Source organism: Phaseolus vulgaris, chromosome 8 (assembly GCF_000499845.2).
Source record: "Phaseolus vulgaris cultivar G19833 chromosome 8, P. vulgaris v2.0, whole genome shotgun sequence".
Taxonomy (NCBI): domain Eukaryota; kingdom Viridiplantae; phylum Streptophyta; class Magnoliopsida; order Fabales; family Fabaceae; genus Phaseolus; species Phaseolus vulgaris.
Genome location: NC_023752.2, coordinates 42,396,171 through 42,468,259, shown reverse-complemented (window position 1 = coordinate 42,468,259; position 72,089 = coordinate 42,396,171). Strand labels below are relative to the sequence as shown.

General features: G+C 35.5%; 1 protein-coding gene across 14 annotated transcripts; it reads left to right on the top strand.

Annotated features, from left to right (window-relative positions):
- The first annotated feature begins 21,303 nt into the window (after positions 1 to 21,303).
- Positions 21,304 to 60,472, top strand: LOC137827005 (GPI inositol-deacylase). Of its 14 annotated transcripts, none has more exons than XM_068633182.1 (19): positions 21,304 to 21,591; positions 21,804 to 22,375; positions 23,039 to 23,287; positions 33,052 to 33,242; positions 33,319 to 33,490; positions 33,920 to 34,057; positions 34,137 to 34,326; positions 34,750 to 34,901; positions 35,332 to 35,508; positions 35,660 to 35,770; positions 36,222 to 36,341; positions 36,742 to 36,898; positions 48,647 to 48,810; positions 48,985 to 49,071; positions 49,320 to 49,648; positions 49,883 to 49,964; positions 50,232 to 50,371; positions 58,944 to 59,217; positions 59,812 to 60,472. In XM_068633182.1, exons 2-19 carry the CDS (start codon positions 22,085 to 22,087, stop codon positions 60,142 to 60,144), a joined length of 3,357 nt encoding a protein of 1,118 aa, XP_068489283.1. In that variant the 5' UTR covers positions 21,304 to 21,591; positions 21,804 to 22,084; the 3' UTR covers positions 60,145 to 60,472. The 14 variants fall into 14 exon arrangements, with proteins under 14 accessions (XP_068489283.1, XP_068489281.1, XP_068489285.1 ...); XM_068633180.1 differs by having other exon boundaries at positions 21,327 to 21,591; positions 58,941 to 59,217; XM_068633184.1 differs by having other exon boundaries at positions 21,353 to 21,591; positions 34,756 to 34,901.
- Positions 60,473 to 72,089: the final 11,617 nt, after the last annotated feature.

Genomic DNA, 72,089 nt, shown 5'->3' with positions numbered 1-72,089 from the left:
ATATCAATTACGAAAGGATTTGGGTCAATAAAGCTGTGTTGAAAGCCTGATTATGTTCTGAAGGAGTTACAACATGTCATAAAGGAATATATTCCAAAATCTTAAAAATTTAAGAGCTTTTATGACTAGTCAAAGATCACATGTGATGACCATGTGATTTTCTGCTTTTTCTGACGTTTTCTGTGCAGGTCTTGGTCAAGTCTTTTCTCTCTGAAAAACTGAAACCCACTCACATCATTGAATGCAGTTTGGTTCTGTGTTTCTTTAAATTCTGTTGCAGATGTTCACTCTCAAAAGAACTACCAATTGAGCCATCTCTTGCAACAACTCTTGCTCTCCTTGTGTGAGTCTTCTTTGCATCTTTTTCTGTTGTCATGGAATCCACTCCTCCCACTTGAAAGAGGATCAAAACCAGAGCAGTAAGGTCTGGAGGGAGATTAGAGGGCTGGTTTTTTGGAGACAATGAGCTCATTGAAAGGTATAGGTGTGAAACTAGCACAAAGGTGATAAACAACCCCAAAGTTGTTTCCTTTGATTGGCTGAAAAGCCAAAAGCTAGACAATGTGAGGAAGCTGCTCAAGGACCAATCACTAAAAAGGTTCTTGGAGATGAAGGGAAACATCTACCCTGATTTGATTCGGGTGTTCTACACCAATCTCAAGTTTGAGGGAAACAACCTTGTTTCTCATGTGAAGGGAGTTGACATGGAGATCTCTTATGATGTGTGAACTGTTGTTGCTAGTCTGAAATATGCTGGCCTAAGAATTAACAAGGGAAATCTTGGAGTAGTGGAGGATTTCAACAAAGTCCAATACTACAAGAGTTGCTTGAAGAATCAAAATGCCCAAGTGAGAACTTGTTCGGTTGGAGGCTTAAAGTTAGATGAAAGGGTGTTTGCTCTTATAGTAACTTGGATTCTTACTCCAAGGGGGAGCAATCATTCTGTCCTAACAGAAGAAGACCTAGTATACATCTACTGCATCATGAAGAAGATCAAAATCAACTGGATCCACATCATCAAAGAACACATGCAAAAAGCCATGAGATTAAGTGATTATCACTATCCCTATGTTGTTTTAATCTCTAAATTCTTGCTTTATTTTGATGTGAATCTTGAAGATGAGACATCTAAGTTGGTTAAGTCAACTCAAGAGATGAACAATGGCGCTTTTAGCAAGATGGGATTCACCAAAATAAATGGCAAATGGGTGAGCAAAGATGGTGATCATGGTGCCTCATCAAGTGCTGCAGCTGCTGATTTTGATGAAGAAGATCACGCAGCTGACATGGACTTTCACCATGAAGAACAACCTGAAACCAATCTAGGTGCTGGAACCAGTGCAGGAAATCAAGGAGATGAAATGCCATCCATGTCTTCTTTTGAAAGATACATGGTAAATAGGCTTGATGGATTTGCCGAGAATCAAAGAAATCTTCATGATTTGTATGTAAGCAACTTCCAGAGTATATACAACAGATTCAACAGCATGAATACACGCCTCATGACCTTGGATGAACAGATAGAAGTTGTTCAGAATCAAATTTTTGAACTTCAGTATGTCAAAGATGATTAAAGGAAAAACAACCGGTTGAATTCATGAAACAACCGATTGTTTGGTCTTGTATCAGTTTAATTACTTTTGTTTTAAATTTCTGTATGATCTGGAACAATTATCTTTTTATCTCTTCTTTTTTGTCTATTTGTGAAGACAAATAGGGGGAGATTTATGTTGTGTTGTCTTTCATTATCTTTTATTTCTGCAAACTCTATATGGTTTATGAATGTTTAAGTAAACCTTATTTCTGCTGGTTTTTATACTGCTAATATACAGTTTCTGTGTTTGCTCTAACCTTCTATCAGAGATATTGTGCTTTGCTTAAAATTTGTCTTGCAGGAACTGCTTCAGATTCAATCAAATCCAACACAAGCAACCAGGGATTTGTCTTCATCAAATAGGGGGAGATTGTTGAATTAAGTGTGTTCAAGCTTTGAAGAATCCAAACCCTTTGAAGGCTGATGGAAGGTTGGATGTGTTTGCTGTTGCTGAGTTGTCTTTAGATAGGATATGGGGTAGATTATCTGTGTTAAATCAACTCTTGATTGAATCCAAAGCTTAAGCATTCTCAAACCTTTTAATTGAAAAGTGTTTTTCAAACTACTGAAAAACAACCTGTTGTTTTGTCGAAACAGCCGATTGTTTTATACTTAGGTGTTTTTAGAAAGGTTGAAAACTGTTTTTGATGGTTGACTTGCTGTCAAACCAAAACAATCGATTGATTCGAGCATTCAACCAATTGTTTGTTTTGGGACCATAACAGAAAACTGTTTTGGGCTTTAACTGAGCTTTAAATGATTTTATAACTGAATATGCTCCAGTTTTAAATGCTTTGACTAGTCTTTGAATGCAATAAATAGTTTGTTCAGATTATGTAACAAACAACAACTGAGATTTAATCAAAGAAAAACAGATTTGAGTTTTTCACTGATTTTGCTTTTGAAGAGTTGGAGATTGCTTTGAGATTGCTTTGATCAAAGAGAGTGTGATATAGGATTTTCATCTTATATTGATTTCAAATATTTTCTGTAACAAGTGTAATCCTTTTGTACTTTGAAGAAACTCTGTGTGTGAAACTAAGAAATGTTGTGTGTTCTTGAGGTTGTCAAGATCAACATTCTTAGTGGTGTTTGTCCTGAGCCAAAGGAAGTTTGTGTCTTAAGAGGATCAAGGTCACTTCTTTGGTGGTGTTGTAAGTAATCTAGGGTTGATTGCTTAGTGGATTCCCCAATGGTTTCTGGGAAGACTTAGCTCTTGGTTAAGAGTGAACCAGTATAAACCTCTGTGTGCATTCTCTCTATCCTTTGAACTCTTTAAATTCTGTTTATATTTGTGAACTGGTATAAACAACCGATTGTTTCTGCGAAACAACCGATTGTTTTTCTGGTGCTGTGCTAAATTGCTTAGTGTTTTTGGCAAAATGAATTTCTTAATCAAGTTTTCTTGAAGTAATTTCATTCTAGACTTAAAAGTTTGCGAAAACCCTCTTTAAACCATTCTACCCCTGATGGATTTGTGTCTTCTTCTTGTGGTTTTTGAGGTGAATTTGCAGAAGCTCCATGGATTGATGGTGGAACAAGGCTCTCCTAGGAGTGATGATAGCCTTGGAGGTGCATGAGAAGTATGAAGAGTAGGAGTGGTTCGGCCAATTCCCTTTGTAGGTGAAGGTTGAAGATTAAAAGCCTATTCCTAAGAGAGTTTAGGGAAAGAGTGATAATAACACAAAATTAGTAGCATTTCACTAATGAATTACTTTTGCATTTACATGACCCAAGCTCCTCTATATATAGCAAGAGTGGGCTGAAAATGAAAAGAGAAAAGTGAGGGAAATTCAAAAGGTTGGCACATGTGTAAGTGGCGCCTAAATTTCAGCTCATGTGAAGGTAGGTTCTAGAATCCTTCCATGTGTGAAATCGCCTAGAACTTACGCTCCATGATGTCTAGGTGTGGGATGGACCTTAGTTTAATCAGAAAATCCTAATTAAACTTAGGTTTAGCCTTCTAGGTGCCTCTTTGCATGTTTCAACACAATTACGAAAGGAAATTAAACTATGCTACTTTTAAAATCTATTCTACACTAGAGTTTAAGACATGTAAAATGTGTCCTCTTAACCCCTCTTTGACCATAACTCTAGTGGTTGCCTCAATGTGACATTTTGGTGGCCTCTCAATGGATTGGTGTTGGGGCCTCTTCCATCATCCCCTCCCTCTTGAAAAGGATTTGTCCTCAAATCCAAGGCTTCTTCCTTGTCAAAAGTAGGTGGATGTGTATGGTTGGATGGTGTCCATCATCTCCTCTTTTTTTGAGAAAATCTATCCTCATATCCACAGGGTCGATCTCGGATAGCAGCCTCTTGCTTTGACAACTAGGCTTGTCCTCCCGAATCAAACGACCATCTAGGGGAATTATCAAACAAAAAAAATGAGTTAGTTGAAGCAGTTGTATAAAAATCAACTTTATGAAGTTTCCATTCTCTTTGTTTTTCTATTGTTTTTGGAAACTTTTTACAATATTTCTCTTTTGGTTGTTGTATTTGTTCTTTAATCCTCTTATGTATTTTAACATATTCAGTTTTTGTTACTTTTTCCTTAGGCACAAATCCTTGTGGATTAGGAAATGGTAACAAATCAAAAAGGGAAAAAGGATTAAGCCCACATACAACCTCAAATGTAGAAATATAAGTAGTTTTGTGAACTACTCTATTGTATGCATACTCATCTCTAGAGTTGTGTTTGCCTTTCATGATTACTCTAGGCATATAGGAAGAGCTATGTTTGCAATTTCATTTTGACCATTCATTTCAGGATGATAAGAAAACAACTTAGTTCCAAGTTTTTCCAAAAGAATCCTCAAAACATGGTTTTCAAATTGTTGAGCTCTATCCAATACTATGCTTGGAGATAAACCATGAAGTCTTATTACTTCTCTAAAGAAGAGCTTATCCATAAAAATTGAATCAAAACCTTTTGTTGTCCAAGGAAGCTCTAATATACAATCTAGGCTTATATCTTCCCATGGAACATTTGCAAAGGTGAAGGAGTATATAGTTCATGAGACATTGACTTAGTTTTAGTTTTAAAACAAGAAATGCATCTAGGGTAATGTCTTTGAACATCGTTTCTCATGGGTGACCAAAAGAATCTTCCTTTTAAAATCTCTAGAGTTTTATCAACTCTAATTTGGTCCATGAGTTCTCCTTCATGAAGAATTTCTCTTTTATGTGTGAAGGTAGTCTCGTTAATACAACCATTGTTCATGAAAATTTTAATACTTTGAAATGGTTGTCTCAATAAGACATGACAAGTTTCTTTAGGCACTACCTCACATAAAAATTTATCTTTGTAGATGCCTATAGATAACTTGACCTTCACTTGTTGGTGATATCTTAGTACATATTCAAAATAATTTACTACCTTTTTATCTAGGCAATCCTCCTCTAAGGATTCCTTTTTCACTAGACTTGCAAGTGTTCCTTTACAAAAGATAAGGCTAGGTTGTTCAACAAGAAGCATATTTTCAAAGGTATTTTTAGATGGATTGCCTTGTTGAATGACCTTGTGGGAAGGAACACTCTTCTCCCACGCCTTTTGTTCCTTAAGGGTTCTCTCTTTTTCTATTTTGATTTTTCTTTTCTCTTCATCCCTCTTTTGTTTCATTTGTATTTGACCTCTTACCACTTGGGAATGTGGTAAAGGATTAAGTAAAAACTTCTTTTTCTTGTGGGTGAAGGAAATCTCGTTGGTTAGACCATTGTGCAAGGTTTTCTTATCAAATTGCCATGGTCTACCCAATAAGATGTAGCAAGCTTCCATAGGTACTACATCACATAAAACATTGTCTTTGTAGTTACCTATAGAAAACTCAACTTTCACTTGTTTATCTATAATTAGTTCCCCATCTTCATTTATCCATTGAAGCTTGTAAGGTTTAGGATGAGGGACTACTTGTAGATTTAATTTTTCAACCAATCTAGTGCTACAACAATTGCAACATGAACAACTATCCACAATGAGAGAACATATGTTTTCTAAAAAATTGCATCTTGTGTGAAAGATGTTCTCTCTTTGTGTTTCCATGGTTACACTAGTTTGGTTGTTGAGGGTTCTTCAAATCATCAATAATTCCCCCTCTGAAGGATACACTCTTTCTTCATCTTCCCCTTTTTCTTTCTCACTAGGTTCCTCGTCACAACTAGTATATTCATCTATTCCTTTTAAAAACAAGGTTCTTTGGTTTGGACATTGTGCTTGCACATGTCCTCTTCCAAAGCATTTAAAACATTTAACATCCCTAGTGCGAATGGGTGGAGTGAGCATATCTTTACTTATATTTTTTGGAGTCTCTTTTGGTGTTTCCTTAGATGTACTCTCCTCCCTTTTAATTTCTCTTTTTGGATAAGAGTTGGAGTATGAACCTTCCTTATGACTTGAAGTTTTCCTTAAATTTTGTTGTTCAACTTTGATACAAAGTTGAACCAAGTCATTCAAGTCTTGATAAGGTAGAAGTTCAACCCTATCTCTTATCTCAAGATTTAGCCCACTTAAGAATCTAGCTATGGTGGTGGACTCATTCTCCCTAATGGAGGCTCTCATCATATAAAGCTCCATCTTTTGCCTATATTCCTCTATACTCATTGTTCTTTGTTGGAGTCTATGGAGCTTGTCCATCAACTGCCTATTATATTAGGAGGGAATATGGCGGTGCCTTAGGGCTCCCCTAAGGTCATTCCAATACTCTATGGGAGGCTCCCTATGAAGACGCCTATCTCTTTCTAAAGATGTCCACCAATACATAGCGTTCCCTTGGAAACTAAGAGTGGCTAGGGGTACTTTTCTCTCTTCACTCACTCTATGGCAAGCAAATAATTGTTCTACCTTCATTTCCCAATCTAAATAGACTTCTACATTTTCTTTTCCATGGAAATAGGTTAGGTCTACCCTAACCTCTCTTGGGCTCTCTTGTTCTCTTCTATCTCTTCTAGTTCTCCTAGGGGGTGGTTGATAATACTTATTTATCCTAAGGCTTTCCTCCCCAAAAGAATCATGATCTTTAGAACTAGATGCATGAGAACGTATTTGTATTTTATTTTTGAGAAATCTCATCCTTTTCTTTAGTCATTCTCAACTCCTTGATTTGGGCCTTATGCTCCAATTGTCTATATGAAAGTGATTGAAAGTCCTTGGCTAATTGTTTTATAAGAGATTTGATGGACTTTATATCACTTTCATTAGATTTAGAAGAGTGAGTTGACATGACTAAAGATTTGTGTTTAAAAGTATTTTACTTCAAGAAAGAAGAGGAAAGTAGTGAAGGTAGCTTTCCAGGAAAGAGAGGTGAGTCACTAGGACTTCTTAAGTACCAAGTCATTCTTTGCCAAAACCTATCCCTCAAAAACCTCACACAATTCTTTTTCTAAGTAAATTACTTAGACCACAATGAGGAATGAAAAGTCAAATTTTATGCAAATGAAAACAATGCAAAGCAATTAACAAACAAAGCAATTAATCAAAGCTACACAAGTAATTAACGTAAACAATTAAGCAAAGCTTATACAAGGAATTAACTTAAGCAAACTAGCTAAACACAATTAAAGATTGCTAATCTACAAAACTTTAAACTAGGCATTTCCTAGGTGAGGCTTCTAGACACTTTGAGCCTTTGAAGACACACTCACCGTCTACACGTGATTAGTCCACTAATTAAACAAAGGTTGAATGTAATTACAACTCAAAGAAATACAAAGAAATTGAATTCACAAATTAAATTTCAAATTTCTATACTATGCACTCCTTGGCTTGTAATTGCTCTTCTTTGTTGTGTCCTTCATAATGTATGTGTTTGGTATTTGTATTTGTGTTTGCTGCTGCTCCTTGCCTTAACCTCTTATGAATAGACAATTAAATTCTCCAAAACAGTACCTACTAAGTAGAGATAGACTCACCACAAAGTCAATTCCACTTATCAAGCACCAATTGAATTTTATCCACCAACAATTTAGAGGTCAAGAAAAGAAAGCAAGAAACAAATTAAATTTTAAAACAGTACCACAACAAATGGATTTGAATTATGTGACACAACTTAGAAAGAGTTTAGAATGATATTGGACAAGCAAATAAAAATAGGCACTCAATAAAGGATGGCACACAAAAGGAACCTAAAGAAAGACATTATAATTGATTTGAAAAACCAAAACAGCACTACTGGAAAAATTTAGGTTCAGAAAGTGTGACTTAAAATATTTATGCTGAGCTGGTTATTTTCAATTTGCTTCTGAAAATTTAACCACAAACGATTCAATGTCTTAGCAAAATTTTGGCGCTAAAATCACACCAAAAACATGCACCAAATAATTGTGATAAATTTTTCAAAATCACTGTCCAACTACCGTATATTTTGGTGCCAGAATGCACTTTTTTTTATTTTATTTATCATTTTTTCTCTATTTTGTCTTTTCATCTGATTCTTTTTTTTTTCTTGATTTTCTAACACATCAAACTGTATTAATCCAGATTTTCAGAAATTTTCTCCAACGTATTACAATTTCATATCAAAAAACAGCCATTGCAGAATTTGAAAAACAGAGGAATCCTAATTCTGGAATTTAAAAATAGAATAAGAAACTTCAAAAACACAATGGAGTAGATGTATATGAATTTGTATGGAACTAGCATACAAATATGAACTCAAACTAAAATAAAAATGCACCAAAGGATCAACAAACACAGAAAAATAATTCTGGACTCAAATCAAATCAAGAAACCAAAATTATCAACAAATTCAGCACAACAAGGATTTGATGACAAATTAGGAAATACATGACTAGACAAAACATCATAGGATTCAGAAAATAAAATGACTCAAGACAAATCATATGAACCGAACAAAATTTCAAACAAGACTCAAACAACCTAAAATCAAAACAGCAACACAATTTCATTTAGATTCCTACACAAAATATGAAAATAAGAAGCTCAAGAACAATTTGAACATTTTGCACCGATTGAATTGCTTAAAACAGCAACTAAATCAAATTAAAAAGCAAAAAAAAACAAGACAACACGAACAAGTGACGAACAACACGGAAATAAGAAGAACACAAACACAAAAATGAGAGAAGACACTTAGCTCTTGTAGAACCTATGCTCATGATACCAAATGATGGATTTGTGTCTCCTTTCTTGCGGTTTTTATTGATGAATGCGGAACCTCCATGGATTGATGGTGGAACAAGGCTCTCCTAGGAGTGATGATAGCCTTGGAGGTGCATGAGAAGTATGAAGAGTAGGAGTGGTTCGGCCAATTCCCTTTGTAGGTGAAGGTTGAAGATTAAAAGCCTATTCCTAAGAGAGTTTAGGCAAAGAGTGAGAATGACACAAAATTGGCAGCATTTCACTAATGAATTAATCTTGCATTTACATGACCCAAGCTCCTCTATATATAGCAAGAGTGGGATGAAAATGAAAAGAGAAAAGTGAGGTAAATTCAAAAGGTTGGCACATGTGTAAGTGGCGCCTAAATTTCAGCTCATGTGAAGGTAGGTTCTAGAATCCTTCCATGTGTGAAATGGCCTAGAACTTACGCTCCATGATGTCTAGGTGTGGGCTGGACCTTAGTTTAATTAGAAAATCCTAATTAAACTTAGGTTTAGCCTTCTAGGTGCCTTTTTGCATGTTTCAACACAATTACAAAAAGAAATTAAACTATGCTACTTTTAAAATCTATTCTACACTAGAGTTTAAGACATGTAAAATGTGTCCTCTTGACCCCTCTTTGACCATAACTCTAGTGGTTGCCTCAATGTGACATTTTGGTGGCCTCTCAATGGATTGGTGTTGGGGCCTCTTCCATCACCCCCCTCTAGTTTAAAGCCATACATTCTAACATTTTCTTCCTCACTTGAATCTTGCTTCTTCTTGTGTTTGGCAGCTTTCAAGGCAATGTTCCTTACATGTTTGTCCTCATTTTCTTGAACATTGAGTTTATTCATCTCCAACTCATGTTCTCTAAGCTTTCCAAACAAGGAAGTCATAGTCAAGGATGTCAAGTCCTTTGATTCAGAGATTGTCATGACCTTAGGTTGTCAAGATCTATCAAGACACTTGAGAATCCTGATGTTTAGCTCCTCTTTATCAAAGGTTTTTCCAAGACTCATTAGATGGTTGATGATGTAAGTGAATCTCTTTTGTACTTCACTAATTGATTCTCCCTTGAGCATTCTAAACATCTCATACTCTTGTATTAGAGTATGTTTCCTAGCTCTCTTCACATCATTTGTTCCTTCATGGGTGACTTCTAGAGTATCCCACATTTCCTTAGCCGATGCACATTGTGAGATCATGAAAAATTCATCCAAATTCAAAGCAAAGATTATGATATTCTTGGCAATGCAATCAAACTTGGCCTTTTTATTTTTAGCATCAATCCATTGGGACCAAGATTTTTCAATAGAAGATCCATCCTTTTTAAATTTAGGAATAAGAGGGTCATTTTCAATTGCATCCCAAATTCCTTTATCAAGAGATTCAACAAAGATTTTCATTCTAACTTTCGAAAACTGATAATTCAAACCACAAAACAAAGGTGGCCTGTTAATTGAGGCACCCTCCCCAAAAGGTAGTTTTTCAGCCATAGAAAATAGATTTTAGGATCAAACTTGAATATTTTTCAAGTACCAAGCTCTGATACCAATTGTTAGAATATATGAACTTAAACGAGAGGGGAGGTGAATTGTTTAAGAGAGGTTTTTGAAATCTTTTTAAAGTTTAACAAAATTATTTGTGTGAATCCAGAACAGAAATCAGGTTAGCCAAGAACAAAAGCAATAAAACAACAAAGCAACAGAAAAACAATCGGTTGTTTCTTCGAAAGAATCGGTTGTGTATACCAGTAAAGCATAAAACAAAATTTAAATGAGTTTGAGGGTAAGAGAGAGATACACCAACAGTTTATACTGGTTCACTCTTAAGCCAAGAGCTACATCCAGTCCCTAGAAAACCACTGGGTAATCCACTAAGTAATCAAACCAGATTACAACACACAAACCACCAAAGTAGTGACCTTGAACCCTTCAAGAAACACAATCCCTTTGACAAATCACACACCAAGAGTATTGATCTTGACCACCTCAAGACCACACAACACTCCTTGGCAACACAACACCATAAATAAAGTAGGTTGAGAAGGGATTACACTTGTTTACAGAACAGTCTGAAATCAATACAATTTCAATCCTATTCCACTCTCTTTGAAAACCCAAAGCTTGATGTGAATGTTCAAATCTTGAAATCAACTTTTTCACAACTGAAAAACTTAAATCTATTTCTCTACTTTGTTTGAAAACATAAACAAACTATTTATATTTTCCAAAGATTAGTCAAAGCATTTAATGAAGGAGCGTATTCAGTTGGAAATCATTTAAAGCACATTCAACCACCAAAACATAATTCTGTTAGAATTTTCAAAGAAACAATCAGTTGAAACCACGAAACAACCGATTGTTTGGTTTGGCAGTTAAGTCAACCAAACTTAAACAATTTTCAACCTTTTCAAAAACTCCTAAGAGTAAAACAACCAGTTTATTCGACAAAACAACAGGTTGTTTTTCACTTAGTTGGAAAAACACTTTTTTTTTCTAAAAGGTTTTAAATCACATCAGTTTTAGATTCAACAAAGGAGTGGATCACATTCTAGTCTACCTAGATCCCTCCCAAAACACAACAGCAACACAACCTTGCATCAAACACATAGGATTTGGATTCTTCAAAGCACTTGATCACTCTTGATCAACAGTAATTTCTCCCACACCCTAGGATTCTCGGAAATAAGGCATCTTAACATTTGGGCCAAAATTCTATTCACCATTTCTGTTTGACCGTCAGTTTGAGGATGACAAGTAGTAGAAAACAAGAGTTTAGTGCCAAGTTTGCCCCATAATGTCTTCCAAAAGTGATTCAAGAACTTAGAGTCTTTGTCAGATACTATACTTCTAGAAAGCCCATGTAATCGAATAACTTCCTTAAAGAAGAGATTTGCAATATTACAAGCATCATCTACTTTGTGGCATGGCATAAAATGGGCCATTTTGAAAAAACGATCCGTTACCACAAAGAGAGAATCCATACCCTTAGATGTCTTGGGAAGACCTAAAATGACCAAGGCATGTCCGGGATGGGAAGAGGGGTATATAAACCATGGAGTAGCACCTTAGACTTAACCTTCCTACACGTTATGCACTTATCACAGAAGTTGTGTACAGATTTGTGCATGTTGGGCCAAAAGATGTTCATGCAATGTATCTAAGGTTTTTGCTACCCGAAAGTGTCCCCCATTAAACCACCCTCATGTGCCTTCTTTATAAGAGATTGTCTCAAAGACCCTTGGGTCACACAAAGTCTTTTCCCTTTAAAGAGAAAACCATCATGCATGAAGAAGTCCTTGTGGCCTCCTTTTGAGCACTCTTAAAACATAAGAGAAAAGTCAAGGTCATCTTTGTAAACTTCCTTGATGTGATCAAACCCCAAGTATTAAGTGTCTAAGACATTAAGCAAGGTATGTCTTCTAGAAAGAGCATCTGTCACCATATTAGACTTGCCTTGCTTATGTTTGATCACATAGAGAAATTGCTCAATAAAATATACCCATTTGGCATGTCTCTTGTTAAGTTTGCTTTGGCTTTTCAAATATTTAAGAGATTCATAATCACTATGTATCATAAACACTTTTGGAAAAAGGTAGTGTTGCCAATTTTGCAAAGCCCTAACAAGAGCATAAAGCTCATTGTCATAGGTGGAGTAATTGAGATGACTCCCTTTAAGTTTTTCACTAAAATAAGTTATGGGGTGACCCTCTTGAAGGAGGAAAACCCCAATGCCTATGTTAGAGACACCACACTCAATCTTAAAATTTTTAGTAAAGTTGGGGAGTGTTAAAGTCTTTCAAGGTTTGAAAAGCACTTGTTTGTTCTTGGCCCCATTTGAACACTAAAGTCTTTCACAAATCTTCTGTAAAAACTAGCTAATCCATGAAAGCTTCGTACTTCACTAATATTGGTGGGTGCAGGCCAATTTCTAATTGTTGCTACCTTTTGTTCATCCACATGCACCCATTTGGAGCTAACTACAAACCCTAGGAATTCTATTGGTCTATGGCAAAGACATATTTTTCCAGATTAGCATACAACTCATCTTTCTTAAGGGTTTCTAGAACTTGTCTGACATGCTCTTTATGGTCTTCTATGTTCAAGTTGTAGATAAGAATGTCATCAAAGTAGACCACTACAATCTTGCCTATAAAAGGTCTTAAGACATGATGCATTAGTCGCATGAAGGTTCTCGGAGCATTGGTTAAGCCAAAGGGCACTAACCACTCATACAACCCAAACTTGGTCTTTCTCCTTCTTCACTAAGTCATTGTAATTTGTAGGGCTTTGTATGAAATATGGTGGGTAATCCAACTTTATCCACCACTCTTGTACTTGTCACATTTGTGCAACTACCTCATCTACAATTAATGAACATAATTTGCCATTAATAAGACATCTTGTATGAAAAATATTTTTCCTTTAATTTTCATCAAAAAGATTTTGAAGTTGTCCAACCATGCACCTTACTACTAACAAATCACCTTCACAAGGCATCTCATATTCTTCCCCACTTTGGCTTTTTGAAGAGGTAAGGGAGCTAGATCTTGAAAATTGGGAACTATGCTCACTCACTACAACCCTCCCTTTGACCATCATTTTTCTTTTGGCTGGACAATTGCCAGCTGTGTGCTCAAACCTAAACATTTCAAACATTTTCTACTTGAGGTTTTGGTGGGTGACTTAGGGGTAGAGGTGGAAGGTTTTTCTTTAGAAACTATATGGTGAGAAAGGGTTTCTTTTGAGAAATTGGAAGGATAAGTTTTTGTAGAAATTTTGTTTTTATCCTTCCATGAATATTTGTAGATGCCATCATTATGAATATTTTTTAAAGTTGTTTTCTTCAAAAACTTTTGATTCCACCTTCTTGTTCAAAGCAATGTCCATTACAATTTGATGCCGCCATTGCATGACATAATCTAGAAACTCTAGGGAAGCTAACTTAACCTTTTGGTCCTCTTCTACCTCATACACATTAAAAAAAATTCTACCTTAGCTTTCCATCCTAAATGCAAGTTAGGGTCACTTTCCCTACTAAAACTAGGTAACTTAACAAAAGGAAAAGAAGTCTTTGGTGATTGTTGTTGGTGGCGCCTAGTTTCCACATTGTGCACTCTCCATTCTTCTTCTTCTTCTTTTTCTTCTTCACTCCCATAGTGCATATGATACCTTGTAGTGTATCTAGGTTCCTGATGGAAAAACGCTTTTCTTCTAGTTGTGATCTTTGTAATTTCTTCTTTAGATGGATGATGAAGAAGATCTGAGGAGCGAAAGCATTAAAGAAACTCAAGAGGAGTTTCCATGGATTGAAGTGGAGTTAGGAATTTGTGAGAGTGAGAGGTAACACCAACTCAATAGGAAATAGTTTAGGCTAAGTCTTGAAGGAGACTAACATAGGGAGAAGTTAAGAAAAGGTAGAATGACCAAAATTAGGCAGCATTTCATTACTAATTCCAAGTTGAAAATACATGTACAAGAGACTCCTATTTATAGGAGAGAGTCTCTCAAAACCTCTCAAATGAGAGTGTGACAAGGGTCACCACCTTATTGGTGCAAATCCTCTCCATTGAGGAGAAGACATATGGAGCCTCATGCCTTCCTTGCCTACATTTCTATTTGCATCCCTATTTTACTATTTTACACTTTACTTTCTTTTCTATTTATATCCTTCTCTACTTTGACCCAAAATACAAGGCCCAAAACTTCCTAATTACTCTATACAATTTTTACAAGGCTAAGAAGAGGATTCTACAAACTCTTCATTAAAGCTCGATCTTTGTCTATCTTGTTGGCCGAAAGTCTTGAGGTTGGACGATTGTCATCAGTTCCCGCCTCCTTTCTCTAGCTAGTCTCTCTTGAGTATCTTCTAGCCTTTGCATTCTTTCCACTAGTTGCCTCATTTCCTCTTCTTTGTGAGCCAAGCTCCTCTTAGCATCCGCAAGCTCCCCTAAAAGATGTGCTTTTTGAGGAGATTGTTGAAGACTCTCCCGAAGATAAATTAGCAATGATTTTGCACAAAAGAAAGTAAACAATTAGTGAAAATAACAATTTAATGCACTCACTCACGTGTATCACTCGACTATTTAGTAAAGGATGGAAAAAAATTTAAATCACTCAAAGAAGATTTGAACTCCAAAAGGTCTACATTTGGTAGCAACACTTCAAGTGAAAGAGGTCAAAGCTCTTATCACTCGCTCACCAAAGAACCCCCAACAAAACTAAAGAAATATTTGAAGACAAACAAGAAAAGATAAATGAAAGAAAGCTAAACCAATTTAGAGGTTAGAGGATGAAATTTTTTTTAACAAGACAACAAAAAAACACTTATGAAGACTCATAAAAACTTACTTAAACTTTAACTATGAAGGTTTAATGTCCTTAGAAATTGTGAAAGCAAGAAGGAATAAATTCCACAAGTATGAAAACTGATGGAAGAGGGCCCAGCACAACCTTTCATGAAAAGCAAGAGCCAAGTCAAGAACGTCCAAGATCAAGCTAGGAGCGTCTTAGACCAAGCTAGGAGCGTCTAAGACCAAGCTAGGAGCGTCTAGGACAAGAAGACCAAGCTAGGAGCGTCTAGGACAAGCTAGGAGCGTCTAGGACAAGAAGACTTGGATCAAGCTATGAATGGGAGAGTGGTATACTAGCACAATTTCCGTGAAGGCCCAACAAGTGTAGTTTAACTTTAATTGGGGTGTAAATAGCATAGCCATGTGGACAAATGTTTATTTTTCTGCACATTAGAATTAAGGAGGAGTTAACCTTGATTAGCAAAGGTTTCTAGAAGCCTTCACTAATCAAGGGACGGTTTTGGTAGCCATGTGAACCCATGTGCACCCATGTGCCTCACATTTACATTTCATTTGGCTTACATTTCATCTTCTCTTAGCTTAGGATTTACGGCCTCCTTAGCCTATAAAAGGAGATGCCTAGCTCTTGTATTTTAAAGATTAATGAGAGTAAAGTTATGCTGCCAACATTGTGCCATACTTTGCTTTTCCCTAGTTTCTAGGATCTAATCTTCATCTTCATCACCTACCATAGGGCTGGCCAAACCTCCCTCTTTCCATACACATCATGCACCTTCAAGATCACCATAGCTCCTAGGAGGATCTTGCACATTTCAATCCATAGCTTCCGCACCCTTGATCATGATTCCGAGAAGAGCTCCATGAATTTGCCATCAAAAACAATTTTCCATATAATTAGAATCTTCTTTAGTAATTTGAAATTTGAAATGTGAATGGACTCAATTTGTTTTTGTCTTTTTTTTTATGGATTCAAAATATCCATATTCTTTTTCATGCATATTTTTAATTCACATGATGTGAGTTGATTTTAGGATTGCACATTTTTATGGGTTACTATTTTACTTATGATTTTTTAGAATAGCAATTATGGTGAGAAACCCAAAGAAAATTCCCACTGGACACAGACTTAACCAAGTGGTTAAGTAAGTGTGAAAGTTCACTTCTAAAGGGCAAAAAGGAAAATACAACTATGGTGAAGAAGATGATGATAGCTTGCAGAAATAAATGAACACAAGATGAAGATGACAAGGTAGAAACCGAAATTAAAAGAAAAATATGAGAATATAGAAAGAGGAATGAAAGGTGGCATAAGAAGAAAACAAAAGATAAAAGATGAAGGGGTGAAGAAAGCTTATGGAGAAGGGGTAAGGAATCACGCCACTTGGAGGATGGGTTACTCCAAGATGAGTGGTGAAGAGCCGCCACTTGAAGTGCACACACACTCAAGATAAGACCCACAAAGGAGAGCACTCAAGTCTCACTAAACACTCTTGCAAAGTTTCTTTTCTATTTCAAAATTCAATGTGTCAATACATGAGGGAAGACACCCTTTATATAGGGAGGAGTGACTTGGAGAGCAAGATGAAGGGAAGGTAGAAAAGGTAAGGATGAGTGGCGACCCTAGGATTTGACCAAGGTCAATGTCGCCTCTAAGCCTAGTTTCTAAAAGCTAAGGTTGCCCTTCCTAAACCTAGGTGCTCATAGGGCTTGGCACAAGCCCAAGTTGCTAAGCACACTACTATTTATTCTATATGAAACCTAATCTACTGAAATTCTTTGTCATGCTCTGGGTCATCCTTTGGGAAGGTTGGACTAGTTTAGGAAATGTTCCATCTCTCAAGTCTTCATCAGGTTCAAACCAGTAGCACGAGGCATTATGTGCATGATCTAATACTCGAAAAAGTTGTAGTTGTATCTCTTTTTGGTGCCTTCAATGATTACTAGGTAGTGTCAATGGTGTTCACCTCTTCCACTATATGCAACAGATTTATCACCAATTAATCATATGTAATATACAAAAGAGTGTTACAATGTATGGCCTAAACAAGAGGGGGGTCAATTGTTTTCGCAAGATATTCTTAAAGATTGGAAGTAGAGTGAAAAGATCTGTAAAATCAATCAATTGATTTATTTGTTCAACTGAATTATTTTACAAATTAACAGTTCTTTAAGAAATTGTAACCAATTGTTTTATCGAAACAACTGACTGTTTAATGCAGCAGAAAACACAGAACTATATAAAGCAGTTTAACAGTGTAAGGAAAGAGAGATTCACAAAGATTTATACTGGTTCGCTCTTAACCAAGAGCTACATCCAGTCCTCAGCTAATCACTTAGAATTCACTATGGAGTCAAAACCAAATTACAAAACCACACCAAGAATGTTGATCTTAAACCCCTCAAGAACAGATAACACTCTTAACAACACCAAAGTTTCTAATACCACTTTGTGAAACTATTTTACACACAATACAATATTTAAAATAAGGAAATAGAGTACACATAGGCTTTACCAAGTAGTAGAACAATTGAATAGAAAACCCAGATTCCTACTTCACACACAAGCAATGATCCAAGACTCCAAGAATGAGTAAAAGCTTTTTTTATCTTCTCTTGAAAATGTTTTTGATGAAAATCTCTTCTTCTTTTTCAAATGAACAAAAACCAATCTTTATATAGACTTTAAAAAGTGGTTAAACCGTTTAATCATTAATTGAAACAATTAAAATCATTTAAAAATAGTTTGAAAATCTATAACAAAATTTTGTTAAAAACACTTGATTGATTTTCAAAACAAACTGATTGGTTTCTTTTTTTATTAAAGACTGCACATAAAACAACCAGTTCAATTATCGAAATAACCAACTATTTTGTATTTACATAAAGGACAGTAGAAAACAAATCATTTTTAAAACTTTTTAAAAACACTAAGTGTAATTCAATTGGTTGTCACGATAAATCAACAGGTTAAAAAACTTGTTGTAGTCACCAAACTTTGAATATAAACTTTTTCAACTGATTTAAAACACGAAACTACTAACTGAAATTAACATAGATTTGAAAACCAAATCTTTCAAAAGAGATTTAGAATCAAATGAAATTGGATCATAACTAGGTGTAATTAACAACTCAAAATCTACTAAACAACACACACACAATAACAAATCCTTCAAGTCTTCAAAGCTTGATTTGAAAATCATCAAAGCAACCTTGTTCCACAAATAGGCCTTGTTTTTCTATGCCTTAGAAGATTATTTGTAGTGAATGTCTTCATCTTTTGTCTACCCAAATGATTCATGCAGAGCACAAGTCTAAATCAAGATTACTTGACATACACGCTAAAGTTGTTTTGGTTCAACAATGATCGTAACACAAGCTTATGTTGTATAACCTCTGTTTTTACTTTGTTTTGGTGAGTATAAAGTTATCTTACCAACTATCAAGATGTTGCTTGAATCATAGATTGGCATTTAATATTGTATGGAACACATTTAATGCACCTCTATATCCATACTAGACAAATGGAAGAAGATGAAGCTATTTGAGTTCAAAATCTCTCAACGGTGAGAAGGGGATTTGTAATGAATCTTTCTTCAAGCTCTATATAAAGCTATCATTTGAAGAAGAAGAAAGAGAAGTGGTTGATTGTTAAGTGATAAATCGTATCAAAATCTTTTTGCGACCTTAAAAGTTTTGTAGAAGAACATTGTTGTATTCATATAACAAATTAGAAGAAAATGCATATATTTTAATTAATTATTTAAATGTTTTAATCGATTATTCTCAAAGACAAGTTAAAAACAAATTTGTCTATTCCCTATTTTAATCCATTATCCACACTGATAATCAATTATCCTATTCTAGAAACATATGAAGAACAAATTAATGGGTTTCATAAAACATTAATCGATTAAAACAAACTTAAAACCCTTTTTTACATATTTTAAGCTTTCAAAAACAAGTTTAATGGTTGAGATTAAGATTAGAATGTGTATCAAACTGAAAATCTAGTGATTACCTTATGTGCAAGACTCACAAACACATGCAATGAAAGTTATAAAAATCAATACAACTTCAACATTGTCTTCTTAAAACATCATCAAAACAACTTCTTTATAAGACTTTACTTTACTCTTCAAGTCCAACAATTTGTATATGTCAAAAGACGTTATCACTCTCTAGTGAGTAAACTCTTCTGATCTTTGTGTCACATCTTTATATAAACTTTGTTTGTTTAACGATAAATGGTTGCCTTCTGAAAAATATTCAATGTTTTAGCTAAAAGTGGTTGTTGTCCAAACAATAATCTATATTGGTAAGGAGTGACTGCAATCTGAACATACTTAGTGTGTTAGTCAGGAGTAACTAAGGTCCAAAATATATTTAGTGTTTAGTTAAGGATGATTGCATTCCAAACAATACTCAGAACTTTTAGCTAAGAATGGCTAAGTGTTCAAACAATATTTGAGTTATTAGCTAGGAATGATTGTGTTCCAAATAATACTCAATTTGTATCTTACAATAATAGCTTGTATAGTGAAACCCAATCACTTGATTGAGAATTGAACGTAGTTTGCACTAATAGACTAACACATAAAATTCAGAGAGCAACTTTTTCTTTCCCGTGTCCTTGTTTATTGCATATTACTGCATTAATAAAATAAATAGAAATTAGCAAACTAATATAAAGAAATATTTTTTGATAGACTTTTTGTCAACCAAAAATTATTGTGTGACTACTTGCGATTAGACGATATATTACGAAAATTACAAAAAAATTTAAAACACAATTCAACTCTCCCTTGCTTTATAACTTGTTTTACACCACAATCATGAACATTTAGAAGTATGAAGTTGTTATTATTGTTTATATCTTGAACACATTTCTAAATAAACTTATTGTATGATAAAATACTTCAAGAAGATAAGAGTGAAAGGAGACATCAATGAGACACACCTTAAATTTTATTGGATAAAAAAAATATGTACAAGTTTTCAAACCAATTGAAAAAGAAACTAGATGATAAAAATACATTTTATTGGTTGCAACACGAATATATGACGAAAATTAGATATAGGTAATGAGAATTAAATAAAAAATGATTAGATCATGTTGTATAGAAGAATGAGATGAGAGAGTTAACAAATTTGCCAACATATAAAAGGGTTAATAGAATGGAGAAGTGCACAAAACAAATTACAATGATAATGAAGAAATTGACCGCTTTAAAGTATGGTACTTGCAAAAATATATAAAGAAAGGCTAAAATGGATTATTTCAAGATATTTTATCCCATTGAAAAATTAACCACAATTCATATGATTATTTCTTTTTTTATTAAAAATAATTGAAAATATATCAAATAGATCCTAAATGAACTTTTTTAATGGTATTTTGGAAGAAGTAAATCTCGAACAACTTGTAAAATATGTAGTCAAATGAAAAGAAAAAAAAGTATATAAATTGAAAAAATTCATAGAATCTTGTAAATTTTACAATAAATGTCCTAAACATATTAATATATAATTTAAGATATGAGCAATGATTATCCATAAAAAATAAAGATAAATTATTATTATACTAAAAATAAAGTAAATAATACAAGTTTGAGAAGAAATTAAAAACTATAAATCAAACTTATCATATAAAAATTGGAAAACAACTTTGAAGAATCCAAAAGCGACTAAATAGAATTCAATGATTACAATTCTAAATATATTGCATTAACTTCGAGTATTTTATCATATTGATTTGTTTTGGGTGAATTCTAAGATGAAGAAGCAAGCCAAATAATCTATAGGAGGACTATGATTATTAGTCATTAAATTAATTACTAAAATATTTAAGTGGTTAAGATTAAAATTGAATAATTGTTAAATAAGCAAAAAAAAAGAAATTCAAAAAGTAATATTTTCAATTAATATTGGTCAAAATTATATTTTTCAAAATTTACTAATATTAAATTTACTAACATCAATAATCTTTTTTAATTAATATGGATTCATTCTATTCTCTATTATTTTTTATGGATTGACGTATGCGAAATTACATTTTCTTTAACTTAGACTAATATATAAATCTAGAAATCAAGGATGTCTAATATATAAGGCTGATATTAAGAAGTCCTATGAAAAAATGATAATAGAAATCAACAGAGTGCATCTTCTACTGATTTAATAAGTTTTTCCTTGTAAGAATATATTTGAAAAAGTATTATATTTAAAACAGTAAATAATATTATTAAGATGTAGTAAAAACGGCTGATAAATAAATATTAGATGGAAAACATAATAAATGTGTTCATACTCCTAAATTATATAACCATGAATCCAAAACTGTGGGAGAGTCTGGCGACAGATACATCCGACGGTTAATAAGAACACATCGCAGGAGTCTTGGATGTAGGCGTGAACTCCATTGTGTACTCTGTCACATCAGATTGTGACGCACGCTCTTCCTTGTTTCTTTTGTCGTCGCAACTTACAATAACCAAATTTAAAATAAAATTCTGTTGCACCTTCAGTCTCCACAACTCACGCCATTTTGCTCATCTTCACCTTCCACGCTCGTCTTTCTACTATTGAGTAACCCTTCTCTCTCTATCTATCTATTTAACTTCTCCTCCGTCTGCGGTGGCGCTGCCTCCGCCTCCGCCGGACGTGTTTCAGATCTATATATCGATATTGGAGTTTGCTTTTATATATTTATAATACTCTGATTTGTGGATAAATCTCTTTTTTTTTTCAGTGTTTTGGATTTTCTTTTGTTCTTCAATTGTGTTTTTGTGGAATTGTAGATCTCCTTTATATCTGTCGAAAGCTATCTATTTTGGCGATTGAAGCTGTTCGATCGATGCTTATCTGAATCCTGAAATGGAGTGGTAGTTTAATCGATCTTGATCTGGTTCCGGCGATGGAATAGTTTCTGTGTTAGTTGTGTGGTTTAGTTTAAGTGTTTGACAACGTTGTTCGGGTAGCTTGAAGCTCTGTTTCAACCAGGGGCACTACTGTTGTTTAGCGTTGGTTGAAGTGAAATTTGCCGTGATTTGAAGACTGTGGAGTAGAAGCTTCATTTGAAATGCCGGGCTTTAGAGCGAAAATTAGGATTGGAATTTTGATTATTGTGGTCGTAGGGATTTGTCTCGCTGCTTTATATGGTTTGTTGAAGCCTATTTCGAATGGATGTATAATGACCTACATGTATCCGACTTATATTCCTATTTCATCTTCGGAGAGCATTTCGCCTGTGAAGTATGGCTTGTACTTGTACCACGAGGGATGGAAAAAGATTGATTTTAAGGAGCATCTTAAGAAGCTTAGTGGTGTGCCCGTGCTTTTCATACCAGGCAATGGTGGCAGCTTCAAACAGGCAAGGTCCTATTTCTTCTTGTTCCGATTTAGGCAAAGTTGGTTTGGTTACTTGTTTAGTTCTGGGTTAAACTATTCCAACATGTTAACTAAATATTGGATTATATGGTGTAAAAATGAAGAATGGGAAATATTAATTATTATTGCTGGGTTTGAGTAGTTTTAATGCTCTGAAGATGTTCTTAAACATTTGGGGTATTTGGGAGTAAGTTGATTTAGTTGTTATAGATTGATTTGAGAGTGGTTAATGTAGTTATGTAGTACGATGACATGTAAATCTGCATATCTAGTTTGCTTTTTTCAAAGTTTGAGGTATGCTCACTTGTTGGACAAGGTTTCTGATTTGAATCTAGATTCTAGGGTTACTTGTTTCTCAGTTCATTCTTGAAAGGTTTTCTAGCTCGAGTTTGTGAAATTCCTTTGGGCACGGGAATGTGGCTTCCTTTTTATTTATGAAATTGAAAACAAGAAAAAGAGAATAAAAAGAAGAAAAAATGGAGAAATATGGCATAGATGATTTAGGAAACTAACTTTATTGTTGGTAATGATTTTTGGATCAGTTATTTCTGTCAAGGCATTTTTTATTTCATCACATTTTGTACCATTGCCCCACAAAGTTTTATATTTCTGTTAACATTTTCTGTTAGTTGTATCCACTTTATAGGTGCGATCATTAGCAGCCGAATCTGATAGGGCATATCAGAATGGTCCCCTAGAGCGTTCATTCTACCAAGAAGCTTCCCTAAGAGCTGAAGAAGGAGGTGTAGATATAAATTTATCTGGTTTCCAATTACCCAGCCAGTATACCAGCAGGTTGGACTGGTTTGCTGTTGATCTTGAAGGTGAACATTCTGCCATGGATGGTGCGATTCTTGAAGAGCACACTGAATATGTTGTATATGCTATACATAAGGTATCACTTTTATTATTAATAGTTTATATCCAAGGGAAGAAAATGAATATTGGAAAATATAACCTGGTTGTAATTTTAACTCTTGAGATGGTTTATTTGTAGTTTGTAGATCACCAATCTGTTTTGAATTGAACTTGTGATCATTGTTATGGGCTCAGCCTGTTCATACTAATGGTATAAATAATCTCATTAAACTGAGAATTTGTTTCTTATTATTGATTATCAACATCATTAAAATCTAATGAACTATGTGATTTGTTAGAATGACAGTTAAACACTCAGCTCTACAAATCTCGAGTCTTGCTATATCTTAGTGCTAGTAATTTTTATTATTTCTACTTTTAGTCCATCCTATGGAAGGGAATAAACTAGGTTAGTAACATTCTTCTCTGTTTTCAAGTTTTTCACCTTAGACTTTATAGTTTAGTGTTATCTCATGAATGCTGTGACTTTTTAGAATGATATAGTTAAATCCTCAGCCCTGTAAATGTTTATTTAGTCTTTCTATGTATCAGCACTAGTAAACTTTATTTATTTCTTTTACTTTTTTACCATCCTGACCATGTGTGTAAAAATAAGCAATTACAAGTATTAATTTTGGAAGGGGAAACAAACCAAGGAGAAGAGAGAGAACTCCAAGATTCGGAGGATATATAGACTACAAAGAATTATATTTATCCATGTATACATTTTGGGGTTAAATTCCAATTCAATTAAAATTTGGGGAAAATTAGTAGAAACCAATGTTATGGTGCTGATAGATTGTGGAGCATCCCACAATTTTGTATCTTCTAAGTGGGTGCTGGAAAAACAATTACCCATGACAGAAAGGACAGCTTACACTAGAAAAATAAAGTCTAATGGGGTATGCAGGCAACTAATACTTCAAATCCAAGGGTTAAAGATTCAGCAGGATTTCATATTTGATTTTGAGGAGAGTGGATGTAGTTCTGGGAAGGGAATGGCTAGCAAGATTGGGGGAGATTAGAGCTAACTTCAGGGATCTCACCCTGAAGGTTTCTACTCGTGAGGGAATCAGAGTATTAAGGGGTGAACCAACAGTGTCCAGAACTTCAGCTTCTTTACAGGATGAAGGCCAAGGATTTTTCTTGGAATGCAAAGAATTAGTTAAAGAATATGATTTCCAGAACAAAATTCTCAAGGAAATAGAGAAGGTTCTGTATTCAAGGAACCTCGGGCTGACTCTAACAAGGAGATAGGATCATGCTATTATGTTGAAGGGGCAGAGATTCCAAATCTTAGGCCATACAGGTACCTCATATTTCGAAAAATGAAATAGAATATTTTTTGGCAGATATGTTAATTATGTGAATTATAAGGCCAAGTGTAATTCCCTACTCTAGCCCAATGCATTAAATAAAATCACAGTTCAATGAGTTTCCAATTCTCATAATTGATGAGTTGTTGGATAAACTAGGAGGAGCCATTATTTTTCCAAACTGGACCTTAAATCCGGGTACCATCATATAAGAATGAAGACATTCCCAAAGTGGCTTTCAAAACCCACAATGGGCATAATGAGTTTGTGGTGATGCCCTTTGGGCTAAGAAATGCTCCCGCAACCTTCCAATAACTCATGAGTGAGGTACAATGTACTTATTTGAGGACATTTGTCTTTGTTCTTTTTGATGATATATTATCTATGGCAAGAGTGAGGTGAAGCATTTTCAAGTGGTACTACAACTATTGATAGATCACAAGTCTTTTGGCAACATAAAAAGATGTAGTTTTGGACAGAAAGAATTAGAGTACTTAGGTCATATTGCTTCAACCCGAGGAGTACTTTTGGTCCAACAACTTCCTTATAATATATAATATAATTAACTAGAGTAATGATAAAAATATAATAATATTTGAAAATATGAAACACTATTTAAAAATAATATATAATATGATTACTGGTTCAACATGTTGTCTCCAGTGAAGATAATTCGAGTCATCAAGTTTTTCAGCTATGGAAGTTGGAAACAACTGCTAAGCGGGAGCCATTATTACTCTGAAGTAGTTATTAGCATAATAAAAAATAGGTGTCAGGAACAATTTTTTGGTAAGTAGTTTTTAGGAAGGGAGAGACCAAGCTCTTGACATCTTGGGAGCCTTAGTACTCAATCAATCTTCAGTGTAATTTGTATTCCCGTATCAATTCAATTGAATAAATTCAGTCCTTATTCTTATACCAGTTGGTGTGTATCAACTTTCTTCCTTATTAAAATAATGCAGCTTAAAAAAGGATTGACCAAGTGACTTCGTGTTGAATTCCATCCTTGTGATGGTAAACACAGTGGTATGGACACACACTCATTGGGTAGTACTAGGTACTGACTTGATTGCATTGTTAAAGACATGCATGGGCCTTCAAAGGCCAACACCTTAGTAAAAATGTCGTCATACAAACCACCCAAAAGAAACCTGTATATTGTTCATCATATAGTTGAGGAACCTAAGCCATGAGGACCTTGAAGGCCTTTACATATTCATGAACACTATTGGCATGATGGAGTTTGAGTTGAGCAATGGGTTACATTGTTAGCTATCACCATAACAATCGAGAAGAGTGTCTTTAACGGGTCTCAATGGATTTGGGGATCAACATTGCAGAGCACTTTGAACCAATGCCAAGTCATACCTTCCATATGAGCAAGGGAAATGCACAGTTTTGGGGGGTGGGTGTTCTGAACAAAAAGGCAGATCTCTGCCTTGGCCAACTGCCGTACAAGGTCACTATTGATGAAGGAGGGGAGTTCAATGCTCTTGGAATGCAGCGAGATGTCGTCAGATGAAAAATTATTGTCTGCGGCGGAATGACGATGTGATCTCATTGAGCCGAAAAAAGTTTATGGGTCTCATGTAGCTCATCACACATAGTAGACATGGACATAGAGAGTTCGTTGATAGAGAAGACAAGTTTAGTGGTCTTGGTGGAAATAGATGAGTCATGGTAATGTAGATGGAGCTTGAGGTCAGCCTCTACGGTGTCAAGGTGTTGAGAAGCCATCCCAGCGCACATAAGTGGAAGAGATAGAGCTCAATGGAAACACCAATGATATGTTGTTATGTGTATCTAGTGCACTTCAAGAGAAAATGGATATAATAGAAGCTATAGAAGAGGAAAGAAAATGCTACTGGGAGCCTAGCTCTTCCAAGTGATAGAAATTCTCTTTACTCCCAAATTGTATTAGTGATCCAGTGGAAAGAAATAGATGAAATATATTTCTGAGATATCTTACAAATGTGATTACAGTCTCTATTTATAGACTGTTTTACAACCTAATTAAAGAAAGAAATAATAGACAATGAAAGCCAGAAATAATGAGTGTTTAAAGTTGTACAAATCAAATAAAATCAAATAAAATCAAATCACTACCAAATCTGTCCTAATAAATATAAAATGGAATCTGCACTTAATTATAACATAATTCTCCTGATTATGCAACACTCCCCCTCAAGTTGGTGAATGTATATCTATCATTCCCAACTTGCAAGTAAGATCTTCGAATTGTTTTGTGGAAAGTCCCTTAGTAAACATATCTGCCAATTGGAGTCTTGAAGGGATGTACTCAGTGGCTATAAGACCATCATCCAACTTCTCTTTAATAAAGTGTCGGTCTATCTCTACGTGCTTTGTTCGATCATGTTGAACCGGATTGTGTGCAATACTGATAGCGGACTTATTATCACATGCCAAACCCATAGGAGCTTCATATTTTATTTTTAGGTCATCAAGTATAATCTTCATCCATAAGAGTTCACACACCCCTTGAGCCATGGCTCTAAATTCTGCCTCTGCACTTGATCTTGCAACTACATTTTGCTTCTTGCTCCTCCATGTCACCAGATTTCCACCCAAGAACATGCAGTACCCTGTGGTGGATCTCCTATCAACAATCGATCCTGCATAGTCAGCATCAGTATATACTTTCATGGATAAGTTTTCCCCCTTTTTGAATAGCAATCCTTTTCCTGGAGAGGCTTTTAAGTACTGAATAATTTTATCTACTGCCTGCAAGTGTCTTTCTCTTGGATCATGCATAAATTGACTAACCACACTAACTGCATAGGCTATATCTGGCCTAGTGTGTGAAAGATAAATGAGTTTTCCCACAAGTCTTTGATATTGTGTCTTCTCCACTTTTGGGTTTTCCTCATCATTCCCAATCCTATGATTTTGCTCTATTGGCACTCCAGTGGGCTTACAACCCAACTTACCAATCTCTTTGAGAAGATCAAGGATGTATTTCCTTTGAGAAATAAAGATGCCCTGTCTCGAGTAAGCAACCTCTATCCCAAGGAAGTACTTCAGCTTCCCAAGATCCTTCATTTCAAATTGAGCAGCTAGTCTCTCCCTCAAATTTTGTTTTTCAATCTCATCATCACCTGTAATAATCATATCATCTACATAGACCAAAAGTAGAGTGAGTTTACCATTCTGAGAATGTTTTATAAACAGAGTATGGTCACCTTGGCTTTGTCGGTACCCCAAAGATACCATAGCTTGAGTAAACCTTCCAAACCAAGCACGAGGTGATTGTTTAAGACCATATAGGGCCTTCTTAAGTCTGCACGCCTTATTCCCTTCATTAACAATACCATAACCAGGTGGAATCTCCATGTATACTTCTTCCTCCAAGCTTCCATGCAAGAAGGCATTTTTAACATCAAATTGATGCATTGCCCAACCAAAGTGTGCTGCCAGGGAGAGAATAATCCTGACGGTATTCATTTTTGCCACTGGAGCAAAAGTCTCCTCATAATCGATTCCATAGGTTTGAGTGTACCCTTTTGCAACCAACCTTGCTTTATACCGATCGAGTGTGCCATCAGACTTATACTTAACTGTGTATATCCACCTACAACCCACTGCTTTCTTATCTTTTGGTCTCTCTGCAATCTCCCAAGTCTCATTCCTTTCTAACGCGCTCATTTCTTCATTCATGGCTCGAATCCAGTTCTCATCTTTTAAGGCTTCTTGTACCGATGAAGGGATTTTGATAGAATCAATAGCTGAAAGAAAACTCTGGTGCTGCATAGAAAGTTTTTCTGTAGACACAAATTGGGATATAGGATATTTGGCACAAGATCTTTTTTCTTTTCTCAAGGCAATAGGTAAATCATTTAGGTTAGGTTCAAAAGCAGTATTTAAGGTGTCCTCAAGAGTCTCACTGGTATGAGTTCTTACCTCCGGTTTAGACAATTGAAGTTGCTGTTCGACCAGGACGGGTTCTTGTTGCCTTCGCTGATATTGTTTTCCAAAATATTTGTCTTCATTATTCTTCTCTGGTAATGATGTTGGTGCAGGGTCTTTGTCATCCTCCCTAAGAACGAAATCCTGCAACAAAGGAAAAGGTGGCAACTCAAGGTCCTCAGCTTCTTGAATACTCTCCCCCTGAAGCTGAGAACTAGGAAAGAAAGACTCTGTTTCATGGAAGGTGACATCTTTGGAAATATACACTTTACGACTTTGAGGATGATAACATTTGTACCCCTTTTTGTTGGGGGCATAACCGATGAAGACACATTTGATGGCACGAGGATCTAACTTACCCCGATAAGGACTATGAACATGGACAAAAGCAGGACAACCAAAGACACGATTCTGAAGACTATTCAACATGGGAATATAAGGATAGAATGTGGTCATAACCTGAATAGGAGTAACACCCTCTAAAACCCGAGAGGGTAATCTATTAATCAAATAAGTGGCAGTCAGGACTGCTTCCCCCCAGTAAGATCTAGGAACAGATGTTTGGAAAAGTAAAGCTCGAGTAACCTCAAGGAGATGACGATTTTTCCTTTCAGCAACCCCATTTTGTTGAGGAGTGTCCACACAGGTTAATTCATGAACAACTCCATTTTCCTCAAGGAACTTGGAAAGGTTTTGGTTCACATATTCTCTTCCATTATCAGAACGCAATCTCTTAATTGGACTTTCAAATTGTGTTTGAATCATTCTGTAAAACTTTACAAACAAGTGAAAAACTTCAGACTTATCTTTCATGAGGAATATCCAAGTAACCCGAGTACAATCATCAATAAATGAAACAAACCATTTTGCACCCGAGATATTAGGAATAGGTGAAGGTTCCCATACATCTGAATGAATAAGATCAAAAGGTTTAGAACTTTTATTACCATTGGGAGGAAAAGTTGTCCGATGGTGTTTAGCAAACTGACAAACATCACAATAAAATGACTCAGCAGACACTTTTGTAAATAAAACAGGAAATAAGGACTTTAGGGTACTAAATGGAGGATGACCAAGACGTCTGTGTTGAAGCCATATTTGAGAGGATGACCAAGATTCACGACCTTGCTGAAAATTAGAAGTGTGTGCCTGTAGTCTAGCACCCTTTTTACTTTCTTCATGTTGTAAATAATATAACCCGCCCTGCTCTTTAGCAATTCCAATAGTCTTCCCCGTGGCAAGATCCTGAAAAACACAATGGGAAGGGAAAAATACCACTGCACAATTTAAATCTTGGGTAATCTTTTGAATAGACAAGAGGTTATTGGATAGTTTGGGAACATGAAGCACATTTTTTAAAGGAAATGAAGGTTGAAGGTGAATGTTACCACAACCATTAATGGGGGTAGTGGAACCATTAGCAACAGTAATATATGGCTTACCGGATAAAGTAGTGTAGGATGAAAAAAAAGAGGAATGAGGTGTCATATGATCAGTAGCACCAGAGTCTATAATCCAGATATTTTCAGTACTAGAAGCATTAAAGGATAAAAAACTAGAACTCTTACCACTCATAGTAAAGGAACAATAGCTAGATGGCTTACTAAGGGAGTCCATGAGAGTTCAAAACCAACTTTTTTCAGATTGGCAAAATTTGATCCTGTTCACGCACACAAAAAAAAATCCGCCGGAAAAATTTTCCGGTGGCGGTTTCCGGCGAGCAGTGGCAGTTCTGGCGAGCGACGGAAGTAGTGGTCGGTGGTGGTGGTCGGCGGTGGTGGTCGGCGGTGGTCAATGGCGGTGGCAGTAACGGTCAATGGTGCAAGGTGGTGGTGGTGATCAATGGAGAAAGGATAAGGAAAATAAAAAGTTGCAGCAATGAAGGCTGTCCAACAAAAAAAATAATTGCAGCAATGAAGGCTGTCAAGAAAAATGATTACAGCAATGAAGGCTGTCAAGGAAAATGATTACAGCAATGAAGGCTAAAAAAAAAAAATTGCGGAAGCAGAGTCTCCTAGATCAGGAGCTCTGATACCAAGTGGAAAGAAATAGATGAAATATATTTCTGAGATATCTTACAAATGTGATTACAGTCTCTATTTATAGACTGTTTTACAACCTAATTAAAGAAAGAAATAATAGACAATGAAAGCCAGAAATAATGAGTGTTTAAAGTTGTACAAATCAAATAAAATAAAATCACTACCAAATCTGTCCTAATAAATATAAAATGGAATCTGCACTTAATTATAACATAATTCTCCTGATCATGCAACAGATCCCAATGATGATACCTGCATCCAAAAAAAAAACTTTAAAATAGAAAGCACACATTTCTAGCAACTTCAACAATTATCTCAGTCCCCTCCTCCTACACAGAAATTATTAAAAAAACTATTACTGCTTAATAGTTTTGGGCAAACCCTTAAAAGGGCTTATTTCCAATAGGGCCCCTTCCCTAACAGTTTCAGACAGGCACAAGATTCTTCTCGGCCATTATTGGACTAACCTGTTTTGATTAGTGGACACAAAACTCAAATTCAATTCTTCTTAACCCTCAGTCTGATGGCATAATGGTGGTGGGTGGTTGACTGACTTACTAGGTACACTCATTTCCTAAACTTAAGTCATCCTTTTACAAATCATGATGTAGCAGAAGTTTTTCTTAAGGAAATGGTCAGGTTCTATGGATTTCCAGCTACGATTTTTTAAGTTAGGGACAATAAATTTCTTAGCCTTTTTTGGATTGACCTGTATGCTTAGTGGACACAACTTTGATTCAATTTTGCTTATCATCCTCAGTCTGATGGCCAAATTGAAATAATAAACAAATGCTTAGAAACTTAACTTTGAAATTATAAATAAATGCTTGGAAACTTATCTACCGTGTTTGACAGGAAGCTAGCCAAAACTGTGGCTTGGCTGGGCTGAATTTTGGTTCAATACCAATTATAACAGCTCCCCTAAATTGACACCATCCAAGGCCATATTTGGATGTCACCCACCTCATTCCTAAAGGGTATCACACACTGCCTTCAACAAGATAAGAAGTAAACAAATTAAGGCATAAAAGAATATTCTTCTCGACTTGAAGATGAACCTTTTAAAAGCACAAGATCAGATGAAAAAGTTTGCTGATAAACATAGGCAAGAAGTGCACTTTGAAATTTGAGATTGGGTACATAAAAAATTACAACTCAAGATACGGTAACCATTGGCAGAGTAAATGAATGAGAGGTTGAGTCCGTGATTATATGACCCTTATCAGATTATCATGAAGGTGGGACAGGTTGCTTATCATGAAAGCAGAACCCATCAGTTTTTCATGTATCGCTTGTACCCCAACCTCTTCCTTTGATACTATCAGAAAATCTGTAGCTACAAGTTGAACCTATAGAAGAAGTCATAGCAGTTCGTAACAAGTCTGCAAAAGGAACTGAAGCTCTAGTCAAATGGAAAATTTTGGTACTATAACAAACAATTTCCACACTTTCTTTTTGAGGACAAGGTGGAAGTATTGTTAGTAACAGACCTCTTTTTAGGAGAGTTTATCTAAGAGAAGGTAGGAAGAAAAGGAATCTGGGCCCAAAAAGCCCAAAGTCCAGTAATGAGTAAAATATGGGCTTTTGCTTCCTGCACCCTCATAATTACTAACTTCACCTCTATACTAAGAGAAATAGACTAAAATTCCCTCTCTCGTGCATTGTGCTGTTGCTATTGCCACTGCCGCTTCTGCCGCCACCTACACCTTTGTTGTCCATAGTGCGCTACACTTTTGGAGAGAAAGAAAAGTTGTTCTGAAAAGCTTGTTCTGTGAGCTTTCATTTACTTTCTAGAAAGCTTGTTCTGGAAATTCTATTGCAAAATACTTGTTCCAGAATGCATTTCAAGTGTTTTGGAACTCATTCCGCAAAGCTCATTTTGGAAGGTATTGTATATGTTCTGAAAAGCTTGTTCTGGAAATTCTGTTTGGAAAGCTTATTCCATAATGTATTTCATGTGTTCTGGAAATCCAATTCTGGAAATCATGTTTTGGAAATTCCAGAGAGTTTGTTTTCGAAGATTTCTAGAACAGGTAGTCCTGAAATCACTTTTACAAAGGATAAAATGGTCCTTTTAAAAATTATGGGGGTGCAGTTAGAAATTATAGGGGTGCAGGAATAAAAAGCCAAAGTCAGTTGTATAGAAGAATAGGGATGAGGTGAAAATGGGGGGAGGTGGAGGGGGAAAGGACAAATATTTTGGGTTGTAAGGAAGAGATCAGGTTCTTGAATTCCTATAAACACATTCTTGTATCTTTTACTGCAGTAGGGATATTTATTTCCTAAAATGAGTGAATATAATAAAGATTCATTCTTTCTTCTATAGTTTCTTTTATATTCAGTTCATTCCTTGCACATTCTTCTGTTTTCATGTTCTTTACCTTGGACTTTATAGTTCTGTATTGTGCACTCTTTTCTCAGTTGGTGCTATCTCTAGCATCTTATGGATTATGTTTCTTTTGACTTGTAATTCTTGAAAGTTGTCACTCTGTTCAATGCTTATGATCTGAGCCATGCAGATTTTGGACCAATATAAAGTGTCTCATGATACTCGTACAAGAGAAGGTGCTGCGGTTTCTGGGAGTATGCCGAAAAGTGTGATATTGGTTGGTCATTCAATGGGAGGTTTTGTTGCTAGGGCTGCTGTTATACATCCTCATCTTAGGAAATCAGCAGTTGAAACTGTTCTTACACTTTCAACTCCACATCAGTAGGTTTCTTTTTTCCTATTATTGTTTTTCTATGTGCTACTTAAATGTTTGATGGGATACATGCATTTTATTCAGATCACCTCCTGTGGCACTGCAGCCTTCATTGGGTCATTACTTTGCTCGTGTAAATTCCAAATGGAGAGAAGGATATAAGGTTCAAACCACTAACACAGGGCGTTATGTGTCTGATCCAGTTCTCTCTAATGTTGTAGTTGTATCTATTTCTGGTGCCTACAATGATTACCAGGTATTGTCAATGGTTTTCACCTCTCCTCCTATATGCAGTAGATTTATCACCAATAAATGATATTTGATAGAAAAAGCAGACCTTGTTTGTCTGCACTTCAGAAGATTATTTGCCTTATGTTTTGGTAAAATTTAACTGTTTCTAGATTGTGGGCGCCAGCCCTATTACTGTCTCTATTTAAGGACATTCTTAATTTGTATCTCCTTTTAGTATGATTAAATTTCCATCTTATGTAATATCTAGAAATGAACTTTGTTAAATTTTGAGTAAATGCATATTTTTGTTTGTTGTTAGGGACTTTGATCTTTTATCATTATTCTATGGAAGTTCAAGTTGTATTGTCTCAATGAATCACACATTTATTAAAGAACTGCTAAATATTATGAACCTTCACATAATGGTTTAGTTTTTGTTCTTTCTTATCTCCAGGTACGGTCAAAATTAACATCACTTGATAATATTGTGCCCCCAACCCATGGCTTCATGATCAGTAGTACAGCCATGAAAAATGTGTGGTTGTCAATGGAACATCAAGCTATTTTATGGTGTAATCAATTGGTTGTCCAAGTAAGTAGGTCTCTTCTTTGTCAAGAACTTAGACATGTTTCTCCTTTATGTGATCCTTATCATTTTTATTCTTATCTAGGTATCACACACGCTTCTTAGTTTGATAGATTCCAGAACAGGCCAACCATTTGCAGATACTCAAAAGAGACTTGCGGTTTTTGCAAGAATGCTGCGTAGTGGAATATCACATAATTTTGACTGGATGATGCAGTTACCCTCTTATAAACAGCCAATAAACATTTCTGTCCAGAATACAAAAGATGTCACTGGTATATGTTGTTGCTAATTTTATTATCCCATGATTCTTGTATTTAGTTTATCTGAAAATTCTGTTGACAAGCTTTCTAGAATCATCTATAATCATTCCAGTACTATTTTATGGACATATAGCTGTTGAAGCTTTTGCTTATAATATAAAGTTAAATTATGCTTTATGGACAAAGAAGATAGCTTTTTCCATTTTTCTCTCTCACCAGCCATCTTCATTTATACTGGTAAAAACTCTTATAAATGCTTGTCTTATGATTTTTCCATAACTGATGCAATGTACAAACATTTTTGACAAATGGTTTTGCATTTGTCATGTGGTGGTTTCTGTTTAATTAGATTAAATTTTGTCAATGTCAAGATATCTCAATTTGGAAATAACCTTCCACATTTGTGCAAAATTTTATATTGAAATTATATTGTAGCTACAGGATCTCCACCACATAGGCCGATTGCTTGTCCTGCCAATGTTCATTGGAATGATGGGGGCCTTGATAGAGACTTATACATTCAGATAAATGAGGTGACTGTATTAGCAATGGATGGTCGCAAGCGGTGGTTGGACATACAAAAATTGGTATTTGCTTACTGTTTCTTTGATACAATATCCAAAATATTCTACACACAAAGGAAAAGTTCTGTAGAAATTGTAGGGATTTAGGTAGAGAAGGAGGAGGGAAAGACAGAATAAACATTGAATAATAGAAAATAAATAGTATTGATATATGTTGTGCAATGATTTGTTAGAAAATCTTGAATCTTGGAATATAATGGAGTATGGAAATTGTTGAAACTATGAATGGCTTTTTTCCAAACCTTGAAATGCTCAAGAATATTGAGCTAGTCACCTTGTAGATTTGCTGTGTGGTCTTTTGCTTGAGAGTTTCTACTTTTTGCAAAAGTGTCCATGACAATTTGAACTTTCACTCTCAAAGTTTTATAGCGTCACTGATAGCAATTTCTATTAGAATGGTGCAATTGCTTAATCATTTAATCTTGATGTGTAGGGTTTAAATGGAAAAAGTCATTTTGTACTTGTGACCAATCTAGAGCCATGTTCTGGAATTAGACTTCATTTGTGGCCGGAAAAGGGGAAATCTGCTACTAGTTTACCTCTCAATGATAGGGTTGTTGAAGTAACAGCAAAGATGATGCGCATTCCCTCAGGTCCAGCACCACGTCAGGTACATTATGCCTCTTTCCAGACTATTCTTTCTTGTTTGGATTATCTTTATACTACATTACTATTGTTGAGTTCCTTAAGATAGTATGAGGAAGATGTTTATTTAATTTTATATGGTTACTTATAATATTTAATCTGCAATAATATAACAGCTTGAACCTGGAAGTCAGACTGAGCAAGCTCCTCCATCTGCTGTATTTTGGTTGGGTCCGGAAGATATGCATGGCTTCAGATTTCTTACTATATCAGTTGCACCTCGTCCGGTACAGTTTTTAGTTTTGAATGATTTCTTTTTAGATATTAAGAAATGCATATCTTCCCCAGAGGTTTTTCTGAAATATTTGATTCTTTTCTTCCCTTGGGCCTTTTTGGTCTGCTTGATTAGGAGTTTGAGATTGAATCTTTTTCATTTTAAAGTTTCCACGGGGAAGCCTGTACATGCTACATTTGGTCTTACAAGTATCTTTCATAAAATTAGAAAGGTGATTTTCATCTGGATGGGTGGATTGTGTGTTAAACTAAATATTGTTTTATCTTTTTCTAATCTTAAAAATTCTTACGTGAGTGTAATTTCATGTGGCCATAGTAATTATGATGACTGAAGATGGAATAATTAAATCATTCTGCCTATAAATTGGATATAGTTTTTGTATGGTCTTTGTACTTGAAATGTGTGTTCCATATTTGCATGTGTAATGACAATGTGGTTCGCAGAGTGTTTCAGGAAGACCCCCGCCAGCAGCATCCATGGCAGTTGGACAGTTCTTTAATCCAGAGGAGGGCAGTCAAGAATTATCTCCATGGTTTATGCTTCAATCTACCTATTCTCAGAAGGTTGTTATTTTCGTGGAATGCTGCTGACCTATAGAGTGTAGACTATATTGTAGTTTTATTTACTTATATGAATTTATTTTCATTGCAATGCCTGTTGTTACATCAGAAATTGTTCTAATTCTGAAGGAGTTTGCAGGATATAGACCTTATATAGGTTAAGCTTGCTTTGATGCTTACATGTGACATTGGAACTATTATCTGGGATGTGCCTTTTGTCTTGTTAGGTTATATATAACATAATAAAAATATACATGTGAAAATTTAATGAGAAATCAAGTGAAATTATACTGTTACGGTGCTAAAATATGTTTTATCCATTTTCAGCAACTTGCAAATTAATGGAACAGTTTTTTCTTCTTCCGTGCGCAAAAACTTAACTTTGATATGTCGTTTTATGCAGGATTTGGTTTTGGAGGAAGCTCATCCGCTAGCTGTCAAATTATCATTTGCCATTAGTGTGGGTCTTCTACCTGTTACTTTGTCTTTGAAAACTGTCAGCTGTGGAATCAGAAACTCTGGACTTCCAGAAGAGGAGGCTGGAGACCTTGAAAGTAGTAGTAAGAATCCTAATCAAATACCAACTGAACTGTCGGTTACAAATTTTACTTTTGGTGATAGCTTTTTCTGTCGTGTGCTTGTTTTCTAACTTCATATGGCATCATGATGTATTGAAATTTTTTGTACGTAGTGGAAAGTTTAGCAAGTATCAAAAAGACATCCGAAAAATAGATGAATGGTTTATTACATTGACCCTAAAGGGATTTTAGTTAGTATTATTTGTGGGTTTGCACTTGTGTTTCTAATAGTTATACTAATTTAGTACTAGACTTGAGTCCCACAGTGGAAGTATGGGATTTTCTGTGGAGTTTGAGGCTTTGGACTCTCTTACTACAACAATTAATTTTTGTCCTGCGATTCTCCCAAGGTTCTTATTACTGATGTGATTAGTAGCAAAAATCAAGTTACCAAACACTTGAGTTAGTTCTTAAACTCTTACAAAATTACAATCTTATGTATAAGTTAACTATCAAACTCTTTTATGAGTAAACTTCGGTAAATTCTTTAGACATGTGTAAAATTACATAAACTCTCGAGTTAAGAAATGAGTCAAAGAGTTTGAAATTAAAAACTAGCTCCTTTTATCTTTCATTAAATTTTTGTATGATTTGTTCATTGATGTATTAATCTAATTTGGCAATATTGTTCTAAGTACTTACTACCTGTTAAGGAAAAAGTCCAACACCTCAAGGTTTTCATTAGCGTTTCAAAACAACTAATTCTAAAACATGATCACACTTCGTCTATAAGACGATAGTGCTATAAAAACAACAGATAATGTAAAATGTAAGTGTTTTGTCAGACAGACAATACAAGACTATGCAATACTTTTCTCAAAGTTTGATATGGTGCACATGAGAACATATGAAATGCGCACCAAACATCAGGCGATGCACATAGACATAGCAAACCTTGTACTTAGATTAAATATCCAAGTGCTTACTTTGTGTTTGCAGGGAATGTCCGCTTGGCAAAGAGACCCATTTGTAATTAGATATTGAAGATCTCTCGAGACGTGGGCTAAAACTATTTTCTTCATCAACTTCTTGACACAAAGATTGTCAAATCTAACCCAACTATCTACCTTGTACGAAATGCACGCCAATCATGAATTTTTGCGAAAGGCTATACTACCTAGGGAGCTAAGCTTGGTCAAAAGGAACAAAGACTGAGATGACATTAAATGCAACAATCATGACTAAACTTGTTAGCAATGTTGTTAAACTCGCGAGTTCACTTGCATACTCACATGAGTCAGCGAGTTTTGAGGAGAAGCCGAGGGGACTAGACTTGCGGATCAGAATTGAATCGGAGGAAGTCGTCGTGCGGCTCGGAGGATTGCCTGAGCTTGTCAATTTTGTACTCAATTCCTGAACAACCATTTTGGTTAAAAAAAGGGTCTTTTCGTTGCCGTTAAGGCCAAGTGGCAGAAGTTACAGCCCAAAACAAGATGCTCTCTGTTACGTAAGACATCTCCAAACAAATTGCACAACTCACTTACCTCCACCTGTTGTCTTCATTCGCGCTTGCCATCGATGTCGTTGTCGCTGCCGTCTCACTTCACATTTGCGTTCTCAGCTATGATTGTGTTCGCAATTGTGTTCGAAACCGTGCAAAGTGATTTTGTTCGTCACCGATCTTTGCCGCTTGCACTTGCTGCTGGTCGTCGCTGCTCGCCGACCGCACCGCCCTCGCTCAAAATAGCTATTCTCTTTGTGTATCTTTTCTGTGTTCTTCTCTATATAGAAAAATGATTTATACTAGGAGAGAGAGCTTAAACAATCCTCCCTAGTCATTAGACCCAATGATCAATCGATAATTAAAGTACCAAACCTCTCGATCTTAGCCAGAAGTTGTTGTTTGACAAAGAATACTCAGGTTTAGGCAGGAGTGACTTGAGTAAAGAATACATCTTGACAAGGTTAGCCAGAAGTGACTGCAATCCAAAAGAATACCCGGTTAGCAAAGAGTGACCAAATATAAAGAATACTCTAGGTTAGCCAGCTTGAGCAAAGAATACTTGGTGTCAGCCACTAGTGGCTTCAGGAGTTAGTCAAGAATGACTATGAGCCCAAAGAATACTTATTGCTAGGAGCGACTTGTGTCAAGAATACTCTACTTGTACTTTGCAATATTAGTTTGCTTAGTTGAACTTGACTGGTTTGGTCAATAATTGGATGTAGTCTATTGCAATAGATGAACCAATGTAAATTACTATGTGTGGTTTCTCTATTCTTTATCTCCTCTTTATATTGCATGTCATCATCGTTTACACTAACCCAAAATGTTTTACCGAACATTCTTGAAATAAGTTTTTTGTCACACTTGCACTGATTTTTCAAACGCTAAGGCTATGATCTAATCACTTGTTAAAGTAAATATGGACATATGTTAATCAAGTGATTTAGTTGAACTGTGAATTTGCGTTTAACTCACCTCATTAAGCTGGAAGAGCTAAGCTTAAAATAAGTTTCGACTATGTTCGTTTGATCACATTTGTTATGAGTAGGTCTTCTAGGGAAATATTTAAGGTTTATTAGACAAAATATCTTGAAATGTGTTTGTAAAAAGATTTCACTTAGTCTTACTTTCTCAATGTACCTTCATAAGCAAAAATGCATCAAAAGCTATGTGTCAGACGAAAGATTCATAGTCTGATATTTAGTCTAAGTATATGAGAAAATATATCCAAACAAATGATCCAGTAAGGATGTATAGAGTCTGACATGACACATTAGATGGAAGACCTTTTGTCTAATAGTTTTATGTACCAAGTTGTACGATTAATTTACAAAAAGTTATTTTAGGAATTAATTAAATTAAAATTCAACTCTCCCTCATGAATTTCCTGTTTTTCTCTCTATCATACTTTGTTTTTGTGTTTTGCTAATTTTCTTTATTTTGAAGTTAAAATGTTGAATTATTGTTGTTTTAGGATGCATATATGTCATAAATATATTTTTAATACTTTTTTTTATTGTTATGCATATATTTCATAAATATATTTTTTAATACTTTTTTTTATATTAGATAAATAGGGTTTTTCAAAATTAGGAAAAAGTAGTGTTCATTGTGGGTGTTGCAAACCACCACGATGCTATGACCATAACATAATATGGTGGGTGGTGAATGAAAGAAACAACCTACTCTAGAAAAAGGGGGTTGGGAGGGGTTTGTTTGAATAGAGCTTAAAACATTGTATCGGATGCTATAAAAGGGCCCTCTAATGGTTTATAGAACATGTTCACAATATTTTCATAAAGCGTTAAAGAGACTGTCGAGAATTAATGCAATAGATAATAACAAGGATTACTAAGTTTTTATACTACTTCACCCCAAACTTGGGTCATGTCCCACTCTCATTTGCAAAGGACATAGGGTTTCACTAATCAATAAAGATTATAGGATTATCTTGTGACTTTTGGCTTACAACAAGTGCATGAAGCCACTCTTGGGTATCCGAGTATAAAATGCCTTTCTAGGCTAAGTATTCAAAGTCTTTCTAGGCTATATGATAATCTCGCTGTCACTATATGCAACTGTAATAAGTTGTTCTCTAGTCAATTTGACATACAAATTAAAGAGCATAAGAAATGGAGTTGTGTGATCAATTGTTCCTGAATCAAGAATCCAAGCACCCAAAAGTCAGTAGTATTCAATGTACACTTATCTTTCATGCACAAGGTATACAATTAAGAGAACTTAATAATTGATTCAATCAAGTTTCTCCTTGTAGGCTTTCATACCAAACATTGAAAAAAAAATCAGCAAATAGAGATTTAACAAAGAGAACTAGTTTGGAAATAACCAAAAGATTCAAATCTACTCAAATCATAGCCAAATGAGACATCAACACCACTTGGAATGGGTTCAGGAGTTCCCAATAACCCTATCTATGACCATAGCAAGTGGGCTTTACCAGAGCAAGGTACGTGGTCTACATGCGTCGATATTGGTGATGGTGCGTGGTAACCTTTTTTGCAATGCAACTTCGGTGTTGTGATATGTGGGGCATACCTTTTTGGTCCACTACTAACTCAATAGTAGAGCGAGGCTCCTAAGATTAGGAGCTCTATACCAACTTGAACCATGTAAGACAGTAAAGAATAATTCTCTTGATAACTATTATGAAGTGGACTTATTATCATACACCAAACCCATAGGAGCTTTATATTTTATTTTGAGGTCATCGAGTATGATCTTCATCCATAATAGTTCACAAACCCCTTGAGCCATGACTCTAGATTCTGCTTCTGCACTTGATCTTGCAACTACATTTTGTTTCTTGCTCCTCCATGTCACCAAATTTCCACCCAGGAACATGCAATAGCCTGTGGTGGATCTCCTATCAACAATTGATCCTGCATAGTCAACATCAGTATATATTTTCATGGATAAGTTTCCCCCTTTTATGAATTACATTCCTTTCCCTGGAGAGGCTTTTAAGTACTAAATAATTCTATTTACTGCTTGCAAGTCTTTCTCTTGGATCATGCATCAATTGGCTAACCACACTAACTGCATAAGCTATGTCTGGCCAAGTCTGTGATAGGTAAATGAGTTTTTCCACAAGTCTTTGATATTGTGTCTTCTCCACCTTTGGATTTTCCTCATCATTCCCAATCCTATGATTTTGCTCTATTGGCACTTCAGTGGTCTTGCAACCCAACTTACCAGTCTTTTTGAGGAGATCAAGAATGTATTTCCTTTGAGGAATAAAGATGCCCTGTCTCGAGTAAGCAAGCTCTATCCCAAGGAAGTACATCAACTACCTAAGACCCCTCATCTCAAATTGAGCAGCCAGTCTCTCCCTCAAAGTTTGTTTTTCAATCTCATCATCACCTGTAATAATCATATCATCTACATAGACCAAAAGTAGAGTGAGTTTACCATTTTGAGAATGTTTTATAAATAGAGTATGGTCACCTTGGCTTTGTCGGTACCCCAAAGATACCATAGCTTGAGTAAACCTTCCAAACCAAGCACGAGGTGATTGTTTAAGACCATATAGGGCCTTCTTAAGTCTGCACACCTTATCCCTTCATTAATAACACCATAACCAGGTGGAATCTCCATGTATACTTCTTCCTTCAAACTTCCATGCAAGAAGACATTTTTAACATCAAATTGATGCATCTCCCAACCTAAGTGCGTTGTCAGGGAGAGAATAATCCCGATTGTATTCATTTTTGCCATTGGAGCAAAAGTCTCCTCATAATCAATCCCATAGGTTTGAGTATACCCTTTTGCAACCAACCTTGCTTTATACCGATCCAGTGTGCCATCAGACTTATACTTAATTGTGTATATCCACCTACAACCCAATGCCTTATTATCTTTTGGTCTCTCTACCATTTCCCAAGTCTCATTCCTTTCTAATGCACTCATTTCTTCATTCATGGCTCGAATCCAGCTCTCATATTTTCAGGCTTCTTGTATTGATGTAAGGATTCTGATAGAATCAATAGCTGAAAGAAAACTTCGGTAATGCATATAAAGTTTTTTTACAAACACAAATTGGGATATAGGATATTTGGCACAAGGTCTTTTTTCTTTTCTCAAGGCAATAGGTAAATCATTTAGGTTAGGTTAAAAAGCAGTATTTAAGGTGCCCTCAAGAGTCTCACGATGAGTTCTTACCTCCGGTTCAGACAATTGAAGTTGCTATTCGACCAGGACGGGTTCTTGTTGCCTTTGCTGATACTGTTTTCCAAAATATTTGTCCTTATTATTTTTCTCTGGTAATGATGTTGGTGCATGGTCTTTGTCATCCACCCTAAGAATGGAATCCAACAACAAAGGAAAAGGTGGCAACTCATGAACCTCAACTTCTTGAATACTCTTCCCCTAAAGCTGAGAACTAGGAAAGAAAGACTCTGTTTCATGAATGGTGATATCCTTGGAAACATAGACTTTACGACTTTGAGGGTGATAACATTTGTACCCCTTTTTGTCGGGGGCATAACCGATGAAGATACATTTGATGGCGCGAGGATTTAACTTACCCCCGATAAGGACTATGAATATGGACAAACGCAGGACAACCAAAGACACGATTATGAAGACTAGTCAACATGGGAATAGAAGGATAGAATGTGGTCATAAACTGAATAAGATTAACACCCTTTAGAACCCGAGAGGGTAATCTATTAATCAAAGAAGTGGCAGTCAAGACCATGGTTGTCAAACTCGCGAGTCTACGTAGACTCGTGGGAGCTCCGTAGACTCGTAAGAGTCTACTTTCATATTAAAAAAAAAAAAAAGTGAAAATAACTACATTTAGTCCTGAATGAGAATTAATAATATACCAAATCATCTAACTTCAAAGTCTCAAATAAAGAAGGTCATACAAATACTATAAAAGTTAAATTGTTCAATTCAAGTCATAGAAATTAAATAATTAGAAATTCAAATTTCTATATCCAATCCTCTAATGATATCCTCTCCTCCATCATCTCCATCATCATCTCCATCATCATCTTCATCATCATCTCCATCTTCATCTTCATCTTCATCCACATTGACATCAAAAGTCAAATTTTCAAGATCAAATGCATCTAGAGTTGGAACTGTTATTGCCAGATTTAAGTGAACAGTTGCATCTTGAACTTGATCAATCTCATCAATATTATCTCCCTCTTCAATTATCCATTCATCATCTGATTGAATATCATCAAAGGGAACAACAACTGTTTTTCTAATTTGCTTATTACTCAACTTCAAGTTGTACATGACATACACCAAATCATTAATCTTTTTCTGACGCAAACGGTTTCTTCTCTTTGTATGAACCTATATTAAATAGGAAATCTAGTAACTAACCATATAAAACTAAATAAAGAAATTATAAATAACTTCAATTACCATTTCAAATGAGCTCCAATTTCGCTCACATCCAGAAGAGCTACAAGTCAAGCTTAGAATTCGGATAGCAAACCTCTTCAACTCTGGAGTTCTATACCCAAACATCTCCCACCATTCTCCAGGAAGTATTGTTTTTCTACTTTCCTTTGCGTCATCCATTGCAAAGGCTCCTCTACCAAAATGATACTCAACAAGTTGCACATTAATTATCCTTCTTTCAGCAGCATCCTTAACCAATCTTCTCATGGATGTATACAAGCCTTCTTTCACCTCAGGATCATCAGATCTAAACTCAGGTTCATAATGGAATTGGGGATTGAGATAGTATGCAGCTGCATGCAGAGGCCTATGAAGTTGATTATTCCATCTTGCATCAATTATTTTCCAAACCTCTTCATAGCTACATACATTCATTCAATAGTAATCAATACCAATTATCATATAAGTAATAGAAGGAGTAATTAAATTTTTAAAGAGAAAATCTATAAAATTTTTATCTTTTCTTAATATGATTAAAATTGTTCTTAATCTTCTCCTTTGCATGATCCATCTCTTCATATATGAAACCCATTGTAGGTTTTGCCTCTGAATCCACCAATCTTAGGACCACCATAAGAGGGGCAGCAACTTTGAGGCACGTGGAGATATTCTTCCAAAATCGGTTGTCTAATATCATATTTTCAACCTTTTTCCCCTCTTGTGAAGTTCCAAATTTACTTGTTTTCCATTCTTCAGAACTGAACATGGTCAATAATGAGGCTTTCAGTTCATGAAGACAACCTAGAGTTAAATAAGCGGTGGCAAATCTAGTTACTCCCGGTCTTATCAAGTCTCTTTCTTTCGTGAACTTCTTCAACATCCTAATTAGCATGGATCTGCCATAAATATAAGTGGTGATCTTTCTTCCTTTCGTGATAGTAAGCTCATGGACCTTCAACTTCTTTTCAAAATCTTCAAAAATCAAATCAATGCAGTGTGCAACACATGGGGTCCAATACAAATGCTCCCTTTTTTGCATCAACAACTCTCCAGCTGCCTTGAAATTTGCAGCATTATCAGTCACCACTTGCACCACATTTTCTTCTCCAACTAATTCAACAACATCATCCAGCATCTTAAAAACTTTATCTGCTGTTTTTGATATGTCTGAGGTGTCCAATGAATACATAAAAACAGTCCCTTTAGGACTATTTACCAAGAAGTTGCAAATAGAACGCCTCTTTTTATCTGTCCACCCATCAGACATGATTGTGCAACCTGTTTTCTTTCACTCTTCCTTGTATTCTTGAAGCACTAAATCAGTTTTGTCAATTGCTTGCTTTAATAGTTTTTCTCTAATATATGATAAGATGGGGGTTTATAGCCAGCTCCATATTTTCCAATCATTTCACACATCTTTGTAAAAGCTAGATTTTTAACTACATTAAACGGAATGACACTTGTGTAAAAAAATTCAGCAACTTGAGCATCCACTTCTTCTTTATAACCTTTCTTCATCATTTGATTTATGGTAGCTTGAACTGCCCCCCTACTACCAACTTTTTCTTTTCCTTTAGAACCAAATATATGTTGTCTTTCTTCAAGCCCCTCACATCCTTGGTCTTCATCAATTATATTTAACTTTCTTTTTTTCAAAGAGGCTTGCTTAGCTTCTGCAACAATTTTTATCATCAAATCTCTTATTTCTTCTGGAACAGAACAACAAGGTTCAGAGTCCTTCCTAGTTCCAGCAAGATGATGCTTGAACCTAAATATTCCTCCACTCACAGTCTTTGAACAATAACTACACTTCACTTTTTTACCATTTCCATTAATATCTATGCTTCCATCCAACATTAGTTCTATTTCCTGAAGCATTTTTACTTCTATTAGAAGATGCAGATGCAGTTCTATTGAGCTCACTTGAATTTGATCCAATCCCAGACATTTCTTAACAAAAATACTGCTCCTCCAAATTCAATTTCTGTCAAAAAAACAAAAGTGCAGGGCAACCAACAACTATTCTCAATTAAAAAACAGTTCATTCTGCAGCCAATTAAAAAAAAAAACAGAACCCTAATAATCCCTTCCCTTTCCTACCCTAATTTCACACCACCCAACTCTAACCTTATATGATGAGCAGCAACAACCCACAAGTCCGACAAACACTCCAACGCGACCACCGCAACGCACCACCGCGACGCCCCACCTGCAAAAACCCACGAGTCCGACGAACACTCCGACGCGACCACCGCAACGCACCACCGCGACGCCCCACCTGCAGCAACGCGACGCCACCACCTGCAACAACTCGCGACGCGACCACCACCTACAGCAACCTGCAGCAACTCGCGATGCGACCACCACCACTGCAACTTGCGACGCAACCACCACCACCACCACTGCAACTTACAACTCAATCTATCACTGCCACACTCCACAGAACAAAACGGAAACACAAAACGAAACGCAAAAACCTAAGTTTTTTTATTTCATTCAGGCCCCCCATTCAAAATGACACAGTTTTGTTTTTTAAAAAAAAAACCCAGCTGGACTCGCCAACTCGGACCAGAGTCGCGAGTCCACACCGAGTCTATCGATTCCACACCGAGTCCACCGAGTTTACCTCAAAACCGAGTCTGCTACCGAGTTAACTCGGTAAGGCAAAGTGGGAACGTGAACTCGGAGGAGTCAACGAGTTGACTCGCGAGTTTGACAACCATGGTCAAGATTACTTCCCCCAGTAAGGTCTAGTAATAGACGTTTGGATAAGTAAAACTCTAGTAACCTCAAGGAGATGACGATTTTTCCTTTTAGCAACCCCATTTTTTTGAGGAGTGTCCACACAAGTTAATTGATGAACAACTCCATTTTCCTAAAGGAACTTGGAGAGGTTTTGGTTCGCATATTCTCTTCCATTATCAGAACGCAATCTCTTAATTGGACTTTCAAATTTTGTTTGAACCATTCTATAAAAATTTACAAACAATGGAAACACTTCAGACTTATCTTTCATGAGGAATATCCAGGTAATCCGAGTACAATCATCAATAAATGAAACAAATCATTTTGCACCCGAGATATTAGGAATAGGTGAAGGTCCCCCCATACATCTGAATGAATAAGATCAAAAGGTTTAGAACTTTTATTATCATTGGGAAGAAAAGTTGTCCGATGGTGTTTTTAGGAAACTGACAAACATCAAAATGAAAAGACTCAACAAACACTTTTGTAAATACAACAGGAAATAAGGACTTTAGGATACTAAATGGAGGATGACCAAGATTCAAGGCTTTGTTGAAGATTAGAAGTGTGTTCCTGTAGTCTAGAACACTTTTTATTTTCTTCATGTTGTAAATAATATAACCCGCCTTGCTCTTTAGCAATTCCAATAGTCTTCCCCGTGGCAAGATCTTGAAAAACACAATGGGAATAAAAAAATACCACTGCACAATTTAAATCTTGGGTAACCTTTTGAATAGACAAGAGGTTATTGGATAGTTTGGGCACATGAAACTCATTTTTTAAAGGAAAGGAAGGTTGAAGGTGGATGTTACCACGACCAGTAACAAGGGTAGTGGAACCATTAACATTAGTAATATGTTGGTTACCAGATAAAACAGTGTAGGATGAAAAATAAGAGGAATGAGGCGTCATATGATCAGTAGCACCAAAGTCTATAATGCAGATATTTTCAGTACTAGAAGCATTAAAGGATAAGAAACTAGAACTCTTACCACTCATAGTTAAGGAACAATAACTAGATGTCTTACAAAGGGAGTCCATGAGAGCTCAAAATTGATTGAGCGTTTCAGATTGACAAAATTTGGTCTTGTTCACAAAAAGAAAAAGTTCGCCGGAAAATTTTTCCGGTGGAGGTTTTCGATGGTCGGCGGTGGTCTGCGGCGGCGGTCAATGGCGGTGATAGTGATGGTCAACGGTGCAAGGTGGTGGTCAATGGAGAAAAGGGAAGGAAAAAAAAACAATTGCAGCAAATAAGGTTGCCCAAAAAAAGTAATTGCAGCAATGAAGGCTAACCAGAAAAATAGTTGCAGCAATAAAGGTTGCTAAAAATAAAAAGATTGCAGAAATAGAGTCTCCCAGATCAGGAGCTCTGATATCAAGTTGAAAGAAATATATTTATGAGATTAAGAAGTGGACTTTAAGCCTAACTCAACCTCATAAAACTAGCTTATGAGGTGAGATTTGCACCCACTTATATACTGCGAATGACTCTAATATCTAGTCAATGTGGGATCTCCAACACTCCCCTCACGCCGAAAGTGACAGCTCGTGCGTGAGACAACATAATATGCGTGTGGTTCAATCATACACCAATTATGTTCTCATCGTTGCCATATGTAGTAATCAAAATTTTAAAAATAAGGTAATACAAATTTGTTGAAATGAATTGGAATATTCTAAAAACATATTTTCCTAATCACTATGGAGATATTGAACATATGTTTATCCTAATAATCCGCTACTTACAGCAATATCGGTTAGACTTATCAAAACTGTCTTGTTTGTTATCATCATGTCTTGCACATGATTTTTAGACTAAGACTTCCATCTTATCAACACTAGTCTCATTTATGCCTTATCAGGGAATTGGTGGCAAGTTTAGGTAGGCCATGGCATTGTGGTGGCGCCATAACTGATTTTTGATCTTATTCTTCTTTGATGATATACACAAATATGTTTGAAGATGTGGGAAATCTCCAAAAGTTTACAATTTTTCCAAAAGATATGATGTAATAATTTGTCTTTAATGAAAAGAATTGGGCTTGAACATGACTTTGTTTTTGCATATAGTTGAATGCATTATAAATTTGTGATGAATATGTTTCTGCTGTTTCTACTGTTTTCTTTACAGCTTAGATAACTATAGCTAGGTATTTCAGGGCTCTGCAAATTGCGCTGTTTCCCACCTGTTGCACTTGCATGGGATGATACATCTGGTCTTCATATATATCCAAATTTAAATAGTGAGATAATTGTTGTTGATTCCTCCCCAGCACATTGGAGTTCAACCCAGCAATCTGAAAAAACCATTGTTCTTTTGCTGGTATGAATCACCTAATTTAAAAAATTCAAATGTTTTCCCCCTTAAATTCTTCAACAAATAAAGCATTGGAGTTACTTTCATGCCAAACTACCAAATACTATGACTATCTAGAATTTTGGCAGTGGCAGGTATTATGACTATTCTTTTAATTTTAATTTCTCCACTATTCTGTAGGTTGACCCACATTGTTCTTATAAGAGTAGCATTTCAATTTCTGTCAGTGCTGCTGCAAGTAGGCTTCTACTATTGTATAGTCCAAAGGTAAATGAACTTTTTTATGCCTGACTTTTGTAACCTCTTATCAGGCCTTTTATTTATTAATTTGGATTTCCAATAGTTTCATGCCTTTAAGAAACATTTAGAGTTATATCTTCATTAGAATTTTTTTTATTATCCTCTTTTGTGCAATTTAGTTTTCTATTGATTTACAATTGTAAATTGTTGCTTCATGCATATGGTCTCTTCTTCCATTAGTGTAAAATAATTTTGTTTATTGACTATTCATGCAGATAGTTGGTTTCTCTATTGCTGTTGTTTTCTTTGCTCTAATGCGGCAAGCATATTCATGGGATCTTGATCTGAGGATACCATCAATGCTGACAGCTTTGGAATCAAATTTGACACTAATATCACATTTGTTTCCCTTAGCCATTCTACCCATTTTCTTTTCCTTATTCGTTTCACTGTTGATGTCTCAGCCACTTCCTCCATTTGCTAGCTTCATTGGCATCTCTCTTATTTGTTATATCTTTGCAAACGGATTCATAGCCATTCTAATCCTGATTACTCACTTGGTATTCTTTGTGGCTGCTGTTACACATATCTTCATCAAAACAAGGTTAGATGACTGATTGATATATACCACTTATCACCCTAAATTTTACCTAATATGTCTGCTAATGTAAAGAACGGTACCATTGATTAATAGGACTTTGGCTAGCAAATCACATTTCTTGTGGATATCTGTTAATCTTTATTTATTGTTTTATCTCTACCAATAGAAATTTTAGGCTAATAATCAACAACATAAATGCTAACTGTGTCTACATTTTTAATGATAAATATGTTGCAGGTGGCAAATGTGGGAACGGAATTTTAGCTTTTTTTCTCTTTGTTGGTTTGATAATCATTCGTCTAGCTTCTTTTCTCTGAAGGTAAAGTACAACCTTATATGTTCTGTGATTGACAAACCAAGTATGTTGTATTTGGATTTCTTATCCACATCTTGTAGGCCTACTGGCCTAGTTTATTTCCAAATTTCATTTTTTATTTTCATGAGTTCCTTCTGTGGGGGAAAGGGTAGTAGAATAGGGGTGGAAAGTAGACAAGGATTATGGTAGAAGTAATTTGTGATCTTCAGTTTTCTTTGTACTTCAAGTTCAGCACATTTACCTTTGAATCTTGGTACTTACATTAAACAGGTGGTTAGGGTTCTAAGATCCAATCCAGTACTTGTTATGGCACTTACTGCAATGGTCTTGGCAAGCTTGGTTCATCCATCCTTTGGTCTCCTTATACTTCTCTTCTCTCACTTTCTCTGTTGTCACAATGCATTATGCAGGTATATATATCTACATTTTTTCCATTTCTTTAGTTACTGCAAAGGATGAAATTACTTGATCATTTGATATTGTTCTTGTACTTTAGAATGCCTATCAATGTATCTTACATGTAACTGGCAGACATAATCTGATTCAATGTTCTTCTTCTAGTATGAGTTTTAACAAATGATGTTTTGGGGTGTTAATATCGCTTGGTATGTTTTGACACATGCATGCATGCTTGTTGTAGAGAGGGTTCTGGTTCAGGGAAGCTGTTGTATTACTCCTTATTTCCTTTCTGTTTTCAACACGACTAAACTGCTGTTGTTCAGCAATATTGTTTAAAAAATGTTTGTATGCTCTTTTTAATTGGGAATAGGGTTATCAAAATGGGTGGGTGGATCCGTTCAATTAACCAACCTTTTTATTTTATTTTATTTTCAAACTACATTGAACATATACACTTTTTATGATACTTAAGTATTTTCTTGATTTACTTGTTTTATAACTGTTAAACTATTGGAAAGAGAGAGACATTGAGCAGAAACCTTGTATTTATGAGACAACAGAAACACTTTATTTATATTAAGAAAATTGAATCAATATAATAGAGGAGATTTGATATCCTCCAATAACAAATATATGATACAGGAATAAATAAAACCGTTCCTAATAATACATAGGTAATCTAGATATTTTTTGTTGTATAGTATCTGTATGTACCTTATTTTTATAATTATAACAATAGTATTTTTCTTTTCTAATTATACTTGATGATAAAAATTGGGAAATTTCAAACAAATAAATTATTAGTGTATTTTAATTTATTAAAACTGGTTGATGGACCAACTCAACCTGAAACTAGCCTTGAGTTGGGAGATTGTCAAATTTGAATCCAATACAAACATGGGTTGCACCCAACCCAACTTGTTTTTTAGCGGGTTGAGGATGAGTTGGGTTGACCTCTTTGACCCCTCTACCATGGAAAAAGGCAGGGCTATGTATAAAGATAAAAGTTCTGAATTAAGTATGATTTATATTGTCTATATGTAGATATGTTTTAGAAATTATACTAATTACTCAAATGATCTTCATATATGGTGCATATGTGTGGGTGTTACGAAGTTCTAAAATCAATGGCTGCTAAAGGATGAAAACACGTGATATGATATAAAATAACATACCTCCGTGCTTGAAGGTTCCTCCCTTACGCAACTGCATATACAAATTTGGATTCAAAACTATCATGAAAAAGTCGTTTTTTCATGATATATTTTAATTATTATTATTGTTCTTTTAATATGACAAAAAACATTTTAATTAGTGTAGATATGAATAAATTTATAACTTTTGGTGAAAAGAATTAGAATTGAGAAGATTGAAAAGTGAGTCAAGAAGATCTAATTGGAATGCTTATACATTGTCCATGGTGCCTCCAAGCAGTGAACATTTACTTCAACATTGACAGGGATGAAAGCCAACAATGATAAGAATGGAGGGTTGCCCATCAAAGCGTGGGCATCAATGAAATTAAAATAAAAAAAAAAAAGAGGAAAGCAGGTTAGTAGTGGCACAAGCAGGTAAGAAGTGGCACAAGCATGCTATAACCTAAGTGCATTTTTGTGCACGATAGTGGCCTGAGTAGTGGGTTGCATTCTCTGTAATAATGGTTGATTATATCAATTGTCATGTTATTGAACCACTAAAACCTAGAACTTCTCCCTCTAATTTTTTCCACAAAGGCATATTGAAGGCTTCCAACGAAGAAGCTAAGGAAAACTAGCCTCACAAGGAAGGTGCCTTTTGAGAAGCTCTCAAATAGGAGTCTATCCTAGAATGACTCTCGAACAATCTTGGCATCAATTTTTTACTCATTCAAAGGTGGCAAATACATAGAGAGCATAGATTAGACGAGTACAAATAATTATGAGTGAGAAGGAGATGGCTGGTTTATCACAGAGATTCACTTACAGGTTGGACTAAGAATTATGCAATATCTAAAAGGGATTGTAGGCAAAGGAATTTTGTTAAAATGAAATGGAAATGTAAATCTCGAAATGTATACATATGCTGACTACGCTGGGTCAATTGTGGATAGGAGATGAACTAGGTGGCAATCTTGTAACTTGAAATAGTAAAAACCACAAAATGCGGTAGCAAGATCTAGTGTTGAAACATAGTTTAGGGCAAGACTTAAGAATAAAGTGGGATGAATGGATGAGACTTTACTGTGATAATAAATCTACTATTAGCATAGAACCAAACACAACGAAATTGATCAACATTTTATTAAAAAAGAAAAATTAGACAGTGGTCAAATCTGCATTCCATGTGTCTCCTCTCAAGACATACTTGTAGACCTTCTAGAAAGGGATTGAATAGCAATTACTTTGAAAGGATTGTTTCCAAGCTAGGAATGGAAAATGCATATTCACCAGCTTTAGGGGAGTGTCAACAATTATATTTTATTATTCTATATTTAGCAAATTATAATTAAAGTGTATAATGTAAATATCCCTGAATAATAAGGATCTGATTATATCTTTGAATAATAGGTATCTGATTACATTATGGGCTGTTATTTTATTTCCAAAATTAGTTTTCCAATCTTGTATATATATTTGATGTACTCTTAGCAATAAAATTATTCTATTAATACACTAGTCTAATTGGCTCAAATACAAGTTGAGGTTATAGTTGTGATTCAAAAGGAGAAGCCTTTTATCCTTTTGTAATAAATATTTATTTTATTCTATGCTTGGCTGGATTGTAGTAAATAAATACCAAAAGAAATTATTTGAGAAAATATTGGGTATGGGAGAAGATGCTATTTGGTTGCAACTATAATTGGGAAACTGAAATAGTATTTCACCAAGATAATCATCTTATATACGAGTAATGTTGAGACCTATAGAGAGAAATGGTAGTCATGCGATAAAATCTAGTTTGCATTGGTACAACTCAGGAACATATATCCATATATCTTACATATCATTACATAGGGATGGGCCTTAGCCCATATACAATATATATGTAAAGTCAATTTTTGGCCCCACATTGATTTAGTGAAGACGTTTGCCAACTGATCGTTGGAATTAATAGTGGTAATGTCTCTATAAAGTTTTTTATTGAATGAAGTGACAATCTATCTTGATATGTTTAGTCCTCTCATAAAATACTAGGTTTGAGACAATACGAACAACAACTTGGTTATCATAAATGAGAGTCATTTATGTAGCTTCGTGAAATCTTAGTTCTTTAAGTCACTATTTGAGCCAAATAAGCCCATAAGAGGCAGAAGCCATGACTCTGTACTATGTTCTCTACTAGGTCTTACCACTACATTCTGATTCTAAGAATTCAAGTTGTTACCAATAAAGACATAATATTTGTAAATGGATCTCTTGTAGTAGGTCATCCTGCTCAATATGCATTTGAGTATCCCTCAACTCAAGTATGATTATTGTGTCCGTATGATAAACCTTTTCTTGTGGTCCCTTTAATGCACTTTACAATTTGAATGACTACATTTCGATGTCTTGCACATGGAGAATTAAGCAATTGTCTCACCACATTGACTGTAAAAGAGATGTTAAGATGAGTGACCACGAGGTAGCTCAGTTTTCCAACCAATCTCTTGTATCTCTTAGGGTCTGTAACCCTAATGCGGTACAGGTTTAGCATTAACATCTATTACGAAGTGGACTTTAAGCCTAACTCAACCCCATAAAACCGGCTCATAGGGTTGAGGTTTGCACCCACTTATATACAATGAAAGACTCTAATCTCTAGTCGATGTGGGATCTCCAACACACCCCCTCACGCCGAGACTGTCAACTCGTGCGTGGGACTATATATTATGGGTGGTCCGATAGCGGCCCGATAGCGGGTGGCACGATAGGCCCAACAAATTATCGCTAGGATAGGCTCAAAATGGCTCTGATACCAAGTGGAAAGAAATAGATGAAATATAATTTTGAGATGTCTTACAAATGTGATTACAGTCTCTATTTATAGACTGTTTTACAACCTAATTAAAGAAAGAAATAATAGGCAATGAAATCCAGAAATAATAAGTGTTTAAAGCTGTACAAATCAAATAAAATCAAATCACTAACAAATCTGTCCTAATAAATATAAAATGGAATCTGCACTTAATTATAACATAATTCTCCTGATTATGCAACAACATCCATAGGTGTGTCCATGGTTTGGAATTCATTTCTCAGTTTCTCTAAAATATCCAATGCATACTTTCTTTGATAAATTATAATTCCATTGTTGGATTGTGCTACCTCAATTCTCAAGAAGTATGAGTCTCTCAAGATCTTTTGTTTGATAATGATGAGTAAGGCGTTGTTCTATCTATAAAATGTCATGGTGATCACTACTTGTAGAAATAATGTCATCAACATATACTATTAAGTACATACACCTAATAACTGAAAGACCATAAAACACAAATATGGTCAGTTTCACTTGGATTCATACCAAAATGTAAGACCACTATATTGAATCTACCAAATGGTGCCCTAAGAGAATGTGTCACCACAGTCTAACCTAAATATTTTAGTATAACCTTGGCTACCAAACAAGCTTTGAATGCCATTAGAGCCAAATTTGACTTTGAGGATCTATGCCAACCAACAACTAACTTGTCAAGAGGTCAAGGAATAAGATTCTAAATACCACTTTTTTGGAAAGTACACAGTTCATTGAGCGTGACTTGTCTCTCACCAGGGTGGGCTAAGAAATCACCTATAGTTTTAGGAGTTAGCCTAGAGGAAATGGAAGAGAGACAAGTTTAATTTGAGGGAGACAACCGATGAGGAATTGTGTGCCTTTATGAAGTGCAAAAGAGAGATCAAGCTTAGAAGGTAGGAATAAAGGGGATGGAGGAGGTTGCATCGAAATGGAGTTCGCAAGTGGTCAAATATGTTGTCGGCAATGATAAACCTGAAGAGAAGGATGAGGTGGTAGATCTATCGATACACAAGATATGTCTAGTCTGTCATAGACTTGTACGATTAAAAAGGGGTATAGTTTTCTTTTACACAATTTGAATATCATAAAAAATAATTTTTTAATGACATTTCAATGTTCTCGTAAAACCCTTTTCAAAGATGACATTTTATATTTATGTGTATCTAAAAGTAAAAAGAAAAGAAGATATTTTTATAAATAAGAAAATATATTGTATGTGACAATACTTATATGTTAGGAATCTTTATTTTATTTAGGGTTTAGGATCGACAATGATGGTAGGGTTTGGGATATAGTCTTAGAAGGGAGTAATTTGATGCATAGTAGGGAGAAGACTCAATAAAGTGACATGCTGAAATATACTAGCGTCGAAGGGAGAGTTAGAAACACTTATATTCTTTTTGAGACTTAAGTTTTCTTACGACACACTTACGAGATCTAGATGGTTTATCAAGGTCAGACTAAGGTTGTGGAAAAAACAAATGGACCCAAAGACATGTGGAGTGAATGGGTGGAGAGGTTGACGAGGGAACAATCTTTGGTTGTTAAGAATAAAAGATGACATGTGATTGATGCGATAGCTTGCTGTTAAAATATCACCCCAAAATGGTTTAGGAACACAACCATGTAGTAGAAGGTGTTAGAATTATAGGACTAAAACAAGAGGGGGTGAATTGTTTTTGAAAGATTTTCGCTAGTATTGAAGGTAGAGTAACAAGTTATGAAGAATTAATCAATTGAAAATCTGTCCAGCCAAATACAAAACTGGTTTTAAGCTAGATGCAGAAAATCAACCGGTTGTTTTTACGAAACAATCGGTTGTTTTTATCAGTAGTTTTATCAAAACATATTAAAAGCAATTTAAAGGGTGTAAGGATAGAGAGATTCACACTGAATGTTTATACTGGTTTACTCAACACCGAGCTACATCCAGTCCTCAAAAACCATTGAGAATTCACTATGTAATCAATCACAGATTACAACAACACAACCACAAAGAGGTGATCTTGAAACCACAAGACCCACTCACCCTCTTTGCCAAACACACACCTCTAGTTAGAACACCCAGGGTTTCACACACACCAAAAGTGATGATCTTGTACCACTCAAGAACACACACCACTCCTTGTCAAACACCACACCACTCCAAGAATGTTGATCTTGAATCCCTCAAGAACACACAACACTTCTTGGCAACACTAGTACAAAAATACAATTATTAAGAAGGAAGGGGATAAAATACACCTGGTAAATCACAAGATCAAAGATCAGAATACAAGACTCAATCCTATTCCACACACTTGAGATGATCCAAAAGCTCTTTGAAAACTTGAAAACTCTTTTTGATTGATCTCTCTCACTTAGTTAATGCACCTGGGTAAATCACAAGATCAAAGATCAGAATACAAGACCAATCCTATTCCACACACTTGAGATGATCCAAAAGCTCTTTGAAAACTTGAAAACTCTCTTTGATTGATCTCTCTCACTTAGTTAATGCATAGGAGCATAAAACCACCTTTTTATCTTTCAATCAAATGGTTAAAATAGTTACAACAAAAGCCCAAAAGCTGTTGGAGTCATTTAAAACAGAAAAAACACTTAACAAAATTCTGTTAAGGTTTTCAGCAAAACAATCGATTGATTTTTATTTGACAGCATTAAAATCCACTAAGTGTCAAATAACCTGTTGTTTCAAAATTTCAACCTGTTGAAATTTGTTTGACAGCAAAGGCAAAGACAAAACTTTTCCAAATCATTTTAAAAACCACTAAGTGTCAAACAACCTGTTGTTTTGAAATTTTCACTTCCTTTTAGAAAACCCATCTTTTCAAAATGTTAAAGATTCAAATGAACTTGGATCATCTTAAGGAGTGGATTAACAAGTTTCAAACAACTAGACACACACAACAGCAACAAGGTCTTCAAGCTTTCCACTTAGATTTGGAGACATCAAAGCATCTTGTTCAACAGAAGGGTTCTAGTTGTTTTAATTAGTTGTCTATTTTTGTGCTCTACCAATGTCTTTTGTTGAGAGGCCTATGCATAGGTGGTTTAATGAAGAATACCATGTTAACTATGAGTATCTCAAAATAATGGGAGAGGCATTCACAAGTGTTATCACTAAGAAAAATATGAATCAAAGTACCAAATTGATTTTTAACTTCATTCTAAAAGGATTGAAATATATGGAAAACAACTTCTAGGTACTTTTCATTAAAAGCAACTAAGTACATTGAGAATAGTAATTGAAGAGAAGAGGAATAATCTCAATATAACTTCTAACTATTTTTCATTAAAAGCAACCAAGTACATTGAGAATAGTAATTGAAGAGAAGAGGAATAATCTCAATATTTTGTGATGATAGAACTAGTTTTGATCCTTGAACTTGATGTAGAAGGAGATAAGAAGATTGGAAGATGAAGATCTAGCTTCTCTCTAGGATTAGGAATGTACGATCGTTTTCGACAATTTCCATCAATTAGAAAATGGAAAACGTAAAAGGGATCAGGGACATAAGATCGTGATCAATTAGAAAAATAGAAAACGTAGAAGGAGAACAGAAGATGATGAAAACACCACAATCATGAATGATTGATATGATTGATAAGTCAAATAAGATTTGCTACCTTAAATTAACAATTCAAAGATAAGAATTTCAAAAATTGTTACTCAAGAACCAAAAGACAATTTCTCTCACAACATAAACTTCAATTTTAAAATATATCTTAAACTAATTAGGTCCATTCGATAAGTAATTAACTAACAGAAAATAGTTTTTATTAAAAGTCTCTAATTAGAAAAATGTAGTAACAAATACAAAGACCTAAAATTTCATTTTGAGTCTTTAATCCTTGCACTCATCACACTTAGGTACCCAATCATAACCAAATTCCTATCATAGCACCGCCTCTAAGAGCTGACGTCTCAGTGGCTTTTACTTAATGACACTTCACTCACTGACGCTTCAATCAACTCCCAATTGGTCAGAACCATCCAACAATCAGAACCTCCATAGTTAGCCCTTTCCAAGACACCATCAACTAGCTGTTATATCAATAAATAAGTACCCAAGCACTTAAGGAACTCACCTTCAAATTATTGCTATTAAAGGGGGTGAACCAAGCACTTACGTACTCCATTGAGCATCCCATACTACTTGATGTGGGACTTAAGCACCCCATAATACCCAAGTTCCTATCACATGGAGAATGAAAACGGGTGTTGTATAATGTACTTGGGCTAAGGGGTGAGAGGTGACTACGATGACAAAAGCACCATTGTTAGGATGCTATCAACTACTTTGCTGCTAATTATACTAGTAATCTACTATTAAATGAGCTACATAGAAGATTAAAAAATACCATATTTTTAATTGATAATGAGTTAATGAGATTACAATTTTGTAACCTAATTGCTACTATCGATGAACCCACAACTGTCATCATCTTAAGTTAGGTTTAAAATAAATTGCTTTAAAATATAAATACTGTACTATCAATTTATACTAAACTCATCTAATATGATTCTTTTTTAGGCCTTAGGCCCATCCTATCATGACGTGCTTGACTATTTGAGACTGATTTTTGCTTTTGTTTATGTAGCAGTTTCCTGACAGCATCTTGTCGCAGCCATGAACAAATTAATGAAAATTTTGATTGTAACAGTGAAGATTATATGGGGTCTGAAAAGAAGAATTTCAAATTTGATGGTAGTTTTAAGCGGACTTTCCCTTCAGAAGACAACTTCTCCAACAGTCCTGATTCGTCAAAAAGTTTTGGTGACACACAATTAGATTTATTTCACCATCGCCATGGCTTGTTGATATTGCATCTTGTTGCAACGATGATGTTTGCTCCATCCGTTGTTGCTTGGTTCCAGGTAGATGATATATATAAATTATTGTCATCTTACATTCTAAACATAATCTGTCATGCTATCACTTTTCTTGGGGGATTGGGAAAGGGGAAAGTGGAATGTGATTGATTGAATTCCCACAACGTAATTTTACACCTGATTTTGTTTCTCCCTGATGAAGACCAGGAGAGACATGATCTTACATAATCTTACCCATTATTTTTACATGATTTTGTTTCTCCCTCTATACGCACCTGAAGAAATACGATTCAGTTTCTTTTATTCTTGTTGTCTTTCAATGGATCTTTCTTTCCTCTCGAGGCCTTTTCACTTTCAAAATAGTGAACCCTTCAGTTCAATGTGCACCTTGTTCGTTCTCATCGCTTTCGGCGTGGATAAGAAATAAATCAGTGCAGTTGATAATGAAGTTGAACTCATGTTGAAATGAAAATCCAAGATCCAGTGTTTTGTTTAAACTTTTATTGCATAGATTAGAAGCATAGTTCATATAAATTTTTACTTGGTCACTGCTTGAAAGACAATTCACTAATATATTTTATGATTGCATTCACGCTGGAAATTCTCTATTATTTACTTATAAATTATTAATTTTTGCAGAGACTAGCATTGGGTCAGAGCCTCCCATGGCTCCTGGATTCAGTACTTTGCATTGGAGTCATACTTCATGGCCTCTGCAACTCGAAGCCTAAGTTCAATTCCTTCTTCGTGTCCTTTAGTGGGATCCCCATCCGAAACGTTAGACTCTATTTTATGTATCTTATAGCTGGATACTGGTCATATTTTTCTGGTCTCACTTTGGCTCCGTACAGAGCGTTTTATGTTATGAGTGCTGTGGGGGGCATTTCCTTCGGCCTAAGAATGTTGGGTAGCTGGAACGGCGAAAAGAAAGAGGCTACTTATAGCAGCCGAAAGCATTCTCACAGGCACTGAAAATTTCCACACCACTTTCTTAGAACCTGACAGGAGAGTGCCACGTGTATGTATGTGCAATGTATAATTGTTTCGATGATTGTTAAAGTAGGTCATTGGTGTTAGATATTTGGTTTCCAGTAGAACGAGCAGGGTCTATCGGCTCATCGAGTTTATGCCGGTATTCCTGTGAAAACTGTTGTAACATTTAGATGGATAGTATAGTATTAGCGTCTTTTACATTTGCCGAGGCTGGTTTTGCTGCTGTTGTATCATCGTTTTACGACGATATTTTGCAATTTTTTCCTGAATCTGAGGAATCTAAAGTTTTTCATACTGTTTCACTCAACATTTGTCCTAATCTAACCAGAGGATGATCTTCAGAATCATTAGATAAACACATTCAAGTTGAATTTAACAGTTGATTGTACAAATAGTTCACATTAAGACTTTGTGCTTTTTTTCCCCTTTAAGACCAGATGAATATTTTTCTTTCCTTTTGGTCAAAATAAGGAAAGATAGGGAAAGATAGAGAAGGAAAAAAAAGAGAAAAAGGAGATAAGATTAAGTAAAAAGAAAGATTGTTTTGATGGAAAAAGAGAAATCAATAGGATGATTTGATTTTCTATTTATAATTTTCTATTTATAACAACATAGAAATCAATGCATAGAAAGTACATTAGCAATACCTTCTATTTCAGAAACATAATTATGGGTATGTTCACCTACGCTTACGGGATTCACACTGAAGAAAGGTGAAAGGTTTTTGCTTCATTCACTTCAATTTCTTTCTGCGTCTCCAATTTTTCAAAATAACAACTTTTCCTGCTTTTCTATAACAACATTAGGACTCTGTCGTTGTCCCTTGGTTGTGTTCCGTAAGTGGTACTAAGATTTAGTTTGGAAAGCATTTAGAAAAAGAAAACTAGAGTTTATTTTACACTTATTTTTTCTAGACCTTTAAAAAAAAAATTCGATAAAACAATTAAGAATATAAATTTTGGATACTATGTTGTTACATATTTTGCTTTAGGAATGCAAAAAGTGTATTATACAAAGTACAACCCGTTGTTATAATAGTAGAACTTTTAGATTGCATTATTAAGAAAGAACACTCATTCGAATCATTCTAGATTATATAACTGAGAAGTTGTATTAAATTCTAGATACTTTCTTTTATAAGGCATTTTTGAATCAGATGGAAAGTGATTGATGAATTTCAAAATACTAAGGATACAGTATTTGATACAAATTATGTAATAATTAAGGTTTTTTTTTTAAAAAATGTAATTTTCTTGTAATGGAGTTTGACCTGAACTCATGTGCTAATCATTATGCTAACAACCTAGAACCCCCACATATTAATGCCAAATATTATAAGTTGTTTGAACCAAGAAGAACATGTTATAATAAAGAAGAAACAGAACCTTAGTCAACAAGACCCAACTATAGATTATGATTTTTTAACCCCTCTGAGAGTGCATATTGGACCACACATTGGTGTCCAATGGGAAGACACACCAAGAGCATATAATGTTCTTCCTTTTTATATGTTGGACGTGCCCCTAAACATCTAAAAATGCACCAAGATGTTCAATTCCCATAGGACCTCCACGATGATGACAACAACAACCATTGGAGCAACCATAAGTTGATGCTCCAAGGAGATTGAAGCTTTGGGTATTATACTTTCATAGTTTGAATAATTTTCAAGGCTAAGTACTGTAATTGTTATAATTTCACACACAAAAAATTCCCTCTAAGTTATTGTTCAAAATAAAACCTTCATGCTCGAAAATGAAGCAAAATATAAGACTTTATTAGCAAGTTTAAAATCATTTATAGTATTAGGTGAAAAAACATAATTATTAGAGGAATTCAAAACTAGTAAAAAAAATTAACTAGAGAGTAAGAGAGTATGGGTGAAAAAAAATCCAAATTACAAAATCCAATCCATAATTATCCAAATCCATATTACTTTTAATCCATTTAAATGGATTTATCTCAACTTAGTTGAGCAAAGTTGGCCCAAATCCATGTCAAGCCTAGACGCCCGCCCCCAAGTCAAATCGAGCCTGTATGGGGCAACATTGAGCCACGTCGTTCCAGGTCAAAGTCGAGCCGAGTCAATCTTGGGCCAAGTCGAGCTGAGTGGGTCAAAGCCCAAGTCAAATTGGCACCCAAACCAGGTTGAGTCGGCACCGAGCCCATTTCGAGCCAAGTCGTCCTGGGCCCATGTCCAGTAGAGTTGGTCTGGGCCCATGTCGAGACGAGTCAGTCCAAACCCATATGGAGTCAAGTCGACCCGGGCCATGTCCAACTGAGTCGCCTCGGGCCGATGTCAAGTCGAGTTGTTGCTGGTCGATTTCAGGCCCGGTTGGTGTGGGTCGACATCGGCTCGAGCCAATGTGGAGTTGAGTTGATCTAGGCCCATGTCAAGCCAAGGTTGTTCGGTCTGATATCGAGTCGGCCAAAGCCAATGTCGAGTCCAGTCGAGCCGGTCCAGGTGCATGTCGACCTGAGACATTCAGGTTCGATATTGAGTCCAACGGTTGTTGGCCAATATCGAAATGACTAGGTTAGGGCTAATGTCGAGCTGAGCGGGCCCATGTCGATGTCGAGTCGAGCAGGCCCGGGCCCATGTCAAGCAGAGCAGTCCTGGGTCAATGTCAGGTCAAGCGGTCCTAGGCCGATGTCGGGACGAGCGGGCCCGGGTCGATGTCGGGACGAGCGGGCTCAGGTCGATGTTAGAACGAGCGGACCCGAGCCGATGTCAGAACGAGGGGGCCCGAGCCGATGTCAGAACGAGGGGGCCCGGGCCGACGTTGGGAAGAGCGGGCCTAGGCTGATGTTGGGACGAGCAGCCCTGACCGATGTCGGGACGAGCAAGCCTGGCCTATGTTGAGATGAACGGGCCTGGGCCAATGTAGAGACGGACGGGCCCAGGCTGATGTAAGGACGAACAGGCCTGAGGCGATGTCTGGACGAACGGGTCTGGGCCGATGTCAGGACAAACGGGCCCGTGCCGATGTCTAGGCCGATATCGAGCATAATTTGTCCTGGCGCATCTCTAGTCCAGTCGAATTTGTCCTGGCGTATCTCGAATCGAGTCGATTCGTACCAATGTCGTGTTGAGTTGGTGTCGAGTCGAGACCGTCAGAGCCCATGTCGCCCCGAGTCAGTCTAGACCGATGTCGAGTCGAGTTGGTCCGGGCCCATCTCATGCCAAATAAGTCGGGGGCGATGTCGTGTCGAGCCGAGTAAGTGTGGACCGGTTCGTACCAATGTCGAGTTGAGTTGGTGTCGAGTCGAGACTGTCTGAGCCTATGTCGCCCCGAGTCAGTCTAGACCAATGTCGAGCCGAGTTGGTCCGGGCCCATCTCATGCCAAATAAGTCGGGGGCGATGTCGTGTCGAGCCGAGTAAGTGTGGACCGATATGGTGCCGAGTCGGCCTAGGCCGATGTCGAACGGAGTCGGTCCAAGCGCATGTCGAGCAAATTCGGTCGAGCCGAGTCGGTTTAGATCGTTGTTGAGCCGAGTCGGCCTGGGTAGATGTCGAGCTGAGTCAGTCAGAGCCGATGTCGAGCGTAGTCAGCCTGTGCCGATGTTGAGCGGAGTCGGCTTGGGTCGATGTTGAACGAAGTCAGCCCGGGCCTATGTCAAGCAAATTCGGTCCTGGACGATGTCTAACTGAGTCGGTTTGGGCCGATGTTGTGTCGATTCAGCCTGGATCGATGTCGAGCCAAGTCGGTTAGGGTCGATGTCGAGCGGAGTTGGCCTAGCCCGATGTCGAACAGAGTCGGCAGGTCCCATGTTTAGTCGAGTCAGCCTGGGTCTATGTCGAACTAAATCGGTCTGATTTCGGGCCAAGTTGGTCCGCGTCCAGGTTTAGTCGGCCTAGGCCCAGTTCGAACAAAGTTAGTCTGTGTTCATATCAAAATGGATTTAATGTAATTGACAAAGTGGACTTAATCTAATTAACAAAGTGGATATAATCTAAATTTAATCCACTTTAAATAAATTTTTAAAAAATCCTAAAAAATTTAATCTAGTTAAAATACGAATTTTAAATCCAATTCATTTGTTTGGATTTGGATTATATCTAGATTGGATTATGACCACCATACCAGAGAGTATACTAATGGTAACGTAAATACTTTTTAAGGCTTCAGATTTACTAGAGAACTTTGACAACTATGATTTAGAACATGTGGAAAGAACCATGAACAATGAAGCAAATGAGTTAAGGCAAATTTCCTTTGGATATAAAGTTTTTGAAAATGTTGAAAAAGTCTCATCAATTAATGCGTATCTCCTTCGATATGAATAGTCTATAGGCACATTGATCTCATCAATGAGAAGTATTGAAAGAAACATAAATCTAATTTAATAAAAAATGAATGTTAGAATAGAATGTTAATTAGAACAAAAAGAAGTGAATGGAAGGTAAGCATAGATCAAGTAAAATTTGACCAATTTGTTGAATTCGTTGGTGTTGCTATATTTGATGAATCATTTCTTAATTTTGTTTTAAGATTGAAAACTTAGTTTTGTATTGTTGTGTCCTTTTGTGATTTGTATGTCTTTCCTCTTTGAGATTAGATTAATCTTGATAAATTCTTAAGAGATATTATTTATATCTTTGTTATAATCTTTTATGGTTAAAACATAATTTTAGTTGGTTAAAAGATAGTTTAATCCACTAAAATGTTCTTATCTTAGACTATATTAAATATTTTAATTGATTACTTTATCGATTCAATAGATTGATACTATATAGTTATGAAAGGGTATTTTAATTTGTTAAAACAAGTTTTTAATATATTGAAATTTTCTATGTTATCATAAGGATATTTAGCAATCTATTTTAACATATTGAAATAATGGTTTAATCCATTCTTTTTACTAGTAAGTGAAATCAACTAAATAAAATGTGTTTTTAATTCATTAAAATCGATAGAATAAATTATATATAACTCCCATTTTTAGATTATTTCTTTAGATGTTTTTTAAAGTTTGAGATTTTAAAAAACCTTGCAATTGAGAGAGTTATTCCTCTGAATAAAAAAGTGTTTTCTTGAAGCTTTCTTTTATAGTTCTTGAGATTAATCTCTTCGGTTAGAGAAAATTCACTTGAGTTTTTCATATCTAATTTGATCTAGCTATAATAAGGTGATATTGTTCTTTCGTACATATTTGTTTTGTGATGTTTGACCTCGACTAGATAGGATTTTGAGTTGTGATTCTATAACACAATGTTATAATGGATTAAGAACACTCTTGAAAGGTTCAAGAGTGGTGTTCTAGGTGTATCTTGTACTTGTAAAAAATTGTTTATGTTGACTTTGTTTGTTTAGCTGAGTAACTAGATATAACTCTTGTCAAGAGTGAATCAGTATAAAAATTATAGTGTGATTTTCCTTTTTCACTTGTTTTTGGGAATGAATTTAACTTGTTTTTGTTGTAACTGCTTTTTTTAATATGTTAAAATTGAGCACATGATTCACTTTAATAAATTAATTCAAAAAGTAATTCATTCTAATTCTTTAGAATTTTCAAAAAGTTTTGAAAGTTCAATTCACCTCCTCTCGAACTCGGCCTTATTTTCTAACAACTATATCTAGAGATGGTTCTTATAAGATAATCAAGATTTGGTCTTGTTTTCAAGACAATGACTAAGAAAAAGTTGCCTTTATTAAGGGTGCCTTTATCAAAGGACTACCCATATTTAGAGGTGTTAACTATTAGTTGTGGAATGTTAGAATAAGGATCTTTATTAAATCAATCGATAGAGAGATATGGAATGTAATTATAAATGGACCTTTTATGCCTAAACATGTGATTAATAAACAAACTTATTAATAAACCTTGGTCTGAATGGTTTGAAACTGAAAGCTTAATATGATTGTATGGCCAAAAACATAATTACTTTGAAACGTGATGAGTTATTTAGGGTTTAATAGTGTACTTCTGCTAAGGACATGTAGGACACTTTAATGAAATCATCCTCTAAGTAGCAATGGAAGACTTAGCAAAAGAACTTTCAAAAATTTTCCCAAGTTTTAAAAGAAACTCGAAACTAGGGTTCCTCTTCCAAGGAAGCTTCCTTGGAGAATATCCCTTATAAGAATACTCCCATTTTATGACCCAAGAAAAAAAAAAGACAAGCATTTTAGCAAGTTCAATTCTTATTCAATTCAAGGGTGAGTTACAAGAGGAGGCAATGGGTATTATTTATGGATGCATAAGCCCCTAGCAATTCATGATTTGTGGGATGAGGAACTTAAACTCAAGCTAAAATGTAGATATAAAGTTCTTTCTCCTTCTCTTAGAAGTCTCACATCATGCAAAACTTTGTGATTTTAAGCCTTTATAAGTGCTTAGACTTGGATGTATGGACATGTCTGTGTACCCTCCTTGTGTGGTTGTGTTGTGTCTAGTTTTCCTAAGGTTTTTTGACCTCAAACCAAGCCCAATTAGTGGCCCACTTATGCTCTTATGTTTCTACAAAATTATAGGAAAAAAATATGCCTATTTATACTTCTATACATTTTTTACAAGACTATCTACAAGACTAAGAAGAAGGAGGAAAATCATATTATTATACTCTTCATGTATAGAGTCTTCCTCATTGAGGCTTCACCTTCTCATTTCCTCTTAGTCAAATTTGTGGTAGTTGGATGGTCCTCCATCATATTTTAGAGGTTATACATGATGAAGTAACTTCCGCTGTAAAAAGGGCTAGAAAACATGCATTGACTCAGGCGTATGTGATTTTTAGAATGCAACAAGGAGATATCATAATAGATGTGCAAAAATTATTTACGTGTTCGAAAAAGGACAAGTTGAACATAAATGTTCTGAAATGTCTTTATAGAAGTTGGAAGCTTAAAGTGGCTGCAATTTCAAAATCCAAGGGTTTATAACCTTGACCACTGCATCACTCTTTGGTAAGTTGAGCGAACACAATCTAAAAATGAATTGGTTGAATGTCAAGAGAGCAGTGAAGGGAAGGTTAATGGCACTGCACTTAGGACTGTTGTTTAGAAAAAGGAAACCAATGAAAATGATGAATGCAATGATTTAGAAACATTAAACTTGCTGACCGAGAAGTTTGTAAAATTTCTAAAAAACGTAGAGCAAAGAAAATAATCCTTCTTAGAAAAAGGTATAATTTCATAAAACCTTAATCTAGTCTTCAAACTTTACTTATTTTGCTTGTGGTAAAGAAGGACATATCATAATTGATTGTCCAAATGTTCAAAATAAGTATAAAGTTTTGACAAGAAAAGTGAGAAGAATGCCAAAAAAGAAGGACATAGATAGCTTGGCAAGACATTGATGAAATATCATCTAGTGTTTCATCAAAAGAAGATGAAGAAGAAAATTTATGGTTGATGGTTGGCTATGAATCATCAATCCATAGTGTAAGTTCTAACTTTCCTATCAATGGAGAAAAATACAGTTAGTTATTAGATGCATTTAAAGAAACTCATAAAGAAGATAACAAGTTATACTGAAGGGTTTGAACAAATGGCTGAAAAATAGTCACTACACTAGAGGAAGAGGTGTGTAATGCCAAAATAAATTTAGAAAATTTAGAAATCATATATAAAACTATTTTTGTAGTTGCGTTGAATATAGAAAGTCAGTCAGTCAATAATCTCAATTAAGGTCCAATTAATCTTGATGAAGTAAATCATGCTTAAAATAGTGGATTTATTCTCAAGTATAGTTTAAGAAAGTTGAGGTTAAACACTCTAAGTGTGACTAAAAATCTACTCATCAAAAGCACTAGATATGAGATGACGCATGCAACAATACATACATCTAAATGATTCTTTAATATAAAGATAGTATAAACTATGAAATTATATTAAATAAATTGGTGCAAATGAAATAAGTTAAATATATTTATTTTTTAACACAACTTAATACGATTTTGATTAGAATGGTGGTGGGAATAACAAAAACTAGAAAGGCCCAGAAATAAAGGCCCAAAATTTGGAATACATCCAAATATGTAAAAAACATTATGGAAACAAGAAGAAACTAGCACGTGAATATGGCACATAAATGAGCACATGAAACTCACCACTTCTTAAGATAACATCTTAGGTGTTGGAGGATGAGATAGTATAAAGATTTTATTGAAGGTGAAGGAAAAGAAGCACATTTGTGAGTGCCCAACACTTCAAAAAAGAGGTTGGACCGGAACATCACAAAACCAAAACAAGAAAAGCAAATAGAAAAGAAAAAACAGATTAATGATGGAAATGACTCTTGGAAATCTCAAATTCCACCACTAAATCTATGACTAATTCAATCTTGTTGTAGTATACTTTTGTTACGAAATTTTGGTGTATTAGTTTCATAATTTTTGTAAGGACCAAAAAAAATAGTTTTGGAGTAAAACTAGCATAATAAAAATGACACCTAAATATTTTATTATTAAAGTTAAAAGAGCATATAAATTGAAATTCAGTTATTCAGATTTCATTTTAAAAGAACCATCATCTCTCTAAAAACTCATTTTTCCTTTCTTCTGTCTTCTCTCTAAGATTCTGACCTCCTCGCTCACCAGTTTGACGATCGGAGTCCGCCATTGGACTCCTAGCTAGTGAACTCTACAAGATTGCCTAATCAAAATCTTAGATAGAGTAAGTTCATTCCTGGATCCATTTCCTTTGAGTTAGTTTTTATTTGATTAGGTTTACCTTTAGTTAATCTTGCATGTGATGTTTGTATCTTCAGAAGTAGTCTTTGTTAGCTTAAGATCTTTGTGGTATAGTTAGATTTTTGATCAAGACTCTTTGGTGCAGGTTAAGTGACCTTTAAACTTTTGGTAGATTTGGAGCTCTTAGTGAATATCTGCTTAAGTTCAGGTAAGGGAAGCTAATTTAAATTTTCAATAGAACCCTAGGCTAGAAGATCTGGATGTGGGGGTGACGTGGTCACTAGTTCCAAATTTTTTATTTGCAGGATTTCTTGTTTTGAGTAGATTGGAAATTGATTGAAATTGAAATGTGAAATTGTAGATATAGTAGATGTTGTAGAATGTATATGAGTTTGGAATCGAACGAGTTAATGAATGTATTTGAATAGTTTGTTGAATCAAGTTAAATGTATGATTCAAATATGTGTTAAAGGTTGAAGTTGTGCTGCTTTTGGTTTGAACTTAGTCTAGGTTGTTTAGAATGCTTGTAAAGATCATTCCTAGTCCCTTGCACAAGCTAGTTCAATCTATTTTAAAAGAGAAAAGTTTTTTTCTAAGCAAAGAGAAAAACAACCGGTTGAAACCACGATATAATCGGTTGTTTGTCACTTAGCTTGAGTAAAGGTTTTCAAAAATGCTTTTGACTTGGTTAAATAACTTTCTAACTAATTCAACCGGTTAAAACGACTTTTCAACTGGTTGATTGTCACATTTTATAACAGCTTTTCAAAAACCTGTTGGATCTGTTTTCAGTTGGATTAAAACTATTTTTGCTCATAATTGACTGCCTAGAACGGCTAGCTTTAAGAGCTATAAATTTGGCTTCTCTTTGTATTTAAAAAAAAAAAACAAGTAAACACATTTACAATGAGATTGAAATTGCTTTTGAGAAGAGATTCAAATCAAGTTTTGCAATATTGCTAAATAGTTGTGCACTGGTTCAAGGTCTGATCTTAGGAGCTATATGATTCTTGTAAATTCAGGTGTAATATGTTTCTTTTTTATTCTTTTATTTGTTCTTTTATAAACTTGTGAAGTGTGTGAAAACATGTAAGGTCAGAGGGTGTTCTGACTAAGGTTGTGTGTTTAGCAAAGAGGGTGAATGGTTCTTGTGGTATCAAGATCACCTTTTTGTGATTGTGTGTATTGTAATCTATGATTGGTTACTAGTGGAACCCAATGGTTGTTCTGGGAACTGGATGTAGCTCAAGGTTGAGTGAACCAGTATAAATTGGTTGTGTAATCTCTCTCTCTCAGTCCTTATAAACTGTTTGATTTAATTCTATTTTTATTGCATCCATAAACAACTGGTTAAAACGAAGTTTCAACTGATTGAAATTCTACAAACAAATTCTTTTACATTGTTTGATTGGCTTCCTTGATTACTTTTTCTGTGATTTTTGTTAAAACTTCATTCTTGTGTAATATTTTCAAAAATCTTTTGACAAACAATTCATCCCCTTCTCTTGTTTAAGCCATTAATTTTAACACTGTTTTCCTTCTCCTTTTGAAGGCTGGCCTAGAGAAGGTCTCCTCGTCGTCCTTAGTGGGGGTTAGAGATGCTATGACAAGAGCCTTAAATTTGAGATCTTGGGCTTGGGGCGATTGAGCAACTGCCTTCATCTTCTTGGTCGTCTTTGCTAGATCCTTCTTGTTGATCCGGGCCAACATGTTGTCTACAAAGAAGACAAGAGGAATTTAGCAACAATAATAAAGTCCGCATCATTGAGATTAGAGAATGAAAAGTATCAATGTAATTCTTTAACGCCCCTGGGAGAACTCTTTGCTTATGAGTGGGGCAGTATCAAAGACCACCTTTAAGCTTGAGAAGAAATGATAGACCTCCTAGTCACGATGAGACATGTTTTCTAGGCATCGAGCACCTTGGAAATTTGGTTTCTTGGTCCATTATAAAGGAAACTCATCTAGAAGAGTTTGATCCTTTTTTTTTTTGCAACATATCTTTAAGAATTTGCCTTTGAAGCTTTTGTAGGATTGTTGGAAGAGCGATAATAATGCCCACCTAGCCACCCCGTTGAAGGAAATCCAGAGTTGGCAACCCAAGTGTTTGGCCTCAAAGAAGTACAAAAAGACTTCCACATATGGAAAAAGGCCAAACTGTGTGCAAAAACTAGAGAATCCCTGAACAAATGCCCACCTATTTGGATGTAGCTGGACAGGGCCACGTTGATATCAGTGAGGAGTTCTTTTTCAAAATTGAACAGGGTAAACGTAGAAGAATCTTTATGAACATGATGGCATAAAAATAGCAAAAGGGACCTTCAGGGTCCGAGGACTCGTCACAAAAGACAGACTCATATTCTCTACGCGGGATTACACTAAGAGCTCCATCGTTTTCTGCCAAAATGGCACTTATTTTTGGAGATTGCTTTTCATAAAGGCCACTATTTGTTCGTGAGAGGTATATGTGGAAACTTCTTCTGATAGGTTATAGGGTGCCCAGGGATACAAAGTTTGGTAATCCTTTGTAAGAGTATCTAAAAATACAAACACAAGCAAGGGGCATACACACATTCAGGCAGGAACAATCAGATGCAATAGTACAATTTTCAAGAAAAGCAAGGTAGCTAGCAAATATAACAATCAGTGTATGTAGTAAAAGATCTATTTAGGAAATCCCAGTTCAGGCAATGTGTTCGTCATGAATACAGAATGCAAATACTTTTGGATGAGGAAAGAGTACCTTGTTGTGAGAAGCGGTTGAGGGCAAGGAGGTTTCCCTGATTTGCAAAGATGGTGCAGAGAGTGTGAGGAAGGCACGAATAGGTTATGGAGTTTGAAGAAATGGAACAGTGAGTAGTAGCGTGATTCTAAACATTACTTAGGGGTTGTGAGAATGTTAAACGACAACTTATTTCCACCGTTGATAAGAGTGTCACTTGTGCGCTCACGATTAAGTATGGTGAAATGTCACCTCAAAAACGCTTCATGCGCCGTGCCACACCTCATGTAGCAAGATTGCCACGTAAGCCACCAGATCACTCGAAAAGTCTCTTCGCACAGTTAAGCTCAGTTCGAGCCTGAGTGGCTTGTGTACTAGACAGAGCGCTCAGGGCTCAGTGCTTGGAGGTCGGATCTCAAAGCGTGGAGTAGGCATGTCAGCTTGACTGTTGGGCCAGTAAAATGAGTCATTTGATTGGGCCCAGTTTGGTTAGTAAACCCATGTTGGTAAATTTGAAGTAACCTTTAAACGTAAATATAAGGCTACTAATAAAGGGTATTTATGGA

Excerpts from the sequence above, each read along its gene's own strand:
- LOC137827005 (XM_068633177.1), top strand. The coding sequence starts at position 22,085 with ATGCCGGGCTTTAGAGCGAAAATTAGGATTGGAATTTTGATTATTGTG. Across the intron at positions 33,243-33,318 it reads ACACTTTCAACTCCACATCA|ATCACCTCCTGTGGCACTGC; the intron begins GTAGGTTTCTTT and ends CATTTTATTCAG. Across the intron at positions 50,372-58,940 it reads TGTCACAATGCATTATGCAG|CAGTTTCCTGACAGCATCTT; the intron begins GTATATATATCT and ends TTGTTTATGTAG.